Source organism: Gossypium raimondii, chromosome 6 (genome assembly GCF_025698545.1).
Source record: "Gossypium raimondii isolate GPD5lz chromosome 6, ASM2569854v1, whole genome shotgun sequence".
Taxonomy (NCBI): Eukaryota; Viridiplantae; Streptophyta; class Magnoliopsida; order Malvales; family Malvaceae; genus Gossypium; species Gossypium raimondii.
The window spans coordinates 55,989,811-56,061,899 of record NC_068570.1 but is presented as its reverse complement, the minus strand read 5'-3'; the positions used below and the strand labels follow the sequence as shown (position 1 = coordinate 56,061,899).

General features: G+C 31.9%; 6 protein-coding genes and 2 long non-coding RNA genes across 14 annotated transcripts; 6 read left to right on the top strand and 2 right to left on the bottom strand.

Annotated features, from left to right (window-relative positions):
* Positions 1 to 3,362: 3,362 nt before the first annotated feature.
* Positions 3,363 to 5,487, bottom strand: LOC128041794 (uncharacterized). Its single transcript, XR_008196643.1, has 3 exons — positions 5,425 to 5,487; positions 4,282 to 4,366; positions 3,363 to 3,468 (listed from the first exon to the last, which is right to left on the bottom strand). It is a non-coding gene; the product is annotated as an uncharacterized LOC128041794 (long non-coding RNA).
* Positions 5,488 to 10,351: 4,864 nt separating this feature from the next.
* Positions 10,352 to 12,379, top strand: LOC128041775 (uncharacterized). The gene is made up of 2 exons (XM_052632095.1): positions 10,352 to 10,607; positions 11,328 to 12,379. The coding sequence occupies exons 1-2, from the start codon at positions 10,352 to 10,354 to the stop codon at positions 12,377 to 12,379; spliced, it is 1,308 nt and encodes a 435-aa protein (XP_052488055.1).
* Positions 12,380 to 24,637: 12,258 nt separating this feature from the next.
* Positions 24,638 to 34,186, top strand: LOC105772445 (uncharacterized). 4 transcript variants are annotated; one of them, XM_052632566.1, is made up of 5 exons: positions 24,638 to 24,887; positions 25,086 to 25,608; positions 26,136 to 26,788; positions 27,302 to 27,448; positions 33,745 to 34,186. In XM_052632566.1, exons 2-3 carry the CDS (start codon positions 25,135 to 25,137, stop codon positions 26,367 to 26,369), a joined length of 708 nt encoding a protein of 235 aa, XP_052488526.1. In that variant the 5' UTR covers positions 24,638 to 24,887; positions 25,086 to 25,134; the 3' UTR covers positions 26,370 to 26,788; positions 27,302 to 27,448; positions 33,745 to 34,186. The 4 variants fall into 4 exon arrangements, with proteins under 4 accessions (XP_052488526.1, XP_052488525.1, XP_052488524.1 ...); XM_052632565.1 differs by lacking the exon at positions 33,745 to 34,186 and adding an exon at positions 27,582 to 27,880; XM_052632564.1 differs by lacking the exon at positions 33,745 to 34,186 and having other exon boundaries at positions 27,302 to 27,880.
* On the top strand, positions 30,367 to 33,743 carry LOC128041885 (uncharacterized). Of its 2 annotated transcripts, XM_052632563.1 has the most exons (4): positions 30,563 to 30,890; positions 31,472 to 32,642; positions 32,767 to 32,951; positions 33,465 to 33,743. In XM_052632563.1, exons 1-2 carry the CDS (start codon positions 30,694 to 30,696, stop codon positions 32,631 to 32,633), a joined length of 1,359 nt encoding a protein of 452 aa, XP_052488523.1. In that variant the 5' UTR covers positions 30,563 to 30,693; the 3' UTR covers positions 32,634 to 32,642; positions 32,767 to 32,951; positions 33,465 to 33,743. The 2 variants fall into 2 exon arrangements, with proteins under 2 accessions (XP_052488522.1, XP_052488523.1); XM_052632562.1 differs by having other exon boundaries at positions 30,367 to 32,642.
* Positions 34,187 to 41,316: 7,130 nt separating the features above from the next.
* On the bottom strand, positions 41,317 to 43,216 carry LOC105772447 (uncharacterized). 2 transcript variants are annotated; one of them, XR_008196738.1, is made up of 4 exons: positions 42,964 to 43,216; positions 42,577 to 42,793; positions 42,383 to 42,490; positions 41,317 to 42,304 (listed from the first exon to the last, which is right to left on the bottom strand). It is a non-coding gene; the product is annotated as an uncharacterized LOC105772447 (long non-coding RNA). The 2 variants fall into 2 exon arrangements; XR_008196737.1 differs by lacking the exon at positions 42,577 to 42,793 and having other exon boundaries at positions 42,964 to 43,199.
* A 3,414-nt stretch (positions 43,217 to 46,630) lies between these two features.
* On the top strand, positions 46,631 to 51,085 carry LOC105772441 (pentatricopeptide repeat-containing protein At2g19280). 2 transcript variants are annotated; one of them, XM_012593697.2, is made up of 5 exons: positions 46,631 to 46,678; positions 46,838 to 48,941; positions 49,093 to 49,221; positions 50,273 to 50,429; positions 50,627 to 51,085. In XM_012593697.2, exon 2 carries the CDS (start codon positions 46,878 to 46,880, stop codon positions 48,885 to 48,887), a length of 2,010 nt encoding a protein of 669 aa, XP_012449151.1. In that variant the 5' UTR covers positions 46,631 to 46,678; positions 46,838 to 46,877; the 3' UTR covers positions 48,888 to 48,941; positions 49,093 to 49,221; positions 50,273 to 50,429; positions 50,627 to 51,085. The 2 variants fall into 2 exon arrangements, with proteins under 2 accessions (XP_012449151.1, XP_052487902.1); XM_052631942.1 differs by having other exon boundaries at positions 46,649 to 48,932.
* A 1,680-nt stretch (positions 51,086 to 52,765) lies between these two features.
* Positions 52,766 to 58,948, top strand: LOC105772443 (protein NCA1). The gene is made up of 7 exons (XM_012593701.2): positions 52,766 to 53,040; positions 53,660 to 53,897; positions 53,984 to 54,129; positions 55,946 to 56,033; positions 56,115 to 56,261; positions 58,361 to 58,510; positions 58,595 to 58,948. The coding sequence occupies exons 1-7, from the start codon at positions 52,793 to 52,795 to the stop codon at positions 58,673 to 58,675; spliced, it is 1,098 nt and encodes a 365-aa protein (XP_012449155.1). The 5' UTR covers positions 52,766 to 52,792; the 3' UTR covers positions 58,676 to 58,948.
* A 3,290-nt stretch (positions 58,949 to 62,238) lies between these two features.
* Positions 62,239 to 63,928, top strand: LOC105772125 (F-box protein CPR1). The gene is made up of 2 exons (XM_012593449.1): positions 62,239 to 63,141; positions 63,845 to 63,928. Exons 1-2 carry the CDS (start codon positions 62,239 to 62,241, stop codon positions 63,926 to 63,928), a joined length of 987 nt encoding a protein of 328 aa, XP_012448903.1.
* Positions 63,929 to 72,089: the final 8,161 nt, after the last annotated feature.

The window sequence follows — 72,089 nt, the reverse complement described above, 5'->3', positions numbered from 1 at the left end:
ACAGCTTTGAAGATGCTTTGTGAGGGAATCTAGTGATTTTGAGTCACCTAAAACTCCTCAATAATCTCACATAAATTTTCTGTAAGGTACTTTTCTCTTCTAGACTGTAAGATGCATTAGTAAGGACATTTTGTTCTCTGAAGTAAAGATTCTGGGAGTTGAATAATTCTGTTTCATTTTTTGGCAGGAGAATATTATGGGATAAGAATTGGTTTATACACCCCCTATCATTCCATATTTAAAGGCATCACCCCCAGTGGGGAATTCTGTTTATGGATCTTGCTAACATGTCATATTGTTCTTCTGGGTTGGCATAAATAATGGTTTCTGTCTTGGATTTTGTAGTTGGTTTGAGGTGGCATAAATAACAGCATTATTTGACCGATAAACAGAGCCATTGGGATCAACAGAAAAATGTGACAACTAGGTCTCTCAAACACTGGCAGCAACCTCTACCATCCTTCAGAAGCATGCTAGGTTGGGTGCTTAAGTAGGCATTATTATAAAGAATTTTATCACTTCAGAGAGTGGGATTTGAGTAGTCATTTTTAGTTTTTTTTCCCCCTTTAAATCACCATTTCACATGTCTTTTAAGTTGAAGTTGCAGAATATTTTCTGAGTATTAGTAAATCTCATTTGCTAGAATTTTAAAGTTTCTAATATAGTTCGCTCAGATGGTAGTCCTCATCGAAATAGGAGTGTTGGCTCTAATCAGATTAGGAGCTTTATAGAATCTATTATAAAACAATTTCCACTGCTCTCCACATAGTATGATCCAATCAATTCTAACAATGAAACTCACTCCTACATGAAACACTAATTACCTAACCGAACCTTTAGCAATCCCATTGTTGCTCCTTTTTTATTGATTTTCCAAAACAAGAAACCCAAAAAGAAAAACCGAACCTCCAAAATGAAATTCAGAACACGAACAATCAGTTAGACCCAAAATACTAATCTTCTGGCCTTATTCGATCCAATCTGAATCACATCCATGCAAACCCAAAAGATAAAAAGAAAATCCTACCCAAAATCAATAATAATGCCAAGAAAAGCAATCATTTCTTTTTCTTTTTAATAACAAACTCAAAATGAATTAAACAAAGCCGAATAGAACCGAAGCATCATCAAAGACGTGAAATCAAACCCAGAAATCTAAGAAGACTGAAATTTACACAGATAATACATTTATTCAGGATGCAATAATGAATCAAATAAATCACTGATAAATCAAACATTTAGCAAAGAAGCTAAACCAGCTAAACAGACAAGTGATGCTAAATAGACAAATTATGAACATCAACGAGTAAACAAGAGTTTACCTTAAATACGAATTTGTTGGCGATTCGGGAATAAACAAACCCTTGATTTTCTGGAACTGGAACTGGGTGGAGGACCGGAGGTAGACCGGAGGTGGATCGGTGGAGGACGGAGGTAGCTTGATGCCTTGATTTTGGATTTGGGAAAAAATGGAGGAGGGGAGATAGGGTTAGGGAAGACTGTCGGCAGTAAAACAAAACAATAATGTTGTGGATACAACAAAATTAGCAACAATAGCAGAGGAGATGAGGCAGAGATGATGAGGAGCTATGGAAATGGTTTCAACGGTGAGAAGATGAGCTGTGGAAAATGTCTTACCGATTTCTAAGGGGTAAGACATTTTCCGGAAATATAGGGTTGATTTTCCCGTGTTTTGGAATTGATTTTCCAAAAGGAAAATATTTTCCTCCAATCAAACACTGGAAAATGGGGAAAACCATTTCCGGAAAATCATTTCCCCCTATCAAACAGACACTTAATCTTCAAATATTCATTATATGAATTTACTATACTTATGCATATAACATATTTGGATTTAAATTATTCGATTTGCATTTAAATATTTTTATTTTTTTAACTTACTAAATTCATATATTAATCATATTTGAATAACCAATGAATAATTATTTATTTTGGGTTCAAATAGATTTAATTCATTAATAAAAATTTTGAATTTTGGAGCAGTTATGCAATTTCATATTTGAATATTACAAAATTATATGTATGTGATATATTATCATCTTTATCCAATATATTTAAATGATATAATCGTCTTTATTAAAATTAAAAAAATTCTTATGGTGGTGATAATATCTCTTAATTTTTCATTTCTTACTCTTTAAGATATTTATAATTATCACTCATATCATATCCATTAAATCTATTTAAGTTTTGAAGAATAATGGAAGAGAGGCCTGCTTTTTGTGTTATTAGTAAAATTTTATTCCGTGTTTTTGGCTTACCGGTTTCCAATTAAATTTTTGTCGTTAATAAAATTAATTAATTAAATTTATGTATTTATGACATGATTAAGTAATCTTAAACCTATAAAGAACTAAAGTAGTTGCCAAATTTGCAAATAAAAAAAGAACAATTTTACTTTAATAAAGAAAGTAAAGTATTAATGTTGTAGAAATGCTTTACTTTGTTTTGATTTTTATAACATATAAACTTTACTTTTAATTTAATTGTCTATTTTTCTAAGAAATTCTTTACTCTTTTGAATTGGTATGTTTTCCGAATAAATTTTTGAGTATATCATATATTTGATGCATTGAAATTTGTTAACTATGATGTAAAAATTAAGGCTAAAGGATCTTTAAAGCCCTAAATTTTTCAAAAGATCAATTAAGCCCTTATACTTTTTTGAATTCAATTGAGCTATTGAACACTAAAATTTCAATTTATTAAATAATTTAACTGTTAAAGTTAACGGTCAATCATTGAAGAGTAACAATAACTATTTTTAAGGTTATTTTCGCCACGTGGCACACGAGGATTATGCCATGCAGTGAAATATGATATTTTATATTAAAATAATATAAAAATAATACAAATATATACAAATTAAAAATATATAAAAGTACAAAAAAACATATTATAAATGAAATAAAATATATAAATTATTTCAAATTACCAAAAAAATTTAATAATTATTAAAATAACAAAAAGTATATGTAAATTACAAAAAATAAAAATTATGAAATTATGAAAAAATATTTAAAAATATAGAAAATTATTAAAATTGTTAATAAAATGTAATACCCCTACCCGTTTCCGTCGCCGAAATAGGATACGAGGCATTACCAGATTTTACTAAATTAATTTTTCTGTTATTACGAGTTTAATTACTATTCATTTATCGAATCATGTCATGACGTCCCTTGGATGGGCCTCCGAAGCCCAAAACATACATCGGGACTAAACTGATATTAAATCGAAGCCATAAGAAATTTTTCACAAAATCTCAAAGTTATACTTACTCTAGCCATACCAACAGCTAAGTTACAAACATTCATTTCTATGTAATATTGATATTTAGTCTATACATGCCATTCTTTCAAAATAAGTCATTTTCAAATACCAAAAGATATGGGTTGATAGTGTGATAAAGCTCCGACTAATCTCCAACCTTTGAGCTCCTGAGCACTACAAAATAGGGAAAAAGAGAACGGGTTAAGCACATTGTGCTTAGTAAGTTCATGCAACAAGAATTATACTTACCATATTATACACCTATCATTTAATAACACAAGCACACATCCAATTCATATAAACATATACCTATCACATACAAACTCAACTTTTGCATTAGTTAAGTAAACATCATATAAATTCATTACAAAGACAAATGATTGATGAGCTCATCAATTCCATATTTTCCATTCCCTTGTTATTTTTCCATATTTATCCCGTTGAATTTCTCGGAATTTCGATGGATTTTCAGAGGTACACTTTAGTGTACAAATCCGGGTCCGTCAATTCATATTCATGTGTGCACATTTCCATTTCAGAGAGCACACTCCCGCGAACCTCATCCTTACAATGGATTACCACCCAGCTAAATCCCTATAATATAAACTCATAGAGTATTGTCGGGATTACCGTCCAAAGCTAAATCCTCAGAACGGCAATTACTCTAATGAGCTTGGATCTGAATTACAGTCAAGCTAAATTCGACCCTAACTCAGATTACCCGTCCGGGCTAAATCCATTTTCCACATATTCTTCGGGAGGGCTATATCAGGATAGGATCACCCGTCCGGGCTAGATCCTTTTTACCGTCAATTCCTTTTCAGAGATCCATCGAATTTTCCTTCCATTCAACCGGGATTTCTTCCCCTTTTTATCAAATATATCAATGTTTCATCAATTTTCATATAATGAATATTCAAATCATATTCACATCAATAACAAACATTTCAGGCATTTAAGAATATAATTCAAGTTACACGAACTTACCTCGACACTTGTTCGTAACAAAAAATCTACTAATCCCGAACTTTTTCTTTTTCTCGATCTTGCTTCGTATTTGAATTTTCCGGATCTAAATAAATAAATTTAATCATTAATCTAATACTTTTCATGTTCATATGTAACATTCTCTATAATTCCATTATTATTTATAGTACATTCAAAGCTGTCTCACTGAGTCACAGTCGCTAAATTATTTATATCTTGAGCTACGGAACTCCAAATTAAGATTCTCTAATTTTCCCCAAAACTAGACTCACATATATTCTTACCATAAAATTTTTAGAATTTTTGGTTTAGCCAATAAGTACAGTTTATTCTTTAAAGTTTCCCCTGTTTCACTGTTTGACAGTTCCGACCCTTCTTCACTAAAAATTAATTATCTCCTAGTACAGAATTTGGATGATGTTTCTGTTTGTTTCTTCCAAAAATAGACTCATTAAGGATTCTAACCATATAAATTATAACTCATAATAATTTTTGTACAATTTTTAATGATTTTCCAAATTCAGAACAGGGGAACCCAAATTCATTCTGACCTTGTCTCACAAAATATATTATATCTCATGATTTACAATTCTATTGCTTACACCATTTCTTTTATAAGAAACTAGACTCAATAAGCTTTAATTTCATATTTTATTCATCCTCTAATTCGATCTCTACCATTTTTGGTGATTTTTCAAAGTTAGAGTACTGCTGCTGTCCAAAACTGTTTTAGTGTATGATGTTAATTACCATTTTTCCCTAAACTTTCAATAAATGATAATTTCATCCCTGCTCAATTAACCTCTCAATTGAGCCGATTTTTCTCAATTAACACTTTATCCCATCACTTTAAACTACTTTATAAGCTTTGGAAATCAGAATTTTAGCATTAGACTTTAATTCTAAACTTTTTCACAATTAAGTCCTACAAACCAATTTCTATTGAAATTACCTAATAAAATCATCTCATAAACAAATTAAAGCTTCAATTTCATCCTATTTCATCATAAACTTCTAGCACATATTCATAGCAACTTTCAAATTCATTCATAAAATCAAAAACTAATGAATTTAGTAATAGGACCTAGTTGTAAAAGTCTTAGAAACACAAAAATTACAAGAAAAAGGCAAGGATTAACTCACTTGGTGCAGAAATTATGAAAAACCAGCTTGAAGAAACCCTTAGGACATTTTTTGGCTGATGAGAATGCAGAAAAATAAAGAGAATTCTAGATATTCCACTTTAGTCCTAACTTTTAAAGTATATTTTGTAATATTCCAATTTTACCCTTAATTCTTCAATTCTCCTGATTTTTCTCAGCGTATGCCGCCCAAAATATCTCCTTTTGGGGTTATTTGCAATTTATGTCCCTCTTCATTTAACAATTGAGCTATTTAATCCTTCTAGTAACTTTTACACCTTTTCAATTTAGTCTTTTTCACTTAATTGACTACCCAAACATTAAAATTTTCTAACAAAATTTTAATACCATATTACTAACACTTCATAAATATTTATAAAAATATTTTTGACTCGATTTTACGAGATCGAGGTCTCGATACCTTGTTTTTACCCAATTTCTTCAATAATTTCTTTTTCTAACTAACCACTAAATTTGTAAAATTCTTCTATCTATATCTTCATACGATTTTCCTATCATATGAATATTCATGCAAAAATATTAAAATAAATTTCTCTTTAAATCGGATTTGTGGTTACTGAAACTACTATTCCGATAACCTTGAATTTGGGCCATTACATAAAATATAAAAATATTATAAAAAGCATAAAATTGTTAATAAAATATTTAAAATAATTAAGTTAGTATCATAAATAATGACACAATTTTTACTATTTTTCAAGCTTGTTTTATTGTTCATATTCTATGTTTGTGATTGTCTCTCTCAATAATATTGTCTATGGGAAAATTATAGCGAACAGATTTAGAGGAAATAAAAAATATATTGATTTTATAACTTACTAGATTCATATTTGGAGTGGAATAAACAAAATTGAAATTTGAAGCAGTTTCATAATTAAAGATTACAAAATTATCTCTTTAAATTTCATTGCTTACTCTTTAATATATTAAAATGTATTTAAGTCTTGAACAATAAGCCATGCTTCCTTTTAGTTTCCAAAACAAACATTCTTTGTGCTTACAATGAATCAAAGCACAATACTTTAATTTGCGACTTTCCCATATTGTAACACCCCCTAACCCCGAACCATCGCCGAAACAGGGTTATGAGGCATTACCGGACATATCAGACAGTTTACAAAAATTCTTAAATAACTAACAATCATATTGAAATAAAATCATAAATTCATATGTTTGTTTACCAATTGACTTCATCTCTCTCTTTTTTTTTTTTTTATAAATTTTATAAAAATTTCGGCAGCATTTCTGCTTATTTTTACATAGAACCACCTGCAATTAAAACCATATCTTTTCCAAATATAACCAAATCAACCAATTCATTCCACATTCACATTTTCTATTCTAATTACTTCTAATCAAACTCAATCAACATAATATCAATTTAAAATTTAACAAGGTAATAAATAAATCAAAATAGATAAACTTCTTTCATAATAATTCATAAACTTTTAATACTAACATTTTTTTTTACCATTTATATTAAAACATAACAACCTTTATACACATCCTATGTACATGCCACATTATCAAAAGAAATATACATCACCAAAATTATGCTGAAGTCGGGATTGATCTGGATGCTGAACCGGGACCTTTGACTCCTATCGACTGCGCACGGAAACAACCGTACGCTGAGTATTTTATACTCAGTGGTATTACCATAATTCAAATTATAACAATAATAAACATGTAATGCATAATTCGTATATACAATTTAAATTCAATATTTCAACAATAGCAATTCATCAACCAATATCGTATATCCACAATTTGAGTTTGAACAAATCATGAACCTTAGGTTCATTTCTCAATCTCATTTCACATTTCAATTCACAATTCAACTTTTTTTTTTTCATATCATTTCAATAGCTCGTTGACCAACTCGTTCGGTTTATCATTTCATTATTTACCCTATTAACAAAACTCGGACTTTGGCGGATACACGGATCCAACCAAACACACCAGAATGGCACCCAGTGCCTCATCGGATAGTTCAAGCAATAGTTACACCGAGGTCTCATCGGCAAAGCCAAGAAAGTTGGTACCAGTACCTCATCGAATCTATCCGAAGAAATATAGTGACACCAGTGTCTCATCGACTCGAGGTCAAGTATCCCTGAACTCTTCCAATCCTATGGCATGCCAACTATATCCGACTCAGCCCGACTAGTTAATAGGGTATTTAAATCACATATATTCTCAATTCAATCACAATTTCTCACACTTTCAATTCAATCATTTTTCCACCTTTCAATCAATAATTATTTCACAAATTCACACACTTTCACAACTCAATACATTTCCATACAATTTAATACCATTCACAATTCGATTTAAATTCATTTCCCGCTTTCAATCAACAAACAATTCAAATATTAATTCATATCAACTATTCAATTTAATTCCCACTCATAATAATAATAATAATAATAATAATAATAATAATAATAATAATAATATCAATACTAATATTAATACTTACCTCACATTTCATTTACTAGACACATATAAATTAAAATTTAGCATTTAATAATAAATAACTTGAATTATAGTAATACAAACCCGAATTTACTCGATTATTCCTCAATAACCTTCTCCTTTCCTTTGTGTGCCGATGCTTGAGTTCCTTGTTAGCTATGAAAATAATAATAATTTACACCATTAATTACAACATAAATTAATAATAATAAAATTTCTATCTAATTTAGACTTTGATTCCAATTTAATCCTAACTAAATTTATCTACTTTTCTAATTTAATTCACACTCTATTTCTATTCAAATTTCTTCTAAACTAAATTTTATCTACAAAATTTTCAGCATTTTCACTAATTTCGAATTTTCCCCAATTTAATCCCTAAAATTCAAAACTTGTAGCTTACTTCACAATTTAATCCTTGTATCAACTCTAACTAGAAACTCTATCAAATAAATCCTCAATTCCATCATTTATTCAACATAAACCCTAATTTAAAGCTTTTGTAACTTAATCCCAACTATGTAAAACTTACAACTTAGTTTACAAATCATTCTTTTATCTATTCTAACTAGAAATTCTATCAACTAAACCCCTAATTTAACAACTTGTTCAAAATGAATCATGTTCAAAACCTATGAACTTCCATAACCTCCACTTAACTTCAACAAAACTTTGTTTTAAAGCTTCTAAAACATCAAAATGAAGAGAAAAGGGCTAAATTTAGCTTACCAATTAACTTGAAGCTTTAAAATATCAATTTCCCTTTTATTTTCTTTCCTTTTTCTTCCCCTGTTTTCGTCTCTTTCTCTGTTTCTTTTCTAGCTATTCTGTTTCTTTTCTTCTTTGTTTCATTGTTTCTTTTACTTTATTTCTTTTATTTTAACTAATAATATTAATAATAATATATTTAAAAAATCTTTACTTATTATTTAAGCATATATTTATTTTTATTACAAGTGTACCTATATAATTATTACTATTACACTTGTCTTAATCTTTACCATACATTTGTCATCTATTTAATTTATATAATATAAAATAATATAATATAATATAATATAATATATATTATATAATAAAATAATATATATAAAACATAAAAATCTCAGATTATTTTCCATCTTTGCCGCCTAAACTTTAGCTATTGGCTTATTTACCTATTTAGTCCCTCTTATTTTATTTTAATCTATAATTAAACTTTCACTTCTATTGTAATTTAATCCTTTTTACTAATTACTCTTAATTAGGCTAAATTCACCTATCTAAAACATAATTAAACACACAACTAGTCTAATAAATATTTCTAATAATTATTTTCAGACTCAGCTTACTAAGACGGAGGCCCGATATTATATTTTTCCGATGCCCGTGAATTTTGGGTCATTACACATATACTTTACTTTCTACAATTTACTCTAATATTATTGATATGATATACTTAAACTACTAACTATAATTCTATACTAAAAAAATATTTTTTGATTTGAATGATTCGATTTACATTTTAAAAAATTGTTTTAATTTTTAACTTACTAGATTTATATATTAATCATATTTGGATAACTAATAGATAATTAATAGTTTGGATTCAAATAGTAATATTTAGATTTAATTCATTAATAACCAAATTATGAAATTTTATATTTGAATTTTATTACAAAATTGCATATATGTGATCTTATTATCATCTTTATCCAATATATATACTCGTATTTATTAGAATCATATGTGATCTATTTGGCTAATAAGTCCATTAAAAATAATAAAATATACAACTATAAATCACTAACTCTAATGGGAAATTTAAACTCATTATTAGAAAGAAATTGTACTACCTTAACAATGTGTCTAGGACTGACTCGTACAAACAATAAACAAGTAAATTTGGAGAAGACGAACACAAATATTTAAAGTACTAGATCTGTGAACTCCCCTGCTACTCTCTCGTGGTTCACCTTGCATTCAATCATTCGGTGGAACCTATTCGAGTCACAGATAGGTGACCCGGGTTTTATCTAGAACTCGGGTTGATGATCACCAATGTATAGCACATTCTATTATTGTTCTTATTAATTTAAGAGTTATAGAATAATAATTTTAAGTATGGTTAATATTGGATCAATAAATATGGTTTTGAGTGTTTATATGAAAGAGAAGATAGTTGGCATCTTTTTTATTACCAACTCCATTTTACATATCTCATATTCTTTCTACTTTCAATTAACCATACCATAACGCTTTATTAAATATGAATTGCAATGGCTTCAGGTTGATGTTTCAAACCATCTACACCATTCTTTTCTTTATTTACTTGCTACGACTTTGTAGCCAACTCTTTTTCACTCATTAACCTTCATCCTCTGCCTTTCATTCATTGCTATCATCTCCTTCATCTTTTTCATTTCTCACAACCACACTAATTAATCGAGATGAAGAACGAGAATGAAAGTGCGAGTCACGACAAGTCGGTGCCACAGATTACCCATCCTTTTCATCGACAACATCCCTTGGTGTTAGTGGCAGAGCACAATGAAGGTCTCAAAGCCCACTGCGATGGATGTGGGGAACTGCTTTCAGCTCCATGCTTCACTTGTATTCATTGCAATTATCACCTTCACAAGCAATGTGCAGAGGCACCCCTTGAGATTCCTGATCACCCTCTCCATCCCAAACACTCAAACGCAGGTCTTTTGCTTTGACAAGGGCCATTCCATTATGGTGGTAGGGTATATGGTTGTGTATTATGCAAGGAAGAACGTAACATATTTTTTTATGAATGTCTTAGTTGTTTGTTTTCCATTGAAATCAAATGTGCTTAATTATCTTCTTCATTTAAGTTTAGCCAACCGTCCAAACATGACATCCACAGACATCCATTGACCTTCATAGAAAGTCCCATGGCCATAGATGTATTCAAAAGATTCAGCTACTCCTGGTGTCATGAACCATTGACAAATTTTGTTTCTTTTTGTTTTGAGTGTCGAACAATATTATTTATCCTTCATAAGAAATGTCTTGATGAGTTACCTACTAAAATTAATCACCCTTCGTATCACATACACCCTATTTTTCTTAACCGTAGTGATAGTGATTGTTTTTGCAACCTGTGCCAAAAGCGTCATTCTGGACCTTTTTATGGTTGTACTCTTTGCCCTTTCAACATCAATATTGGATGTGCTCTTCCAATGTCCATTGTTGAAGGTAAAAGCCACCATCAACACCCATTCACATTATTTCGAAGACGAGGTTCATTCATTTGTGATGCATGTGGCACTAAGGGAAATTTTATTTCTTATATATGTTCCACATGCAACGTCATGGTCCATAAGAAATGCACTTCACTCCCACGTATTATCAAATTTTCTCGACATAATCACTGCATTTTTCACAAATATTTTCTTGAAGATCTTACAAGGCAAGATTGCACGATTTGTTTCAATGAAGTAAAACTAGATCGTGGGAGTTACTCTTGTAAGAAGCCAGCTTGCAATTACGTTGTCCATGTGAATTGTGTCTTAGAGGATCATGAGTTGTACAAGGTAATTAAGGAAGAAAAGCAATGTGAGGAGCTTGAAGAAAAATCTATGCAGTCTTCCATCATTCGTGTTATTGAGGTGAATGAAGCTGGGGAAGCTTCAAAGATTGAACATTTGAGTCATCAACATTGCTTGGTGTTAGCAGACAAGATGGACGAGGAAATTGATAGAAAATGTGATGGGTGCATGCTACCTATCTCAAATATTTTCTATTATTGTTCAGAATGCCCCTTTTTTCTTCATAAAACCTGTGCTGAATTGCCAAGAATCAAGCAACATTGGTTTCGTCAAAGCAATGCCACCCTCAAATTCTACAGCTTCGAGGTATGTTTATTTTGCGATCGATATTGTAGTGGTTTCTTCTACAAATTTGGAGGACGTAGGAAGATGTGCTTAAGGTGTGCTAAAGTTGCTGATATTATTGAATGTGAAGGACACCAACACTTTCTCTTTTTTGATTTCAAATACAGGGAGAAATGTAATGGTTGTGGCAATAGACGTTGGCCTGGTGCATTCAGATGTGGAAAGTGCAGATTTGCTTTGGATTTTGGATGCTTAACATTACCACATTCAGCTCTTTACAAAATTGATGAACACAAGATAAAGCTTACTTATCGTGATGATAAGGAGCAAAGTTATTGTGATATTTGTGAGCAAGATAGAGATCCAAGCCTTTGGTATTATTCTTATTCACTCTGTGATACTTCTGCTCATATCGAATGTGTTCTTGGACAATTTCCATTTCTAAAGGATGGGGTCACATTTCCTTCTCGTTATCACAATCATCATCATGATCTTAAATTTTTTAGGAAGGTCGAGGGCTACCCTGAATGCTCTTATTGTGGTAAGCTTTGCCAAGAAGAAATTCTCAAGTGTGAAAAATCTACATGCAACTATATTGTCCACTACAAACGCTGTTGAGGTGACTAAGCCTAAAGCTTTGTGGTAAGTACTCTAAATGATTAAAAAATTATTTTTCAATCATCAATGTTGTTGATTGCTATTATTTCATGATTTTGTTTTCATTATCAACATCAGTTCTAATTGTGTTCATGGTTGTAGATGTGATTTATTCAAATGAAAAGCACCAACGGATTTATTTGATCAAAGGAGTTCACAAAGGATTTGGCATTTCATTCCTACTTCTTCGATGAAAGGATGCTCGAATTCTAAGTGTGATTTGGTTTCATTGTTACTTTGTTATGATTTGATTTCAATATTACTTCGGGATTCATCTATGATTTGTTTGGGTTTGTAAGATTTGAATTATTTCTTATTTAAATTATCTTAATTAATTTAATTATTCTCAACAATATTGATTTATTCGGAATGGACTTCCTACTTTTCAGCTTGGGTTGTAATGTAGAGTTGTAATGTTTTGGGATAAATTTATCATTTAATAAAAAAACATGAATGGTAAGGAGTTTATTACATTCCGTGATCAATCGTCTATCATTTTAGAGAATACTCATGACAAGATGATTAATCACTTTGTTGTTACGCTCATGATGTATATCTTAATTTCTTTAAATAATTTTAACAAATATGAAAATTTCTGATTTTTATTAAAATAATTAGTTTCTCAAAACATAAAGTACATTCTATTATTTTTGTATTAATCAATAATGATTTTAAGTATGGCTAATATTGGATTAATAAATATGGTTTTGAATGTTTTATAAAACTTATAAAGTAGTTAGTATTTTCTTAGAAATTTTGAAATGAATTTTGGACTATTTGAAACTTAAATATCTTAAATAATTAAATTATAATTATAAATAATGATAATTTTTAATTATTTTTAAAGTTCTTTTATTGTGCATGTTCAAGATTCGTGATTAAATTGAATTGAAATTTTTTATATATATTATTTTTTATAAATTTTTAATCATTTATTTAATGAAACTAAATGAATTAGTCGAATTAATCGGATCAAGAATTGGTGGTTTGATCAGTTGGATCATTAGTCCGATTTTGCAAACTTTAGTGGCATAATAGGCTAGACTTTTTCAAAATTTATTCTTTGTATTGTGACATCTATCTCGCCCTCTAAATTAAAATTTTAATAATAAATTTAATATTTTTATTTAGATTTATTTATATAAATATTTTTTAAGTTTTTTTATAATAGTAAAATGTATTAAATCTTTCAAAATTATGCGTAAAAATATTTTTTATAAAATGCTCAAATAAAAGTTATTAAGTTTTAATTCTTTGATATCTTTTCAAGTAGTATTTGATTTAATTATCATTTACTCTTTCAACATTTATTGGACAATTTAGAAAATAATTTTTATATGAATAATCAAAAGTTTAATCTTAATTTCATTATGTAATTTTATTAAAATATTTTAAAAATTATATATAATAATAGAAATAGAGAATGATAGAAAATCAGTGAATGCGCCCATTTCTAAATTATATATGAAATATTTAATGGCCAGGATTATTTCACCTAATTATAGTAATTAGAATAATTAAATTGAAAAAGAAATTAGAGTGACTAAAACAGGATAAATTTTATTTTAAAGTGACTATTTTATGTTGTTTAGATTTTGATTCACATTTAAAATTGTTTTACAAAAAAAAACTGAACAATGGAATGCAAACAAAAAGTCATACAAGAATTGTTTTAACAAAAACCTTTTGAATAATTAAGTGACTTAAATAAAAACTTTAAAATAATTCAATTATCATTTTATAATTTTTAAAGTTGAAAGATCTAAACTCACTAAAATTTTAATAAATTTCAACCTACTTTCCCTAAAAATGATTTATATATAATAATAGAAAATCATGGGTAATTTCTATACCATTTATTATCAAATGATTAAATTATCCTCTAGACACAAACTCTCATGGTCAATAATTTTAGAATTGGATCAAATCAATCACTAGTTCTTGATTTCATCAAATCTATCAATACAATTCATATATATATATATATATATATGAAAAGCATGTATGGGGAAATGCATACAATAAAATCATATAAGAATACAATGCCAACTATAGTCCAAATTAGGTGTGATTCTTGACTATATTAAGGTTTACTACCAATTATTTTGGCATTTTCTTATTTTTTATTTCAACCCCACATCCCTGTTTGAATATATAATACAATAAAAATAAATAAATCAATAAATTTTAAGTATGAGAACAAAAACTTGAATAGCACCATTTATTTTAATACTGTTAGTCAGGTTCTCTCATTTTGATCTGTTGTCTACTCATATCCGACGATCGTAAAACTACTCATATTCGAACATAAATATAAGAATACAATTCATATATCTTAGGAACACGATGAATGGAACATATTCATATCTAACATATCAAGTATTCGACACTCACTCCCTAATACAAAGCAACTAACATTTAACATAGGATTACACAGAGAGAGTTGCATGATTACACAAAGATAAGCAAAGATCTCACAAGTCTCCAATGAAAGGATACGATAATCCGACGACTCTCTAGATACATGAAAATCTACTTGCTCTCAGAATACAAATGCTTAAAGCTACTAGCTATCCCTCTAAATCACATCCTTACTAAACTGAGAATATAACCTCGCCAAGCATAACTCCATTTGGAAGATAACTATTGTCACCGGTTCCAACATCAAATAGCCCAGATTCTCATGTTGCCAGCTTTCAACTCTGCATGTTAAACAATGCCGGAATTCGACTCGTTCGCCTCTTCCATTTGGCTAAGCTTTTCTCCTACTAGCATCAAACCTCAAAAGCACATTTTTCTACTTATTCCATGTTAACATCTTTATTGTTCAGACAAACTAATTCCAGGATTGAAACTAATCGATTGGGGTTACTAAGGAAACTGAGTCCTCGGTCTTCCCCTTCCCCTTTTCTTGACAGGATACGAAGGAGCCGGTTTTTGTCCTTGATTAACATGTGTACCCATCGGTGACACATTTTGGCCATTGGAAGTTTCAGCTGTAAATGGCCGAACCGGGGCAGGAGTTGGATTGATATCATTTTGGGTAGGGTTAGGATTTGGGTTTGATCCACTAAATGGGAAAAATGGGGAAAACCCAGACGGGAAAGGTTCGTTAGGAGGCACACAAACAAACGGAGGACCCTCGGATGGCTCCGGGAATATAGGAACCAAGGTACGGACTGGTTTTACATCCAAAACTTCAGATTTATTGATTGAATTTGGATGAATGGTGTTTCCACCCATCACTCCTTCCATTTCAAACGAAAATCAAGTCTTCCAACCACAAAATTTATGCACTAACCCTAAAGCCCCAATGTGAACCAAAATTACAGCAATATTAGTCCCTTGAACCTTTTTCTTCAAAACCATGAAAAACCCATATAAATGTCCTCCATCTTGACTTGTTTATGCACTAAACAAAGCTCCTATGTGAACCAAAATTACACAAAGATCAGCACTTTGAACTCAAAATTGTCTCCCCTTTTTTCTCTTCAAAACCAGTAAAAACCCACTTCAGTTCTTCACCTGTTTATGAACTAACCCACAAAAATTACAGAAAGATAAGCCCTTTGAACCACAAATTTTCCCTATTCTCGTCAAAACCAGGAAATACCCACTTCATTTTGAGCGGGCTCGCGTTTCACTCTTAAGTCTCTTGCAGAACACAAGATCTCCCTTTTGTGAACACCTTGAGTCTTCAGTGAACATCTTGAGTTTATGCGAACTAGAGCAACAATCCTCACTCAGTTCGTGGAAGCTAAATAATTTAAATGAATATAAATACTAAAATTAATTATATTAAATGTAGAGTTATAATATTTTTGGATAAATTTATCATTCAATAAAAAACATGAATGTGGTAGGGAGTTGATTACGTTCCATAATCAATCGCCTATCACTTTAGAGAATACTCGTGACAAGATGATTAATCACTGTTGTGACGTTCATGATGAATATCTTAATTTCTTTAAATAATTTTAACAAAATATGAAAATTTCTATTTTTTTTAAAATAATTAGTTTTTCAAACATAAAGCTACATTCTATTACTTTTCTTATTAATCTGAATAATGATTTTAAGTATGGTTAATATTAGATTAATAAATATGGTTTTAAATGTTTTATAAAAGTAGTTAAGTATTTTCTTAGAAATTTTGAAATGAATTTTGGACTATTTTGAAACTTAAATATCTTAAATAATTAAATTATAATTATAAATAATGATAATTTTTATTTATTTTTAAGTTTTTTATTATGCATGTTCAGGATTTGTGATTAGATTGAATTGAAATTTTATATATATATTTATATATATATATTGTTTTTATTATAAATTTTAATCATTTATTTAATCAAATCAAATAAATTGATCGAATTGATTGAATCAAAATTAGTGATTTTATAACTATTTAAGTTTTGAAGAATAAGTCCTTTTAATTAGCAAAAGTAACATTCTTGGTGCTTACAATTAAGCAAAGCACAATACTTTAATTTTTAATTAATCATTCATATGAAAGAGAGGATCATACTTTTGTATTAAAATGTGAAATTTAATTGCTTGGGTGTTCCAATGGAAATAAATACCAATGTTTTCTTTAATTACTTGCAAGGAGTTTGTACACCATTTATGTTGGGTAAACTGTTTTCAATCATTCCTCAAATTAAAATTATTCTTTCTTTTATTCATCTTCTACTTGTTATTCATTTCTATCATCTCCTTCATATTTTTCATTTCTCACGAACACACAAATTAATGGAGATGAAGAACGAGGAGAGTGTGAGTGAGAATCAGAATAAGAGTGAAAGTGTGAGCAAGAATAAGTATGAGAGTGAGAATGAGATTGAGGATGAGGATGAGAGTGTGAGTGAGAGTGAGAGTGAGAGTGAGTGTAAGATTGAGAATGAGAAGGAGAGTGTAAGCAAAAATAAGAATGAGAGTGTGAGCGAGAATGAGAATGAGAGACACGACAAGTCGGTGCAACAAATTCATCATCCTTTTCATCTGCAACATCCCTTGGTGTTAGTGGCAGAGCAAAGCAATGAAGGTGTCAAAGCTTACTGCGATGGATGTGGGGAACTGCTTTCAACTCTATGCTTCACTTGTATTCATTGCAATTATCACCTTCACAAGCAATGTGTAGAGAGGTACCCTTTCAAATTTCTGATCACCCTCTCCATCTCCAGCACCCAAGCTCAAGTTGTTTTATTTAAAAAGTTTTTAGGCTTTTTCTTAGACAAAGGCCAGATGAGATGGCATATGGTTGTGCATTAAGGAAGGAAAAACGTAACATGTTTGTTTACGAATGTAAGACATGTTGTTTTTACCTTGACATCAAATGTGCTGAATTATTTTCTCATATAAGTTTAGCAAACTGTTCCCACGTTACATCCACAATCATGCATTAACCTTCATAAAAAGTCCCATTGCCATAGATGCTCTCAAAAGATTCAACTGCTCCTGGTGTCATGAACCTTTGACAAATGCTATATCTTTTTGTTCTGAGTGTCCATTTTTTATCCTTCATAAGAAATGTCTTGATGAGTTACCTACAAAAATTAATCACCCTTCCTATCATGTGCACCCTATTTTTCTTAACCGTAGTGATAGTGGTTGTTTTTGCAACCTATGCTAAAAGCAACATTCTGGACCTTTTTATGGTTGTACTCTTTGCCATTTTAACATCAATATTGGATGTACTCTTCCAATGTCCATTGTTGAAGGTAAAAGTTGCCATCAACACCCATTCACATTATTTTGAAGACGAGGTTCATTCATTTGTGATGCATGTGGCACTGAGGGAAATTCTATTTCTTATATATGTTTCACATGCAACGTCATGGTCCATAAGAAATGCACTTCACTTCCACGTATTATCAAATTTTCTCAATATGATCACTGCATTTTTCACAAATATTTTCTTGAAGATCTTACAAGGCAAGATTGCAAGATTTGTTTCAATGAAGTGAAACTAGATTGTCGGAATTACTCTTGTGGGAAGCCAGGTTGCAATTACATTGTCCATGTCAATTGTGTCTTAGAGGATGATCATTTGCACAAGGTAATTGAGGAAGAAAAGCACTGTGAGGAGCTTTACAAAAAATCTATGCAGTCTTCCATCATTCGTGTTATTGAGGTGAATGAAGCTAGGGAAGCTACAAAGATTGAACATTTCAGTCATCAACATTGCTTGGTGTTAGTAGACAAGATGGAGGAGGAAATTGATAGAAAATGTAATGGGTGCATGCTATCTATCTCACCTCTCTTCTATTATTGTTCAGAATGTCCCTTTTTTCTTCATAAAACTTGTGTCGAATTGCCAAGAATAAAGCAACATTGGTTTCGTCAAAGCAGTGCCATCCTCAATTTTAAAGGCTTCCTGGAATGTAACTTTTGCTGTCGACCTTGTAGTGGTTTTTTCTACAATATTGGAGAATATTTGCGCATGTACTTAATGTGTGCTAAAATTGTTGATATCATTGAATGAGAAGGACACCAACACTTTCTCTTTTTTGATTTCAAAAGCAAGGAGAAATGTAATGGTTGTGGCATCAGGTGTTGGCGTGGTGCATTCAGATTTGGAAAGTGCAGATTTGTTTTGGATTTTGCATGCTTAGCATTACCACATTCAGCCCTTCACAAAATTGATGAACATATGCTAAACCTTACTTATGATGATGATAAAGAGCAAAGTTATTGTGATGTTTGTGAACAAGAAAGAGATCCAACCCATTGGTATTATTCTTGTTCAATTTGTGATATTTCTGCTCATCCTAAATGTGTTCTTAGACAATTTTCATTTCTCAAGGATGGGATCACATGGGCTTATGCTGATCACTCGCATACTTATCATCTTAAATTTTTTAGAAAGGCTGAGGGCTATTCTGAATGCTCTCGTTGTGGTAAGCTTTGCCAAAAAGAAATTCTCAAGTGTGAAGAGTCTACATGCAACTATATTATCCATTGCAAATGCCGGGATTACCAAGTCTAAAGCTTTGTGGTAAGTACTTTGAATAATTAAAGAGTTTTTTTAAATCATCAATGTTGTTATTTCATGATTTTATTTTCACTATTAACATAAGTTCTAATTGTCTTCATGGTTGTGGATATGTTTTGCTCAAATGGAAAGCACCAAAAGATTTATCTGGTCAAAGGAGTTCGCAAGGATTTGGCATTGCATTCCGACTTCTACGATAAAAGAAAGCTCAAATTCTAAGTGTGATTTGATTTCAATATTACTTTGCTTAATATTTATTTGGGTTTGTACGGTTTGATTCCAATATTAGTTTGGGATTAATCTATAATTTGTTTGAGTTTGTAAGATTTGAATTCATTATTACTTTGTGATTTGCTGAATTGAAATTATGAAAATAAACTGTTATTAATTTGAATTATTTATTATTTAAATTATTTCAGCAATGTTAATTAATTTAATTATTCTCTAACATTATTGATTTGCACTATATATTGAAGGTTTTGGAAGCTACCAATTACCCTCTATGCTAGATGCGTTTCTGCTACATTTGTTTAATGTAGATCAAGTTACAAACCTTCAACTCAGGACCACGCAATTCTGATTCATTTAACAGTAGAGTATTTTGAACAGCATCAACTTCAACAAATTCAACATCGACAAATACTTTAGGTTGACCAAACTTCTGTCAAAATTGATACTTGGTCTCGGTTCCACACGATTGGAATGGCTGCTGAACTTCCTCAGGTGTACATGCATAGTCTACCACTCTACCTGATATTACAAAGATATATAAAGAAATGCAGAGTAAGAGAGATCTAACAAAACATCCTGGCAAAGCAAATTCCAAGCACCAGCAGGAGGGGAAACAAAAATTTGCCATGTTAAACCCCTGTTTTGCCAGCCACTTAATTCGCACTCCCGGGGAGATGGACAATGCAAATATCCCAACGACGTCCGCACAGTTCTAGTGTATTTCTAACCAATGCCAAGTTAACAGAAGCAGCCTGGCCATCATTCAACAGCTGGGCAGCTTGGTAACGGTCACATTCCACCCCTACCTTCTTGAATCCCTTCTCCCAAGCAATGGAAAGACCATGAAAAATGCCCCACAATTCCGCTTCCAGCACAGTACAAATCAGACAGCTAATAAGGTAAATGTAGATGAGTTAGCCAGATAAACAAATAAAGACCGTTCAAGGGAAAAAAGAAAAAGCACAGGAAAGGGTTGATAAACCTCACATTAGCATTGGATATCATAAAAAATGTGTATTGGTTCACAAATTAACTTTGGATGGCACCCATTAGAAAAGTGAAAAGGGGAAAGCCAGAAATTTTTTTAGCAGAAATTAAATTATATATTTTTACGATAGTAAAATATAATTCAATTGTTTTAATAGTTTATATCTTTATAATTTTAAAATATTAAATCAAATTTTTATTATTTGTAAGGAGCTACAATTTTAGCTTTATTAATTTTAAATTTTATAAAATTTAAAAACACCTAAATTAACATCTTTATTTTCTATCAACGTCATATAAAGATTGTCAAAGTAACATGCCAAGTTGACAAGTTTTTACAGAAAATACTAACAAAGTTAATGATATGATTGAAAATTTTAAACCAGAAAGTAAAAGAACTTAAAATTTTAACTTTTTAAGTATAAAGACTAAATTTTAAAATGACTAACAATATATTTGACCTAACACAAAATATATAAACCTATCCCCATATTAATTTTGAGTTGGTTTTATTCACTCGATATTTTGAGGATTTTATATTTCTAGGCTAATCTAGTAAGAAAGTTAGTATCTTGGTTAAATATTTATCTATATTATTTATTAAGTCTTTTATTGACATTTCTCGTTAATACAAAGGACGAAGTTAATTTCTTGGTTAAATATTTATCTATATTATTTATAAAGTCATTTATTGTGATTATAAAATGTCCTTCTATAATTAAAATAAATTATATTATTTTAGGGTAATTTAATCTTTTATACAAAAATACACATGCTAAGATTTAAAACCACATAACTGAATAAGAAAAACATTAATCTTACCACTCAACCAAAATTTCATTCTAATATATTTTATATGATTTTATTTTATCGTTTCTATCAATTGTATATATTGATAATGTTGTTAATTGAGTTGTATATGAAAATCAATAAATCTCCAAGGAAATTAAACTTGGGTAATTCAATGTTTACAGTAATGATATGATGGTATATAACAAGTAAAATGCATGGTCCAATTAACAACATACACACCATTCAAAATGATAGCATGTCACCTGACACCATCATTACTCAAACATGAGTCAGAATATAGTAAATCAAGAGACAAAGATGACAATGAATATACAAAGCCAATATGCATTCAATTCCAAAAAAGAACATTTGCTCAAACAATTTGTATGCGTAATCAGGCTTCAAACCAATCAGAACACAAAATGATGCTGCCTCACGCTTCCACTAGTGTCACTCTCCACTGACAGAACTCATTACCCGGCTGAAATAGATGCAACAGAGCCACTCGACAAATGTTCCACGAGTTCGCTGTCTGTCACCTATTCGAACTAATAAATGTATTACTAGCTATCAACTGAAGCAAAAGCAATTATCAAATAGAATTAAGGCTCTGTTTAAAATATAATAGCTTTAGCATGTTGATCAATTTGTGAAGAGTTGAATGTGGTAATGTTAAGCATCCAAAATCTAAAGCAAATTTGCACTTCCCACGTCTGAATCACCACGCCAATACCTGTTGCCACAACCATCTCGTATTTGAAATCAAAAAAGAGAAAGTGTTTGTATCCTTCACATTTAATGGTATCAGCAACTTTAGCACACCTTAAGCACATGCGCAAATATCTTGCAATATTGTAGAAGAAACCACTACAATCTTGATAGCAAAAGTCACATGTCTGGAAGTGTTTTAAATAGAGGGTGGCATTGTCTTGACGAAACCAATGTTGCTTGATTCTTGGCAATTCAACACAGCTTTTGTGAAGAAAAAAAGAGTATTCTGAACAATAAAAGAAGAGAGTTGAGATAGATAGCATGCACCCATCACATTTTCTATCAATTTCCTCCTCCATTTTGTCTGCTAACACCAAGCAATGTTGATGAATGAAATGTTGAATCTTTGTAGCTTCCCCAGCTTCATTCACCTCAATAACATGAATGATAGAAGGTTACTTAGATTTTTCGTAAAGCTCCTCACATTGTTTTTCTTCCTCAATTACCTTGTACAAAATGTCATCCTCTAAGACATAATTCACATGGACAACGTAATTGCAACCTGACTTCCCACAATTCCAAATATGCATTCAATTCCAAAAAAAGAACATTTTATCAAACAATTTGTATGCGTAATCAGGCTTCAAACCAATCAGAACACAAAATGATGCTGCCTCACGCTTCCACTAGTGTCACTCTCCACTGACAGAACTCATTACCCGGCTGAAATAGATGCAACAGAGCCACTCGACAAATGTTCCACGAGTTGGCTTTCTGTCTCCTATTCAAACTAATAAACGTATTACTAGCTATCAACTGAAGCAAAAGCAATTATCAAATAGAATTAAGGCTCTATTTAGTATCGTTGTTGTCGAACTCAAAAGTTATTTTTCATAGTAAAAGTAATTAAACATGTTATTAATTATTATTAAAAAATTAATGTAATTTAATATAATTAAAATTTATTGTACTTCAGTTATCGATAAAGTATGAATCAAATAAGTATAGATATTTTAATAACTAATTTCTAATTGACAATGAGTTAATTAGAAATTAAGATTAATGTGAAGTTATATATTAAGGTAATGATCTTAAATTATACATAATTAATTTTTCAGAAATTCTATTTTCACAAAAAAAAAACTTATGTATCAATTTGAAAGATAAAATCATAAGAATTAAAATTTTCAATTATGGTCCTTACCTAAAATACTTTATATAATCTTAACATTTATGGGCTAATTTCATAACACCCCTAGCACCACCATGCAAAGAAGAAACATGAGATAGATTAGATTATCGTAAGTTTTGATAGATTTACATAAAGATAAAGGCTTTTTAGCCTAGTTTTAGTAGCATTGTGCCAACGCAAATTTGATCTTGCATTGAAGTCTAATTAAAATATAATTTTGAAATTTCATTTCGTTATTCTTTTTATTATTATTTAATAATAAAATAGGAATACGATCAAGGGTCAATCTCGTTTATGAGAATAAATTATATTCCATAATCAATCGTTTATCTATTTGGAGAATGCAATTAATCACTATTGTGCCGTCGGTGATAAAACTTTAATTTCTTTAAAGGGATTTAAAAAATGAAATGAGAAATTTTTAACAAATTTTAATATAATTAGGGCCAGTTCTTCATTACTTTTGAAAAGTGCTGTGAAAAAGTACTTTTGAGAAGTGCTTTTGAGAAGCACTTTTGAAAAATTTGAGTGTTTGATATTACCGTCAAAAAGTGTTTTTGAAGAATAAAATGTTAATTTTAGACATGATATTATAAAGTAACAAATAAAGTGCTTCAAAATATAAAGTTTACTTTATATTACTTTTCTTATTATTGTAAGAGTTATAGAATAATAATTTTAAGTATGGTTAATATTGAAATAATAAAAATGATTTTGAGTGTTTTCTAAAATTTATAAAGTAGGAAAACTTTATGAATTTTTGGATTAATAATTTATTTGTTTTCAAGTTTGTTTTATTATTTATGTTTTGAGTTTATGATTGTTTCTCTCAATAATATCTTCAAAATCTAAATTTATGTTCTTCGCTTAAGAGTACAATATATTTTATCATTACCCTCAATTTTTGTTAGTATGATTTACTTAAACTACTAATTGTAATTCTATACTAAAAAAATTAATTTTAAGAAGCTTGATTAGACTCTATAACATCGTAGGGAAACTATAGATTCCAATAATATTTGAATCTAGATATTCTAATTACTGGTCATAGCAAATTTAAATCAGATTAGGGGCATGGTTAGGGGGTTGACAGGAGCCGCGACCCTCGTTAAAATATAAAACTCTTCATTTAGGCTCATTAAAATTTTTAAAATTTTAATTAGCAAGTAAATTTATACTTTAAAATCTTAAAAATAATAAAAATTTGATTTCATCTTTTAAAAATTATAAAAATATAAACTATTAAAATTGTACCATTAAATATTAAAATTTTGATTTATTAAACTATTTAATTGTTAAAGTTAATGATAGCTATTTTTAGAGGTTGTTTTAACCAAAGTGGCACATCAGTATTGAGCTAACAAGGAAATCCTTGAGCATGATCGCAAGCGTCAGATTGAGCTCAAGCTCGTGATTTTGGAAGATAAACTCGCTGAACAAGGTTACACTGAATCTGAGATCGCTGATAAGCTTGTTGAAGGTAGGAAGGCTCTCGAAGATGCTCAACAAGAGAAAGACGAAGAAGAAGGAGAAGTCATACCAATCCCTACTCGCCAGCAAAAGTAATTTCTTGTCTTTTATTTTGTTTTTAAATTTAGTGATTATGGATTTTTTGGTTGTTTATTTATTGATTAATTCATGTTATGGAGGTTTTCTCACCAAGTGGATTAATAGTTTTTTTTTTTTAAATTACTTTGATTAATAATGAATGATTTATGTTCTTTTATTATTTATTGATTCATTCATGTTTTGGTGGTAAGGGTTTCGGATACACAGACCCACCAAGTTGCTGCAAGCAAGGAGAAGCAGATGGAGACCTTTAGGGCTGCTCTCGGGGTTGGAGCTTCTGAATCTGGGCTTCCTCCTCTGCCAAATCGTCGAAAGAATATCGATGAGCGTGAACATTCCTTTTTGGATAAGGATCCACCTGTTTCTGCAGCCATGGATGTGGATGATTCTAAGGCAAAAGCAGACAAGACAAAAGGTCAAGTAGTTGAAGATGAAATTGATGAGTCACGACACCGGAAAAAGAAAAAGGAGCAAAAGAGGTCCAGGAATCATGACTCGGATACAGATGATACTGATACAGATAGCAGTTTAGAGCATTCGAAGAAAGCTACTCGCAAGAAGAAGAGCCGTAAGGGTTATGATAGTGGAAGTAGTAACTCTGATGACTATGCCAGTGGCAGGAAGCTAAAAATATCAGCGAAGAAGCATGATAGACGCAGACCATCTGATCGGTCGAAGCTTGGTGCTGCTAGTTTGGATGTTGATGATCGACAGGTGACAATTATATTTAATTTAGATCCTTGTTCCAAGCTTAAATTTTGCCATAGCCTTCTGCGTTTCTGGTGAATGTGTCCTGCAGAATGCAATCTAGTGGTGACTATACTAATTTGCATGAATCTTGATAAACTAGTTAATTAGGTAAAGCATTGCACATCATAATGTGCGTTCAGGAAATTTTTTTCACCAAGGATGAGATTCTTATATATTAAAGAATAAATTAGAGGATTGTGATATTTGAATTTTCATCAAAATTGATTGACTGGATAGCTGCTTCCATGCAAGATTTTGACCTGAACTTACTGAAAGCTATGCTGTCATTTAATCACATAGTGTAGATTTATGTTTAATGTTAATACACTGACCTCTTGGTTTTTGGAACTCCCTCATGAATCATTCAAGAAGTAAGATTGAAAATTTGTTATTGTTGTTAAATTAAGGGGCATTTTACAAAGCTACCAACCGTCCTCATCCCACTTTTCCTTCTCTTTTTCTCCTTCCCTAACAACGTTGGAGCTTAAAAGTTCATTGGAAAAGTTCCAGCAGAACCGGCATGTATAAGGGATAATCCGAAGGATGCTAAGCTTGATTCTGAATCAAATGCCAAAGCTTATGTGGAGAATGGGGAGAATGATGATCAGAATAGGATGAATATTCTAGGTGGGGGGAAGATGACCGGAATAAGGATGAATACTCTAGATGGGGAAAAGATGATCAGAAGAGGGATGAATATTCTAGGTGGGAGAAAGATGATCTGAAAAGGGATGATTATTCTAGGTCAGTTTGGTCTGGAGGAGAGATTGACCGTGTAATGGTAGACAAGATGGCAGACTTCAAAGTAAGATAACCAAACCAGATAGTGGATCTATGAGAGATGATCAGGATTATGATGACCGGAGAGGTGGACAGAAGCGTGGTAGGGATGAAGAGGAACCTCGAGGGAGAGAACAAGAAAGAGATGAGATTGACCATAAATATAGAAGTCGTGGAAGGGATGCGGAGGAGCACCATGGAAGCCGTAGGCACAGAAAAGGGGAGGAAGATGATCGAGGGATCAAAGGTCATGTGCGGGATAGACAATTGGATCATTCTGAGAAAATGGCATATAATGATACTCGGTCTAGTGGCAGAAGATCGCGTGGAGATGGCCGACGTTGATGGTTGTGGCAGCATACTGGTGAGTTGTAAAACTTGTTATATTTTACTATCTGTTAGTTTTGAGTTGCATTTGCGATGAAAGTCTATGACAAATTCAGTTTCTTCGTATTGTTGACTCAAGTATATTATATCTTACTTCTCTTGGCAATTTGAATTTTCTTGCTTATACATTGGTTGCACCGTTGATGACAAAATAAGGGATTTTCGATTATTGTATTGATACTTGATGTTCAACAAAAAAGTTATTGATAGGCTATGTTATCCTTTTTTCTTTGTTCTCTTATTGAGATTAGACATGGGACAATCTTTTTTGGTGCCTTTTGCTTAAAAGGAAGTGCGCTTGAGAACCTAAAGCCTGTGCAAAGGCCTCCCTAAGGGGTTGGGTGGTTCGACTGATGATCAAGGGCTCTGCTGTAGCATGCCTTAACAAAACTTGACTGATTCTTTGTTTTCATTTCTGTTTTTGCCTTCCTGATGATACATATTGGGAGCTGATTTTGTTTTATTTTTCCTTTCTTCTTCATCTGTGAAGGCTGCAAGTACGAAATGGAACCACTTCAAATTGTCTCCAGGCTTTTCGAAGGCGGGTGTCCTTTTTTCTGAATGTTGTTGAAATTGAATGTTCTTTTTGTGCTTGTGTTTTGTTTCCCCATCTTCCTTTCATTTCCGTTGGTACTTGGTAAGGGAGTTTTTCATATTCTGACTAATGAATAAGCCATGTGTATGTTTGGAGGAAGTAGTAGTATTTATAATGGCTTTTTGGTTGCATGTCCAAACTTGTTCTTCTTTAATGTATATTTGGTATTTGTCAGCTGCTATCCCATTAAGCAAGTAGTGAGACGTAGTTTCTTCTTCCCCACAGTATGGTCCAAGAGGATTAGCTTGAAGCTTTAAATTGGAAGGTTCTTAGAGGGTCATTCTTGTACCCCTCTTGATATCGTGTTCGGGTCTGTGTTGAACATAGTTACCTAGAAGAATAGGGCGGTGTTTGAAGTGCAAAATAGGCTTGAAGAAAGAAAATTTGTAGCTAACAGTTAATGATAGGGCGGTGTTCTTGTTATCCTTCTGATTGAGTGGTTGAAATGATAGTGGCTTGCATATTTTATATTCATGAATTGAGTGGCTTGCAATGTTGTTTGAACCTGGCCGGTTGGATCCCAAACTGGTTAGGCGGTTCATTAGAGGGGTTGGATGGATTGATTTGTTAATCAATATGGATTACTCCTCTCAATAATATTATCTTTAATGTTCAAATTTGCATTGTTCACTTAAGAGTCCAATGCATATTATCACTGCATCCAATAGGGGTGTTCAAATTTTAATTAAAATCTAATTAACCGATTGAACCGATCAAATTTCATTAGTCAGTTTGTGGCCGAACTTAGTTTGATCAGAGGTTGGTTAATGGTTTTTTGGAATTTCAATTATTGGTTAATTTAATTCGAAGTCAGATAATTAATTGAACTTAATAATTATGTGTTAATTTTAAGACTTATTTAATGTTTCAAGACATAAAATTTCGAGTAATTCAATTAATTTTTAAAATAAAAATATATATTTTGGTTAATTTCAATGTATTTTTGATATTTTTTAGCTATTTTAATTAAAAGATAAAATTATATAAATTTTAATTAATTAAGTAAATTAATTAAAATATTTTGATTCGATTAATGATAAAGAATTATATAGTTTGATTAAGTGGGGTAATATTAATTGGTTCTATTAATAATTAATAATTAAACCTTTTAACATCTAACACTTAACATTTGTTGTTATAATTTTATATTAAAAATTATTTGTTTTATATAAAAGTACAAAAATTATATGTAAAATATATAAAAGTACAAAAATTAATAATTATTAAAATAACAAAAATTATATGTAAATTGAAAAAATAAAAATTTTAAAATTATGAAAAGATATTTAAAAATACAGAAAATTCTTAAAATTGTTAATAAAATTTACAAAATATTATAAAAAGCATAAAATTGTTAATAAAATATTTAAAATAATTAAGTTAGTATTGACACTATTTTTTTACTATTTTTCAAGTTTATTTTATTATTCATGTTCTAGGTTCGTGACTGCCTCTCTCAATGGTATAGTCTTCAAAGTTCAAACTTACGTTCTTCATTTGAGAATGCAATGTGCAATTATTTTTGACTTATCGATTTAATTGGTTTCCAATTAAATTCTTGTCGTTAATAAAAAAAATCAATTAAATATTTTATTCTTTAATCGCATTAATCGTTAAACTCAATTGATGGACCAACTAGATATATAAGAATATATAGATAACAATTTCGTATGATTGTGGACTGTTGTCCATGTATTCATGGCATGATTAAGTCATCTTAGACCCATAAAAAAAAACCAAAGTAATTGCCTAATTTGCAAGAAAAGAACAAATAAAAAAACAATTTTACTTTAATAAAGAAAGCAAAGTATTAATGTTGTAGAAATGCTTTACTTTTAATTTAATTGTCTATTTTTCTAAGAAATTCTTTACCCTTTTGAATTGGTATGTTTTTGGATTAAATTTTTGAGTCATTAAAATTTGTTAGCTATGATGTAAAAATTAAGGCTAAAGGGTCTTTAAAGCCCTTGATTTTTTCCAAAAAGATCGATTAAGCCCTTATACTTTTTAAAAAAAAATTCAATTGAGTTATTGAACGTTAAAATTTCAATTTATTAACTATTTAACAGTTAAAGTTAACCGTCAATCGTTAAAGAGTAACGATAACTATTTTTAAAGGTTGTTTTCGCCACGTGGCACACGAGGATCATGCTATGCAGTAAAATATAATATTTTATATTAAAAATAATAAAAAATAATACAAATAATACAAATATATACAAATTTAAAATATTATAAATTTATAAAAATATATAAAAGTACAAAAAAAATATAAAAACATATTATAAATGAAATAAAATATATAAATTATTAAAATTGCCAAAAAATTAATGATTATTAAAATAACAAAAATTATATGTAAATTACAAAAAATTAAAATTATGAAAAATATTTAAAAATATAGAAATTTATTAAAATTGTTAATAAAATTTACAAAATATTATAAACAAAATTGAAATTTGAAGAAATGATGAGTGGTAACTATTTATTTCTTTACTTCCTACCTCTTTCTACTCATCTCTAATGAATTTAACAAAAAAATTTAATGGAAGTTAAAAATTTAAATTAAAAATAGAAAAACAAAATTCTTGAAAATAAAAATACGAAAACTAAATTCTAAATGCATTAAGAATAGAGAAACTTTTAAAATTTATTCTATAATTTAATTAAGAAATAAAATAAAAGGTTTCATTGATGAAGTGTTAACAAAGTATAAAGAATTATATACCAAACTTGTTTGCAAAGAAAAGAAAAGAAAAGAAAAGAATACTGCTTTCATTAAATAAAATAAAATGCTTTAGCGTGAAAACAACAAAATTGAAATTTGGAAAAGAAGAAGAAGAATAAATGATGAGTTACAAAATTAAATATGAAAAAGAAGATAGTTGGCATCTTTTCTTTTTTATTAAATATGAATTGCAATGCCTTCCACCATCTTCACCCTTCTTTTCTTTCTTTCCTTCCTACCTCTTTCTACCCTTCTCTTTTTCACTCTTTTCTTCATCCTCTGCCTTTCTTTCCTTCCTATCATCTCCTTCATCTTTTTCATTTCTCACAACCACACTAATTAATCGAGATGAAAAACGAGAATGAGAGTGTGAGTGTGAGTGAGAATGAGAATAAGAGCGAGAATGAGTTTGAGAATGAGAGTGTGAGTGAGGGTGAGAGTGAGAGTGAGATTGAGAATGACAGTGTGAGTGAGAATGAGAGTGTGAGCGAGAATGGGAATGAGATTCAGCATCCTTTTCATGAGGAACATCCCTTGGTGTTAGTGGCAGAGCAAAGCAATGAAGGTCTCAAAGCTCACTGCGATGGATGTGGGGAACTGCTTTCAGCTCCATGCTTCACTTGTATTCGTTGCAATTATCACCTTCACAAGCAATGTGCAGAGGCACCCCTTGAAATTCCTAATCACCCTCTCCATCCCAAGCACTCAAGCAAAGGTTTTTTTCTTCGACAAAGGCCATACTTCGATGATCGCGAGGTATATGGTTGTGCATTATGCAAGGAAAAATGTAACATGTTTTTTTATGAATGTTTTTCTTGTTATTTTTCCATTGACATCAAATGTGCTCAATTATCTTCTTCATTTAAGTTTAGCCAACTGTCCAAACATGACATCCACCAACATCCATTGACCTTCATAGAAAGTCCCATGGCCATAGATGTACTCAAAAGATTGAACTGCTGCTGGTGTCATGAACCATTGACAGATGCTATATATCTTTGTCCTGACTGTCCATCATTCATCATTCACAAGAAATGCCTTGATGAGTTACCCACTAAAATTGATCACCTTACACATCGCTTACACCCTCTTATTCTTAACCGTAGTGATAGTGATTACTTGTGCAACCCATGCCAAAAGCAACATTCCGGACCTTTTTACAGTTGTTCTCTTTGCCATTTTAGCATCAATGTTGAATGTGCTTGGCCGAGGTCTACTGTTGAAGATAGAAATTGTCATCAGCATCCATTCACCTTACTTAGCAGACAAGATTCATTCAATTGTGATGCATGTGGCACTGAAGGAAATTATATTTCATATATATGTTCAACATGCAGCCTCATGGTCCATAAGGATTGCACTTCACTCCCACGCATCATCAAGTTTTCTCGACATGATCACTGCATTTTTCACAAACATTTTCTTCAAACACGAGAGCTTACAAGGCATGATTGCAAGATTTGTTTCAATGAAGTAAAACTAGATCGTGGGAGTTACTCTTGTAGGAAGCCAGGTTGCAATTACGTTGTCCATGTGAATTGTGTCTTAGAGGATGAAAGGTTGTACAAGGTAATTGAGGAAGAAAAGCAATGGGAGGAGCTTGAAGAAAAATCTATGCAGTCTTCCATCATTCGTGTTATTGAGGTGAATGAAGCTGGGGAAGCTACAAAGATTCAACATTTTAATCATCAGCATTGCTTGGTGTTAATATACAAGATGGAGGAGGAAATTGATAGAAAATGTGATGGGTGCATGCTACCTATCTCAAATATTTTCTATTATTGTTCAGAATGCCCCTTTTTTCTTCATAAAACCTGTGCTGAATTGCCACGAATCAAGCAACATTGGTTTCGTCAAAGCAATGCCACCCTCAATTTCAACAGCTTCAAGCAATGTGACTTTTGCTATCGAGATTGTAGTGGTTTCTTCTACAAAATTGAAAAAATTTGGAACATGTGCTCAAGGTGTGCTAAAGTTGCTGATTTCATTGAATGTGAAGGACACCAACACTTTCTCTTTTTTGATTTCAAATACAGGGAGAAATGTAATGGTTGTGGCGCTGATATCTACAGAGGTGCATTCAGATGTGGAAAGTGCAGATTTGCTTTGGATTTTGGATGCTTAACATTACCACATTCAGCTCTTCACAAAATTGATGAACACAAGCTAAAGCTTACTTATCATGATGATAAGGAGCAAAGTTATTGTGATATTTGTGAGCAATATAGAGATCCAAGCCTTTGGTATTATTCTTGTTCAATCTGTGATACTTCTGCTCATCCCGAATGTGTTCTTGGACAATTTCCATTTCTCAAGGATGGGAGCACAGTTGCTTTTTATAAACACAGCCATGGTCACCATCTTAAATTTTTTAGGAAGGTTGAGGGCTTCCCTGAATGTTCTAAGTGTGATAAGTTTTGCCAAGAAGAAATTTTCAAATGTAAAGAGTCTACATGCAACTATATTGCCCATTGCAAATGTCTGGATTTCTACATTTAAAGCTTTGTGGTAAGTACTTTAGATGATTAAAGAGCTATTTTTTTCTTTTAAATCATCAATGCAATTAATTGTTTTTATTTCATGATTTTGTTTTCATTATTAACATCGGTTTTAATTGTCTTTATGGCTACAGATGTGCTTTGCTCAAATGGAAAGCACTAAAGGTTTTATCCGATCCAAAGAGTTCACAAGGGATCAAAGGTCATGTGCGGGATAGACAATTGGATCATTCTGAGAAAATGGCATATAATGATACTCGGTCTAGTGACAGAAGATCGCGTGGAGATGGCCGACGTTGATGGTTGTGGCAGCATACTGGTGAGTTGTAAAACTTGTTATATTTTACTATCTGTTAGTTTTGAGTTGCATTTGCGATGAAAGTCTTTGACAAATTCAGTTTCTTCGTATTGTTGACTCAAGTATATTATATCTTACTTCTCTTGGCAATTTGAATTTTCTTGCTTATACATTGGTTGCTCCGTTGATGACAAAATAAGGGATTTTCGATTATTATATTGATACTCGATGTTCAACAAAAAAGTTATTGATAGGCTATGTTATCCTTTTTTCTTTGTTCTCTTATTGAGATTAGACATGGGACAATCTTTTTTGGTGCCTTTTGCTTAAAAGGAAGTGCGCTTGAGAACCTAAAGCCTGTGCAAAGGCCTCCCTAAGGGGTTGGGTGGTTCGACTGATGATCAAGGGCTCTGCTGTAGCATGCCTTAACAAAACTTGACTGATTCTTTGTTTTCATTTCTGTTTTTGCCTTCCTGATGATACATATTGGGAGCTGATTTTGTTTTATTTTTCCTTTCTTCTTCATCTGTGAAGGCTGCAAGTACGAAATGGAACCACTTCAAATTGTCTCCAGGCTTTTCGAAGGCGGGTGTCCTTTTTTCTGAATGTTGTTGAAATTGAATGTTCTTTTTGTGCTTGTGTTTTGTTTCCCCATCTTCCTTTCATTTCCGTTGGTACTTGGTAAGGGAGTTTTTCATATTCTGACTAATGAATAAGCCATGTGTATGTTTGGAGGAAGTAGTAGTATTTATAATGGCTTTTTGGTTGCATGTCCAAACTTGTTCTTCTTTAATGTATATTTGGTATTTGTCAGCTGCTATCCCATTAAGCAAGTAGTGAGACGTAGTTTCTTCTTCCCCTCAGTATGGTCCAAGAGGATTAGCTTGAAGCTTTAAATTGGAAGGTTCTTAGAGGGTCATTCTTGTACCCCTCTCGATATCGTGTTCGGGTATGTGTTGAACATAGTTACCTAGAAGAAAAGGGCGGTGTTTGAAGTGCAAAATAGGCTTGAAGAAAGAAAATTTGTAGCTAACAGTTAATGATAGGGCGGTGTTCTTGTTATCCTTCTGATTGAGTGGTTGAAATGATAGTGGCTTGCATATTTTATATTCATGAATTGAGTGGCTTGCAATGTTGTTTGAACCTGGCCGGTTGGATCCCAAACTGGTTAGGCGGTTCATTAGAGGGGTTGGATGGATTGATTTGTTAATCAATATGGATTACTCCTCTCAATAATATTATCTTTAATGTTCAAATTTGCATTGTTCACTTAAGAGTCCAATGCATATTATCACAGCATCCAATAGGGGTGTTCAAATTTCAATTAAAATCTAATTAACCGATTGAACCGATCAAATTTCATTAGTCAGTTTGTGGCCGAACTTAGTTCGATCGGAGGTTGGTTAATGGTTTTTTAGAATTTCAATTATTGGTTAATTTAATTCGAAGTCAGATAATTAATTGAACTTAATAATTATGTGTTAATTTCAAGACTTATTTAATGTTTCAAGACATAAAATTTGAGTAATTCAATTAATTTTAAAATAAAATATATATTTTGGTTAATTTCAATGTATTTTTGATATGTTTTTAGCTATTTTAATTAAAAGATAAAATTATATAAATTTTAATTAATTAAGTAAATTAATCAAAATATTTTGATTCGATTAATGATAAAGAATTATATAGTTTGATTAAGTGGGGTAATATTAATTCGGTTCTATTAATAATTAATAATTAAACATTTTAACAGCTAACACTTAACATTTGTTGTTATAATTTTATATTAAAAATTATTTATTTTAGTGAGCCAAGGCTGGGGAAAATCATAGTTACCATTTATAGCAGATTTAGAGGAAATAAAAATATATTTATTTTATAAATTACTAGATTCATATTTGGACTGGAATAAACAAAATTGATTTGAAGCAGTTCCATAATAAAATATTACAAAAATTATATTGATGTGATCTCTTTAAATTTCATTGCTTACTCTTTAATATATCAAAAATGTATTTAAGTCTTGAAAATAAGCCATGCTTCCTTTTACTTACCAAAACTAACATTTTTGTGCTTTCAGTGTAGCAAAGCACAATTCTTTAATCTTTTCTTTTAAAAGTCTCAAAATGCGACTTTTCCATATACATTACTTCTTACCATTTACTCTAATTTAATTAATCCATCATATGAAATTAATTCATAATTTTTTACAAATAAAAATATATTTATGTGTCTCGATTGTTGTCCATGTATTCATGGCATGATTAAATAATCTTAAACCCGTAAAGAATCAAAGTGGTTACCTAACTTACAAATAAAAGAAAAGAACAATTTTACTTTAATAAAGAAAGCAAAGTACTATTCTTATAGAAATGTTTTACTTTGTTAGGATCTTTTTTATGCCATGCAATGAAATAGAACATTTTATATTAAGAATCATATAAATATTTACAAATTAAAAATATTATAAATGAAATAAAATATAAAATTATTAAAATTGAATTTTTAATAAATATTAAAAACATAAATATATATAAATTACAAAAATAAAAATATTCATGTATTTATAACATGATTAAGTAATCTTAAACCCACAAATAACCAAAGTAGTTGTCAAATTTACTAATAAAAAATTACTTTAATAAAGAAAGCAAAGTATTAATGTTGTAGAAATGCTTTACTTTTAATTTAATTGTATATTTTTTCTAAGAAATTCTTTACCCTTTGAATTGGTATGTTTTGGATCAAATTTTTGAGTATATCATATATTCGATGCATTAAAATTTGTTAACTATGATGTAAAAATTAAGGTTAAAGAGTCTTAAAAGTCCTTGAATTTTTCTAAAAGATCAATTAAGCCCTTATACTTTTTTTGAGTTCAATTGAATTATTGAACGTTAAAATTTCAATTTATTAAACTATTTAACCGTTAAAGTTAACGGTCAATCTTTAAAGAGTAACGATGACTATTTTTAAAGGTTATTTTTGTCACGTGGCACACGAGGATTGTGCTATGCAGCAAAATATGATATTTTATATTAAAAATAATAAAAATATAAAAACAATAAAATATATACAAATTAAAAATATTATAAATTTATAAAAATATATAAAAGTACAAAAAATATAAAAACATATTATAAATGAAATAAAATATATAAATTATTAAAATTGTCAAAAATTAATAATTATTAAAATAACAAAAATTATATGTAAATTGAAAAAATAAAAATTTTAAAATTATGAAAAGATATTTAAAAATACAGAAAATTATTAAAATTGTTAATAAAATTTACAAAATATTATAAAAAGCATAAAATTGTCAATAAAATATTTAAAATAATTAAGTTAGTATAAAAAATAATGGCACTATTTTTTTACTATTTTTCAAGTTTATTTTATTATTCATGTTCTAGGTTCGTGACTGCCTCTCTCAATGATATTGTCTTCAAAGTTCAAACTTACGTTCTTCGCTTGAGAATGCAATGTGTATTATCAATGCAATGTGCAATTGTTTTTGACTTATCGATTTAATTGGTTTCCAATTAAATTCTTGTGTTAATAAAAAAAATCAATTAAATATTTTATTCTTTAATTGCATTAATTGTTAAACTCAATTGATGGACCAACTAGATATATAAGAATATATAGATAACAATTTCGTATGATTGTGGACTGTTGTCCATGTATTCATGGCATGATTAAGTCATCTTAGACCCATAAAAAAATCAAAGTAATTGCCTAATTTGCAAGAAAAGAACAAATAAAAAACATTTTTACTTTAATAAAGAAAGCAAAGTATTAATGTTGTAGAACTGCTTTACTTTTAATTTAATTGTCTATTTTTCTAAGAAATTCTTTACCCTTTTGAATTGGTATGTTTTTGAATTAAATTTTTGAGTCATTAAAATTTGTTAGCTATGATGTAAAAATTAAGGTTAAAGGGTCTTTAAAGCCCTTGAATTTTTCCAAAAGATCAATTAAGCCCTTATACTTTTTTAAAAAAATTTAATTGAGTTATTGAACGTTAAAATTTCAATTTATTAACTATTTAACAGTTAAAGTTAACCCTCAATCGTTAAAGAGTAACATAACTATTTTTAAAGGTTGTTTTCGCCACGTGGCACACGAGGATCGTGCTATACAGTAAAATATGATATTTTATATTAAAATAATACAAATATATACAAATTTAAAATATTATAAATTTATAAAATATATGAAAGTACAAAAAATATAAAAACATATTATAAATGAAACAAAATATATAAATTATTAAAATTGCCAAAAAATTAATGATTATTAAAATAACAAAAATTATATGTAAATTACAAAAAAATTAAAATTATGAAAAATATTTTAAAATATAGAAAATAATTAAAATTGTTAATAAAATTTACAAAATATTATAAATAAAATTGAATTTTGAAAAGAAGAAGTCGAACTATTTAAGTTGCTTCCTTCTTAATCTTAATTAGCAAAAGTAAAAACATTTTGAATAATTAAGTGACTTAAATGAAAACTTTAAAATAATTCAATAATCATTTTATAATTTTTAAAGTTGAAAGATCTAAACTCACTAATAATTTATATATAATAATAGAAAATTTATTCTATAATTTAATTAAGAAATAAAATAAAAGGGTTCATTGATGAAGTGTTAACAAAGTATAAAGAATTATATACCAAACTTGTTTGCAAGGAAAAGAAAAGAAAAGAATACTACTTTCATTAAATAAAATAAAATGCTTTAGCATTTCTTAATAGTTTGTTACAATATTAAATATGAAAGAGAAGAAAGTTGGCATCTTTTCTTTTTTATTTTATTCAATATGAATTGCAATGCATTCCATCTTCTTCACCCTTCTTTTCTTTCTTTACTTCCTGCCACTTTCTACCCATCTCTTTCTTCTTTCTTTCCTTTCTTCTTTCTTTTCTTTCATTCCTATCATCTCCTTCCTCTTTTTCATTTCTCACAACCACACTAATTAATGGAAATGAAGAACGAGAATGAGAGTCACGACAAATCGGTGCAACAGATTCAACATCCTTTTCATGAGGAACATCCCTTGGTGTTAGTGGCAGAGCAAAGCAATGAAGGTCTCAAAGCCCACTGCGATGGATGTGGGGAACTGCTTTCAGCTCCATGCTTCACTTGTATTCGTTGCAATTATCACCTTCACAAGCAATGTGCAGAGGCACCCTTTTCACTTCCTAATCACCCTCTCCATCCCTAACACTCATTGTATGGTCTTTTTCATCGACAAAGGCCATATCCTAGACATGACTTGGTATATGGTTGTGCATTATGCAAGGAAAAACGTAACATGTTTTTTTATGAATGTGGTTGGTGTTATTTTTCCATTGACATCAAATGTGCTCAATTATCTTCTTCATTTAAGTTTAACCAACTGCCCAAACATGACATCCACCAACATCCATTGACCTTCATAGAAAGTCCCATGGCCATAGATGTACTCAAAAGATTGAACTGCTGCTGGTGTCATGAACCATTGACAGATGCTATATATCTTTGTCCTGACTGTCCATCATTCATCATTCACAAGAAATGCCTTGATGAGTTACCCACTGAAATTGATCACCTTACACATCGCTTACACTCTCTTATTCTTAACCGTAGTGATAGTTATTACTTGTGTAACCTATGCCAAAAGCAACATTCCGGACCTTATTATGGTTGTTCTCTTTGCCATTTTAACATCAATGTTGAATGTGCTTGGCCGAGGTCCATTGTTGAAGATAAAAGCCGCCATCAACACCCATTCTCCTTACTTTGGAGATAAGGTTCATTCATTTGTGATGCATGTGGCACTGAGGGAAATTATATTTCTTGTATATGTTTGAAATGTTGCATCGAAGTCCACAAGAAATGCACTTCACTCCCACGCATTATCAAATTTTCTCGACATGATCACTGCATTTTTCACAAATATTTTCTTCAAACACGAGAGCTTACAAGGCAAGATTGCAAGATTTGTTTCAATGAAGTAAAACTAGATCGTGGGAGTTACTCTTGTAGGAAGCCAGGTTGCTATTATGTTGTCCATGTAAATTGTGTCTTAGAGCATCGAAGTTTGTACGAGGTAATTGAGGAAGAAAAGCAATGTGAGGAGCTTGAAGAAAAATCTATGCAGTCTGCCATCATTCGTATTATTGAGGTGAATGAAGCTGGGGAAGCTACAAAGATTGAGCATTTTAGTCATCAACATTGCTTGGTGTTAGCAGACAAGTTGGAGGAGGAAATTGATAGAAAATGTGATGGGTGCGTGCTACCTATCTCAAATATTTTCTATTATTGTTCAGAATGCCCCTTTTTTCTTCATAAAACCTATGCTGAATTGCCAAGAATCAAGCAACATTGGTTTCGTCAGAGCAATGCCACCCTCAATTTTGACAGCTACATATGGTGTCAATTTTGCTATCGACATTTTAGTGGTTTCTTCTACAATATTGAACGTCAGCCGATGTGCTTAAGGTGTGCTAAAGTTGCTGATATCATTAAATGTGAAGGACACCAACACTTTCTCTTTTTTGATTTCAAATACAGGAAGAAATGTACTGGTTGTGGCATCAGGTGTTGGCGTGGTGCATTCAGATGTGGAAAGTGCAGATTTGCTTTGGATTTTGGATGCTTAACATTACCACATTCAGCTCTTCACAAAATTGATGAACACAAGCTAAAGCTTACTTATCATGATGATAATGAGCAAAGTTATTGTGATATTTGTGAGCAATATAGAGACCCAAGCCTTTGGTATTATTCTTGTTCAATCTGTTATACTTTTGCTCATCCCAAATGTGTTCTTGGACAATTTCCATTTCTAAAGGATGGGAGCATAATGCCTTCTCATTTATATTTCAATCATCATCACCATGGTCTTAAATTTTTTAGGAAGGTCGAGGGCTTCCCTGAATGTTCTAAGTGTGGTAAGTTTTGTCAAGAAGAAATTTTCAAATGTAAAGAGTCTACATGCAACTATATTGTCCATTGCAAATGTCTGGATTTCTACGTTTAAAGCTTTGTGGTAAGTACTTTAGATGATTAAAGAGCTATTGTTTTCTTTTAAATCATCAATGCAATTAATTGTTTTTATTTCATGATTTTGTTTTCATTATTAACATCGGTTTTAATTGTCTTGATGGCTACAGATGTGCTTTGCTCAAATGGAAAGCACTAGAGGTTTTATCCGATCCAAAGAGTTCACAAAGGATTTGACATTTCATTCCTACTTCTTCGATGAAGGATGCCCAAATTTTAAGTGTATTTTGATTTAAGTGTTGCTTTGTTTAAAATTTGTTTGGGTTTGTATGATTTGAACTCATTATTACTTTGGGATTCACCTATATATGATATATTTGAGTTTGTGAAATTTGATTTCAGTATTATGTTGTGATTTATTGGATTTGAATTATGGAAATTATTTTTAACAATTATTTGAATTATTTATTTCGCAATGTTAATTAATTATTTTACCCCATATATAATGAAACTTTTGGACATGCTTTTCACCGCACTTGTTTATTTGACAAATATAATGATATAAAGTTTTGAATACAATAATATAAAAAGAAGTTACGGAAATTAATTATGTAAATATGAAGTGAATTGAGCTCAATCTCAACTAATTCCAATATTTGGCCCAATTGGACATCTTAATTTCAAAATTATAAATAAAATGCATGGTACAATTTGAAAATTATAAATAGAGTTAATTCCAAGGTTGAAAATTTTAAATAAACAACTAAAATAACTTTTTTATAAAGTTCATGAGCTTGATGGCAGCATATATAGGAATTGAGGAACTAAACAAAGATTTATTCATTGAACTTGTCTCACTCAACACCATCACCTTAACGAAAATAAGCACCCAAAAAAACTTTTATGTTATACAATAAATATAACGTATCACATTGAAATATTTTGGACAGATTGACAAACTTGAGGGGCATCAAACAATGCCGGATTCTCATGTTGACAGCTTTCAACTCTGCATGTTAAACAATGCCGGAATTCGACTCGTTTGCCTCTTCCATTTGGCTAAGCTTTTCTCCTGCTAGCATCAAACCTCAAAAGCACATTTTTCTACTTATTCTATGTTAACATCTTTATTGTTCAGACAAACTAATTCCAGGATTGAAACTAACCGATCCTATTTAAGAGAATATCTTCATCGAGCTCCAGATAAGTATTGGATCTTCAGGCCGAGTTTCTGTGTTTATCCAATCCGAACTAATTTCTTTAAAGTTAGGAAAACATTAGAAAAACATTTTCCTCAGTTCAATCCAAACAAAACTCCTAGATATGTTGTTATAAACAGTTTAGATATTAAGAATGGGTTTGCAGTCATCAAAGTATTAGCAAGAATGAAAACCTAAAGATTTTCCTTATAAAAAATTGCCAACTTAATATGTCAAGTATCTGAGCTGAACAATGTCAGGCAGTAATAGACACTAGCTTTTCTTAAGCATTTTATCAAACAGTTTCTATGCGCAATCAGGCTTCAAGCCAACTTGGCCGCAAAATAATGTCTGCCTCACGCTTCCACAAGTATCACTCCCAGGTGACACAACACATTCCCAGGTTGATACAGATGCAGCAGAGCCACCCAAGACAGATTCACTGCTTATCACCTATTCAAACTAATAAATATATTACATTTTTAGAGCAATAAAAACAAACTTTTTAGAGCAATAAAGAAGAAGCTAAGAACTTCTTCCTAAACTAATAAATATATTCAAGCTAAGAACCTTTGACACAACACATTGCTTCTGCTGTTAAAATCGTGGTTTAGGTTGCTAATAAAGAAAAAAAGAACTAAAAAAATTGTACCTTTGACATTTTTAGAGCAATGAAATAAGTTATATGGCTGGAAATTTAAATATCAGAAATAATGTATTTATAACCATAGTGAAATCTTGAAACCAAAGAAAGAACGAGAGATAAAGGAGAAGATATGGTTCATTGCAGTCCATGATTATCCAGTAGATGAGAGATATGACCATTGCTCTTGGAGGCTTGTCTTTAGAAGAAATCTTCGATTGGGAAGAGATGCTTAATGATCTTAGATACACCATCTCTATTCATGAGCTGGTCTCCTAGAGAGCCGATAAAATCATTTGGCAGCTTGATGGCTAAAGCAATTTTGTAAGGAATCATCTTGGTGGTCAAATCTAAAGTTGATGCATAGACATTTCTTACTATCGCGGCAGGGAGAAGGACTCATTTTGGACTGCCTTGGATGTTAGTTGGGTAAAATATAACACGGGCTCATTTTGCAATGGCTACCTTGCAAGACTTATCTGAAGCAGCTTCTCCGCTTGATCTGGGAACAAAGTTATAAACAGATATGCGCCTGCGCCATTTCATGAGGTCAGATTAAAAGAGAAAAAGGACTTCAACGAAAGTTTTTGATGGCTACTGAATCACTTACAGATGAGTGCTGTTCCGAGCACAGCTGAATTCTTGCCTTGAATTCTCATCACCAAACCAGCTTTGCCAACATCTTGCAACTTAGTTGTACCTACGGAATCAAATGTACCTGCAAAAACAAGAACTATTTCATGCTTTGGTCCTTGCATACATCACAAGCATGGTCATTACAACAGCAAGTAGTTGATGTTTAACCTAGTTTTACAGTTTGAAGCCCTGATGTTATACATGTTATACGGCAACCGGCTTGCTTCAATTTATTGGCAGCAGCAGTTGATCTTTTTATTAATCATGCGGAACACCCGTGTCCGATGCATACTCAACAGAGTAAAACATACTGAACCCATAAAACCACTCCAAGTTGCAATATATGAGGCTAAGTGTACGAATGCAAAGTAAACAGAGAAGGAACCTGACCTCCAAAATTGCACAAGAAAAATCAGGAATAAAATGAGTGAACCATTTGTCGGTTTTCCCATCATGCTAATAATTTATGCCGTATGCTGTTTTCTATAATAAAGGGTGTATTCATGTAGGTTGTATTAATGAAGTAATAATCCACATGTAGATCAAGTTACAAACCTGCATCTGATGACCATGCAATTCTGATTCATTTAACAGTAGAGCACTTTGAACGGCATCAACTTCAACAGATTCAACATAGGCAGGTTGACCAAACTTGTCTGTCAAAATTGTTACCCTGAGCACAAGATTGGAATTGCTGGTGAACTTCCTCAGGTGTAGATGCATAGTCTACCTGATGTTACAAAGAAACATAAAGAAATAGAGAGTAAGAGAGATGTACAAAACATTGAGATCATTTATTAATTGTACACCTAAATAGTCTACAAGGTACCTAAACAAGCCAAACAAAGCATATGCCAGACTAAATTAATGTTTCCCCTGAATAAGATTTAACTGTTCATGCACATGCACATGGACAAAACAGAGCATTTCAAGCCACACGTACACAAGCATAAAACCAAATTGGGTTGAAGGGATCAAACTGGTAGAACTACTCCTACATCCTTTGGCCAAACTAAAAAGCATGATCACAATTCTATTTGAATAAAGAAGGATGTCAAAAAACCATATAAAACAAGATCTCAAAACATCCTGACAAAACATACTCCAAGCACCAGCAGGAGGGGAGACAAAAATTTGTAGCTCGAAACCCATGTTAAACCCCTGTTTTGCCAGCCACTTGATTGGCAGTCCGTGGGAGATGGACAATGCAAATATCACAACCACGTCCTCACAGTTCGACTATATTTTCTAACCAATGCCAAGTTATGAGAAGCAGCCTGGCCATCATTCAACAGCTGGACAGCTTGGGAACTGTCACATTCCAACACTACCTTCTTGAATCCCTTCTCCCAAGCAATGGAGAGACCATGAAAAATGCCCCACAATTCTGCTCCAATCACAGTACAAATCAGACAGCTAATAAGGTAAATGTAGATGACTTAGCCAGTTAAACAAATAAAGACCGTTCAAGTGAAAAAAAAGGGTTGGTAAACCTCACATTACCACCTTAAATAGATCTGGAATCGACTTCCTCCTTTTCAGCTTGGGTTTCAGAAGCCATAATTCAAAAAAAAAAAAAAACAAAGAGTAAAATTAATAATAAAGAAACTATTATTCAAATTCAATGAGAAAAATCCAAATAAGTGAAATATGATAAGTTATTTGTATTCATGTTGGAGAGTTTAATTTTTGCACTTCGAATATTCAAATTAACTTTGGATGGCACTATCTGACTGCCTTCGGTCCATTGTAATAGAATAAAGTTGTAATAAAATATAATTGTAATAAGTAATTTAATTGTTTGGTTAAATAGAATAAATATTCTAATAGTATAAGAGAAAATTAGAGTTACTTTAGCAAAATTTTTTGTAGGTAGATGATTATTGTTATTAAATTTTAATAAAATTATTATTAAACATAATTTAATAAAAATAATAAAAATAATTTAATTATATTTTAATATAATTATTATTAAATATAATTTAATAAAAATAATATAATATAATATTAGAAAATAATCAAATTGGATGAACTGATTCAATTTAACAGTGATTTTAGCAAGATCTTTAAGAGTAGGAGTTGACCCGAAGAACGAGTCAATCTACTCGTGAATAGATGCAGAATCCATTTTGATTTTCCTAGGACAAATAATCAAAAAAAATCAATAAAAATGCAAAATGAACCCTAGTTTAATTGAACTTACAAAAAAATCTAGTTGATTTGGCCTTCAAGTTGATTTATTTCCTTTTAGGTTGATTTGAGCTTGAGATTGTTGATGGTCAAAGAAAAGAAAAGATGAAACCATTGAGAATAGGGGAGAGGGGGGAAGAAGGATCATTTGGTGGAGAGGTTGGAATAGCTAATTTGATACCTCCGCCTCAAAATCGTCATTCGACATTTTGAGTTTTCAATAAACCAAACATCTGTTTTACTGTAAAATGTTGAACCGTGCCATAATGAAATAGCCATTTCATTGAACCAAACATGACATAATAGTTGTTTGGGATTCCATGTGAATTAGATCATGAAATGACAAAATATTTGCCTATATATAAGGGCAAAAGACATCTATATCAAAATTATTGAATTTAAAAATAAAAAATAAAAAGAATAATAATTAAATAATAAAGGATGTAGTTATGCTTTTACTTAAAGTTCATTAATTTAATAAAATTTTTAGAAGTATGGCTTTTCATCAAACATTAGAAAGGAGTAAAATTTTTAAACAAAAATATAAGGATTAAATTCTAAATTTATAAAAAGTAGAAGGATCTGTGGTATGTTTTAACCTTTTTATAATACACGGTACTAATAAAAGTAAGCGATGATATATGACAAATTCTTTGTAGTATTACACTAATTTACATGATTTGCCTGGTTGATATCCGTGCACAGAACATTGGCCGGTATCTAGGATTATCAAGATTACAAACAGTGATTCTGAAGCAGTGGATGTAGTGAATTCTCAAAACAGAATGGTAAAGGCTTTGGTTTCTCCTCCATTTTTTAGGTACAAAAAAGAATGAGAAAGATAAAAGAATAAACAAACGTTTTGGATTAATTATAAAGAGGTCCCTAGCTTTAGTCAAAAGCACGTACTAATCACTCAATGGGCTATCGTGCTATGTTTGCAATTCATTAGTGGATTAATAGAATTTTTAACGATAATGACGAATTTGAATAATTATTTTAGTTAGAGTGATTAAATTGAGAAAAAAAAGTTTAGAGTGACCCAACTAGGACAACCTTATTTTAGATGGACTTTGGCTGTTGTTTACCCAAATAATAAATTAAGATATGACTTTTTTTCATAGGTTAAAATGTTCCACAAGTCTCTTTACTTTTTGAAAATTTGCAATTTAATCTTTATATTTTTATTTTCAAGAATTTAGTCTCTAAATCGATCTCACTATTAACATTGTTAAATTTTTTTATTAAATTTGTTGTTATATATAGATATATTGAATTTTATTTTACTTCTCAAAAATAGACGAGAATTTTACAACCCCATATATAAAATCGAAAACTTTAAAACTTTGTATTCAACAGTAATATTGTCTATGTGAGAGAACTTTTAATAGAAAAATGACACATAATTCAATTTAACAAAAATTCTTTGATATAGTTATTAATTGAACTTCAATTATTAAATCAAAAGATATAAATATTAATTTTTTGAAAATAAAAGTTCAAAAAAAACCTTAAAATCCAAGGTTAAAATGTGTCATTAGTCCCTATACTTTAACAAAATTTGAGATTTAATCCATGTACTAAAAAAGTTAAAATTAAGCCTTTTGTTAGTTAAAATTAAGCCTTTTGTTTTTCTAATTTAAAATATCAATTCAATCATTATTGTTTTCCGTATTTCTTTTCAAAATTTATCAATTTGGCATGTCAAGTAGGCTATCTTAATATTACGTGACATATGGTTGATAGAAAATAAAAATATTAAGTTAACAAAATTTGACAGAAACTATCAACAACAACGATGATTGAAATGGGATTTTAAATTGAAAAATAGGAAGATTGAATTTTAAACTTTTAAAATACATGAACTAAATCGTAAATTCCATAAAACTAAAGAGACTAATAACAAATTTTATCTAAAATTAAAAGTATTTTGAGTTGATCCGGTTTCACCTGACTCGACTCAACCCAGCCCAATCTGGCCATGAACATAATGCTTATTATTATTTATTATATTTTAAAGCAAACCTAAGCTATCGACTGTTAATCTTATTTTATGGGCGCCTCTGTCCCTCGGCACCAGGTTCTTTAAACCCTTCCTCTCCCTTTTTCATTTTTCTTCATTTTTTTCTTATAATTTCTATGAAAATAGATTGTTTCCTTATCTGTTGAATTCATAAGGACTCCATTAGTGTTATATATATATATATATATATTATATTATATTTCACATTTTTTTCAGCTCATTTCTCGCTGATGAACCACAAAATTTCAAGCTTTCCATGAAAGTTTCTTCTTCAATCCTCAGCAAGCTCTTGTTCACCACAATAAACCCATTCAGGCAGATTCCTAGTAAGAAATTCTCATCATGTGCTTCATGTCTTTTAGAATCCCAACATTTCATCACTCAACAACACACTGAAGAATGCAACAACCCTATGAGTATGATCAAATCGATACTCTCGAAACGAGGTTTTAATATTAACCCCGAGAATCTACATGCTGTTGATTTGAATGAGTCAAATTTGATTCGGATTTTGAATGATTTATTCGATGAAAGTTCGAATTCTGAGCTTGCTTTGCATTTCTTCAAGTTGTCTGAGTATTGCATTGGATCATCGCATTCGAATAAATCGGTGTGTAAGATGATACATATATTGGTTTCCGGGAACATGAATCATATAGCGGTGGATTTTATTCTATATTTAGTGAGAGTTAGTGTTAGCAAAGATGTTCCTGTGGATGAATTGTTGAAACTCTTTTACGAGACTCATAGTGATAAAACAGTTTTACGAACTGTGTATAGCATGCTTGTTGATTGTTATATAAGAGAAAAGAAGGCTGATTTGGCATTTGAATTAACGTGCCAAATGAAGCATTTTGACATGTTTCCGTCAGTTGGCGTTTGTAATTCATTGCTTAAGGCGATGTTAAGGTTAAATCAATTGGACTTGGCTTGGGATTTTCTTGATCGAATAATGAGGCAAGGGATTCATTTGAATGTGTCGATTATTACTTTGTTTATCAACATGTACTGCAATAAAGGCCACCTTTTAAGTGCCTGGAAATTGCTGATGGACATGAAAAACTACGGCATTAAACCGGATGTTGTTGCATATACTATCATAATCGACACTCTTTGTAAGATGTCTTGTTTAGGAGAAGCAACTTCGATGCTGTTTAAAATAACTAGATTTGGAGTTTTTCCGGATTCAGTTTTGGTTAGTTCTGTTGTTGAAGGTTACTGTAAAGTCGGAAGACCAATGGAAGCAATGAATGTTATAAAATTCTTTAATCTTAAACCAAATATTTTTGTGTACAATAGTTTCATCGCAAAGTTTTGTGCAGAAGGAAACATGGTAAAAGCTTCTCTGATATTTCAAGAGATGCTTGAATTGGGCTTGCTTCCTGATTGTGTTAGTTATACCACTATAATTGGAGGCTATTGTAGAGATCGGGATATGGGTAGAGCTTTTCAATATTTCGGGAAAATGTTAAAATGCGGAATTAGCCCATCTGTGACTACATACACATTGCTCATTGATGCTTGCTGCAAATCCAAAGACTTGGAAATGGCAGATTATTTATTTCATAAGATGATAATGGAGGGTTTGGTACCGGATGTTGTTACATTTAACACATTAATAGATGGATATGGAAAGATGGGCCACTTACACAAGGCCTTTATGCTTGTAGATATGATGAGATCAGCCGGCATTTCTCCAGATGTTACAACCTATAACATTATTATTGATAGCCTAATTAAAAGAGGATTTACGAATGAGGCGAAAGATATTCTGAATGAGCTTGTCCGAAGGGGTGTTTCTCCTGATATGGTGACATTTACAAATATCATAGATGGGCTCTCCAAGAAAGGGGACTTTCAGGAAGCATTTCTTGTATGGGTTTACATGAGTGAATGCGCTGTGAAACCTGATGTCTTGACTTGCAGTGCTTTACTTAATGGCTACTGCAGGGAAAGACGGATGACAGAAGCTAATGCTCTGTTTGTTAGGATGCTTGATAGTGGGTTGAGCCCGGACCTGGTATTATACAATACTCTCATTCACGGATTTTGTGGCATTGGAGACATGGACAAGGCATGCAACTTGGTGGAAATGATGATTAGAGATGGTATCCTGCCTAATAAAGGTACTCATCGAGCATTCATCCTTGGGTTTGGGAAAAAGTGGGTCAAGAACCCTGAAGAGACTGCAGCTTTGAAACTGCAACAACTTCTGCTGCAATATGATATCCATGTTGATGTCAGTGATTGTATAGATATGCCATAACTTTTCAGCTGATGTGCAACATTGCCTCCGAGGATTCCTCTAGATGTATGAGCTGTAAGATTGTCTTCATTTCATGCTTCTTTTATTTGTATGGTTGATTTAGCAAAGTTAAGTAGGATTTGCCTTTGATGTTTTATTTGTTATACTTTATCATAATTTTGGAATACTGTTCTGAGTTGCTGGCTCAATCTCTGTGACCTTCCAGGTGGTATTGTTGGTATGACTTAATCTTAACTGAGAGCTTGTCCATAAGGTGTCATCTTTGCTTAATAGTAAAGATCTGCTTTGGCACTCATGAGTAGTTGTGTTTGATTTCCAGGAGGCTGACTTTAAGGTATGTTTGTTCTTTATCTTTCTGTTAATTCTGCTAAAGTCATATTATGGCATATCTATGTTGCTTTGGCTCTTCATGTTGCTTGAAGTTTCCGTGTCCAACTCATGTTTAAAATGGGGATATAAACCTCCAAGGACCCTTTAAGTACATGGAGAAACTTAGAAAAATTGAATTTACCCATGTTGGACATGTATTCGTATCCAACACTCGCACCCAAATTTGAGTGATAGTTGCACATGCATGCGTTCATGCAATTTCCTGACCAAATAACTTTTTTGAATTTTCATGCATCATGGATTCTTTTGATGGAGTTTTAGCTTGTAATGAGTCTGATCATGTATATCTGGATGAAATAATATGTTGATACTTAGACGATAAGAAGACACCTCTCTAAGTCTCTCTCTCCTCCGGTCAGTGGTATTTACAAGAATTATTGGTTAAATATTTTTGAAAGCTGATATGGGTTTTTGCTAATCTCTTAGATGTCTTGATCAGATCCATTTGACTTCATGTGGTAGTGTTTTATCGACCTTTTTTTATTGAACTACCTGAACATCCTCATGTCTAACCAGCAGCGAGGAATGTGTGTCTTTGAATGAACATAACTAGGATTGGATTGCTGCAAACTTTGAAGTGGTGTTCTTAGTTCTTACCTTGAGATGGTGCTAGGTGCTGTTTTTTTTTTTTTTTTTGTATGGAGGAAATAAGTAATGGCCATAACCCAAATGAGGTCACATCTCTCAAGTGCTATCACACCCAAACTCCCCGGTTACTTTTGAGAATTTCCTATTTGTTTGATATACATATGTTGCTTTGGCTTCCATTTTTGTCAAAGAACACATGTCCAGTGCATATCCAGACATGGGTATAAGAATAAGTACACCATTGTCGTACCTGACTCATGCATCTGAGGGTTAGAAACATATGAGTGGAGGGCAAGGAAGGTTGGGGGACCCGCTACTTCTTAAAAAAATAATCTTTTTACTTTTTTTTTTTTTTTTTTGTACAAGATTTAAATTTTGTACTCATCAATGCTTATAATGTAATGCAGGTAACTCAAGGGTCTTCATCTTCAAAATGCAGATATTCTTTAAAACTTGTTGCAGATCTATGACAGCAATTACCTACCAAGTGTAATGGTCCTTTGATTTTAATTGTCTCCAGTTCAAAAAGACAAGCTTCAAAGACGGCCCTGTGTGTTGAAACTCGTGAGTTCTTTTTCTTTGCATCTCTTTAATTCATTCAGTTTTTTTTTTTTTTTGATAATCATGGTGGAATCCTAATTAGTACTCGTTTGATCATTTTACAAACATGTAGTGCTGGTATATGTTGCTTATGATAAAAAAGATTTTGTTGGTCTAGTACCTTATCTTTCTTGAAATACCTATGTCCAATGCATTTTCAGACATGAGTTTGCGGATATACCTCCTCAAAGACCATCCAAATATATGGAAAAACTTCAAATGGAGATTACCTGTGTAGGGCATATACTTGCATCTAACACTCAAAGTATAGTTTGAGTAACAATATAAAAGATATTGCTACAGTCCAACAGCATCTTCTATGCTAGTGGTGCTAAAATCAACCATCTCATTTTGTGGGCATTGGATGCTCGTGTTTGTTGCTGATTGGCTTCCGCCTTTGCCGCCGTGGATCCGAGATAGCGGATTTGCTATGCTGTGGTGTGGGTTTGATGTGTAGGCCTCTTGTTATTTCTAATGCTTTGTTACTTGGTGTGCATGATTTAGTCTACCTGGTTTGTTATGCTCCTGGTTTTCTTGATTTTAGTGGGCCAAGAATATCCAACCCGACTTTGTAAACCATTTTTCATTGGAATAAATTCTTTATTTGTTAAAAAATAAAATTGCTATATAAGTTTTAGGTGAATGTACATAGGAAGTCCCTCTAATTATAAGGACTGAATCAATATAATCCTTTAACTATTAAAAAGAATTAAATAAGTTCAAATTGTAGCGAAGTTAACATTTATTATTTAATAACTGGCATGAAACTTTTTTTTCATTTATAGTTTAACTCCAAATAAAATATTTAGTCAAAAAGCTTTCAAAATATAACATTGTTAAATATTAAATATTAAATATTAAATTTGTTGAAAATTAGACTTATTTTATTCTTTTAATAGTATAGGCTTACAAAAATTAAATTGATTTAATAATAAAGGGACTAATTTGATTCAATTTTTATAATAAAAGTACCTACTTGGTCAATTCGCCATAAGCTTTATATACACGTCTAAAAAGAAATCTGAGTAACATGGTCTTTGCTAGGTCTAAACTAAAAGGAAATCTCCCTTGGAGGAAATTTGTACAGCTGTACATAATTGTTATCCTCTCTAGGACTTGTTGTAAGATCTGCTGTCTGTCTTTCGATAAAAGTTGATGAACTTGCCTGATCAAAATAGAATTTAATGCTCTTGACGAGAACTCTTGGATAAGCTTCATAACCTCCACATCATCAGACTGGATTAGCTCTTTCATAATTCCAAATCTAAAAAAGAGTCAACCCATTAAAATGCCCCATAGCTTAAACTTCAAAGATTATCATTTTATTTAAGGAAATAGATCAAATTTATTGCTTATCTTTTAAGAATCTAACTTTTAATTTAATAAAATAATTAAAAAGCCCTTAAATTATAAAAATAGTAGTCGCGGAGGAATGCATTCTCAAAAATAAAATAAAAGAAGTAATTTTGAACTAAAATGAATGGTAAATTTAAAATTTAAACCCTATCTTAATTCATTGTAAATATAAACAAAATGAAGGAAGCATAATCATAATGTTCAACTAATTTGACTTTGAAAATAAATGGTTCTTATCCATTTTTGAAAGGGTAAATTCTTTAGACAATCTTTGTACAATAGTTAAAATTATAATTTAGTCCATAAATTATAAAATCGAGTAAATAATTGTACCTTTAATGTTATGCAAACAAGTAAAATTAAATAAAAATAACTTTTATTTAATTATGAACATAGGTTAGAGCAGGGGCGTGAAGGGGTGGCAGGGCCCGATCTCCTAATTTTTTTTTATTTAGGTCTTTTCAAATTTTTAAAATTTTAAATTAGTAAAGGTAAAACTATATTTTACCTCTTAACAACAATAAAAATTTGATTTATTCTTTTAAAAATTATAAAAATATAAGCTAAGAAAATAGTGAAATTACATTTTTACTATTGTAAAAATTACAATTTAATTTTGGCCTTCTAAAATTTTTTTTGACTTCGCCCTGAGTTAGAGTACTAATCCAAATTTACCAACCCTAAATGCTCTTTAATTAAAAAATAAAATAAAAACAAAAAAAAACATGGAGGCTGTAAGAGAGAAAAATCTACACTCTATGGGTTTTATTGAAAATAAAGAGAAATTATAAGGATTTTAATGCTAAAATAAAAGGAAAATTACAGACAAAGACACGAGTCGTTGAGGTGAATACGCGTTGCAGAAGGGATTGGGGGCCTAGAAACAATAACGACGTCGTTTCGAATCTGCAATCCTAACTATATATTGGATTTTTTTTCGTTCTTTTGTTTTTATAGGTAGATAGATAAAGATGACCACTCCGGTTTGCCCATTCGTGAAAGCGGCTCGACCGGACGATAATGGTTCGGCCAAAAAATCCACCGTCGGCGGCAGCGAAGCAACAAGGAAAGATTCCGGTGATACCGCCACCGTGTCTCCGAAATGCCCTTTTGGTTACGATTCCAATAATTTTAAGCTCGGTCCTCTCAGTTGTATGATCTGTCAAGCACTTCTCTTTGACTGCACCAAATGTATCCCTTGTTCTCATCTCTTTTGCAAGTAATAATCAATAATCCCTTTTTTTCTTCTTCCGATTGGGTTTTCTTATTTCACTTCTTTTGCTGTTTTCTATGATAATTCTTTGATCCCTTTTTCTTATTCGACTGTTTTTATGCTTTTTTTTTAAATAATTATTTATTATAATCCTTGATTTGATTTCTTTTTACCTTTTTATGCTAATTCATTGATGCATTTTTTTCTTATTTGATTGTTTTTTGCTGCAAGTTTTGTGATAATTTTTGTGGGGTTTTCCTTATTCGACTTCCTTTTCTGCGATAGTGAATGTTTTGTCTTCATTTTTCCATAATTGACCCCTTTTTCTGCTTTTTTTCCCCCTGCTTGTAATGTTTATGTTACTTAATGTTGAGTATACTCGGGCACAGGTACTTCATGGAAAATGAAAGAACCCAAGCAACATGGATCTAATGATAACTTTGTAGTCCTTTTAGATTGTATATATCGGTTTAAGGGTGTGCCTATCGGTATGCAATTATATTATTTTCATAAATTTGGATGGTCATTGATCCTGCGGTACCATGTTGAATATTTGTTGGATGCAATTGCTTAGAAGAACCCTTTTATTCCTTTAGATCTAATGATAACTTTGCATTCCTTTTAGAGTGTGTATATCTCGGTTTAAGGATTGTCCACTATGTGGAGCTGACATAGAGAAACTGGAAGCTGACACCAATCTTCAAAGCATGGTTGATCGATTTATTGAAGGGCATGCTAGGATCAAAAGAGCACATGTTGGCGTCAATGGTGAAGGAGAGCAAGTTTCAAATGACGATAAGAAGGTAATTTACGAGGATGTCTCGTTGGACCGAGGTGCTTTCTTGGTGCAACAGGCCATGAGGGTAAGTGTCGTGCTTGTTGCTTTATTTCTGTACTCCTAGCAGCCTGTTTCGATTATTTGAAATTAGTTTATGCTTGCTTTATTCAGGCATTCCGTGCACAGAATATCGAAAGTGCTAAATCTAGACTCATTATGTGTGCGGAAGACATCCGAGATCAATTAGAGAAAACGGGAAACACATCTGAGTTGTGCTCACAGCTCGGCGCAGTTCTGGGTATGCTTGGTGACTGCTGGTATGTTCCTAGACACGCTCCTCTCTTTCCTCTTTATTGCATATGTTTAGTTGTGTCACTGTGATTCATAATTTGACTTTCATTCTAAATCTTATGCTTGCTGTAAATCCAAATATGATAACGTGTCTTTCCTTGAGCTCTTTGATCTTGATATAGATATGGATATGGATATGGATTTGGTACAATGTTACTTGGTTATGGTATGTCTTGGATATGGATATGTATCCAACATGGGTATGTTCAGTTTTTATAAGATTTTCATGTATTTGGTAGAATCCTTGGAGGATTAGATACTGATATCCATGTCTAGATATGCATTAGACATAGGGATTTCAGAGAGTCAAAGCAACATACTCTAGGGAATGCTTTGTTGAGCAAATATCTTTTTGAAAGAGTCTAATGAGTTTCTTTTGCTATAGCACTTGTATGGTAGAGTATTGAACTTTCTTAATGAAATCAAAGAAATTTCACTTCAAATTTCTGAATCATCATCTAACTTCCCTCCACTCTTCCTTAAAAGTTGCATGACTGGTTGAGGCCAAGACTAATCCTTAATTCAACTAACGAATGTTGAAGCATGCGAAATGACTTTAAATCTTGGAAATAATTGATGGGAAATCCTTTTTTTGGCCTTAAAGTGTGACTGAGGGTCTTTTAAGATCATGAAGGAGAATCTTTATTGACATTAATGTTGCAGAGATAGAATGGTTGTTGAGGATGTTTCAAGAGTTCTTTTGTGAAAAATGTGAGACTATTTCATGCAAAAAGATTGGCTTTTTGAAGAGTATTGATTTTTAGTTGAATTCAAATGTATTTGGGAATTATATTCATTTGTTATCCTTATGATAATCTTGTTTTTGAAGATAAACAAAAATCTGAGGTGAAGATTGGCCTAATTTTAGGCTAGGAAGTACTCAGACCGACTCATAATTTGGGTGCAACACCGGTGTGGTTTAGACACTTACGGGGAAAATAACAGTAAATCACTAGAATTTGGACTGAAAAATGAGCAGAAAAAGTTGGAACTCTAGAAAAAACAGGGTTATAAAAAACTTTACTTTTTCTATTAATTCAAAGAAAATAACAAGAATGTTGTGGCTGTAAATAATTACAACTTATTTATGCTAGGGTTACAAATAAAGTTTTAATCAAGCCTTAGATTTACACCCTAATGGTAACTAATAATCCTAGCTCTAGATTTAAACCCAAAAGATATCTTATAATCCTAGGTGTCTATTTATGTCTACTGATTAAGAAGTAAGACTAAAATAATAAAATAACATAATATTTCTCCTATGTCAGACATGACACATAGGATATGGCATGACACAACAATAAAAAGTTTTTTAATGTAATGGTATATGGTAAACATGTAAAATTGATACTTTTTAATTGAATATTAATATGCAAATAGCTTTTTAGATTTTGTTTTTCAATTTTAAAACTTGAACTCTTTAAAAACCTAATTTAACCCAATTGCTTATTGTCTTCCATATTTAGGAGACGAATGCAAAAAAAGGGGTGTGTCTAATCTTGACCATATTTTGCTCGTATCCGATTTTGTTTTTATTGATTTTTACATGTACTCACATGTATTTTACCATGTCAAAGCTGTGTCCATATCTGACATGTAGATACTCCCTTTACAGAAGCGTCCGTGCTTCATAGACTGTAAGCATGATATCAGAAAAGAGAAGAATCCTGAAAGAGCAAAACCGTCTAAAGCCAAACTGTCTAATATGGACAACTGGAGAAGACATCTTTATATTTGCAAGGCAATTGTTTGAGTAAAACTGAACGTTCAAGTTTTTTGCAGTCGAGCAATGGGAGATGCTGCTGCTGCGATCAATTATTTCGAGGAGAGTGTTGAGTTCCTTACAAAATTGCCAGCCGATGATCTTGAGGTTACAACACAAACTTTCCTTGCGATGCTTTCTTATTAATTAGGCCGCCTTGATCATCATTTTCAAACATACTTTCTGCAGATCACACATACACTATCTGTTTCACTTAACAAAATCGGAGACCTAAAGTATTATGATGGAGATCTTCAAGCATCAAGGTCTTACTACTTCCGATCACTGGGTGTCCGCCGTGATGTCATCAAAAACCATCCCGGTGTTGCTTCACAGGTAAGATGCTTGTTTTTTTCTCTTCCTTTTTTTTTTTAACCCTTTCGTTTTAGCTTAGCATGTTATTATCATCATAGTCTGTGTATGTTATAGGTCTATATCAGTGCTTTTGAGCGTTGAATAAAAAGCTGGATCAGAGGTCAAACCAGGGTGACCTCCGGGTCATTGGTTTAGATGGTTGAATCAATTGAACCGGATTATGCAGTCAATATAAATTAATGTTAAACATATTTTGATATTAAATAACCACAAAATATAGTAATTAGTTCATAAAATATGTATTTGGCTTCATGTTATGGTGTTTAATATATGATTAAGAGGTTAAAAATTCAAAATTCATCATTTACAAAAATAAGTTTAGTAATAGAAAAAAACCAGAAAACTGTATTTTTACAATTTAATCCAGTTTTTTGCCAGTCTATGAAAAGTTTTTGCCTTCTCTTCATACCAATATAAAGAAACCTATCATGGATGGGGCATTCTCCAAATATATGGAGAATTTTAAAAAATAAGCAGATGCACACCCTTGCCTGACACATACCCGCATTTATCATTTACTTCCAAGCCTGAGAAGCATAGGTTTCAGTCAACTTGTGTCAATAAAATCTTTTGGCCTCATTAAAACCCTACTTTTTGGTGCTATGCATAAGTTTCTTGGATCACCTTGTTTCAGCCACTGTTCCGCAACTTGATTCCTACCAATTAAACTTTGATGCAACTATTAAACTAAACCATTCTTACAATGACTAAACTTTAGAATTCCTTACTTTTCATGTTCTAAAAACTCACGGCTAGTGAAGTACACCAGCTGACTGGTCTTTTCACCTTACATCTTCTTGTATGATCAGTGTTATAGCCCCAATCATTGCTACTAATAAAATTCGAATGGGAACCAAAACCATGACTAAATAGTGGGTTTCCATGTTACTTGGACTTGGGTGTGAGTATTGGATATGAGCATGCATTGAACACAGTTGTGTTCATTTTTTAATTTGTTTTTACATATATTTGGAGAGTTCTTGGAGAATTGTATTCCCCATGGCCATGATTGGATATGTGTTTGATGTCAGTGTCGGACAAGGGTACTTAAAGAAAAAAAAAAAAAAAGAAGAAACAGTTGGAGGAGCAAGGGAGTATAAAGTAAATGCCAGTGTTTCCAAATTAGTCCAACCTTGATAGTAGTTAGTAAAAAAAGAGTATTATCATTCTGACATGCTCTGGGTATGGTATAATACCACAGGCTTGGTTTAGGGTTGTGATCTCACCTCACCTGTTCCTTTAGCTGGTCTAAATTAACCCGAAAATGGAATGCTAGTCTGAGTTAGTTGAACTTTGTTGAAGTTTTTGTCAAAACCGCTGCCCGTGGAAACTGAATGGGTATATTATTTGTAAAAAGTACGAAACTAGTTAACGCTATGTTTCTTTGATTCTTCATTTTTGTTGAAGTACTTGTGTCCAACGCATATTCGGACATTGATTTGTGTGGATATGATTCTCCAAGGACCATTCAAATATATGTAAAAAGTCAGGAATAAATCTCAACATACCCGTGTCGATACCAAACCTGTATCCTACACTTAAACCTGAGTTTTGGTAAGATAGGTTCATTTTGGTACATGGTTTAGTAATCCCACTAGTTTGTTTCATTGATTGATGCCAGTAGATGTGTCCATGGGCAACCCGACTTACTAATTACCTTATCTTTGGCCAGGTGGGCAGCTCTGCTTTTGGACAAGTCTAATTGCCAATAATAAAGAATGTTTACTTGGAATGATTTAAACGGTTATCTATATATAGTTTTCTATGTTATTAAATGTTGAAATAAGTGAACTCACTCGAAAAGTTTATGCAAAAACCGGAATTATTAGTTTCAAATATTTATGTATTTTTATTCCTCAGACATTTGATATATCTTTTGCCCAATCTATTTATTTAACTGCAAAAAGTTCCAAAATTTTCAGTATACTGAATTTTGGTTCTTTTTTTCTGTGATGGATTTACAATTGAAATCCATTCTAGTACTCGAGAAGCTCCATTACGTTCCGACTTTGATGCTTCTGTTGGCATTCAACAGTGTATTGTTGCTTTTGTATTTGCAGATTCTGGATGTAGCCGTTTCTCTTGCAAAAGTTGCAGATGTAGACAGAACTCTTGGAAAAGAGGATGTGGCGGTTGATGGATTTCAAGAAGGCATAAAATTGTTAGAATCTTTGACACTGAAATCCGAAGAAGCTGGTCTCGAGCCAAGGGTAAGGTTTCTCCTCAAATACAAGTTTTTAAGCTATAACTAATCCCCAGAAAACGGGTTTCTCATGTTCGTTTTCACTTTGCAGCGCCTTTCAGTGCTGGGGTTCCTCAAATCTCAGCTTGAAGAGAAACAGTCTGAGGCAACTGCGAGCTCTGTATCCTCATAATGGAAAATAACTATGAACCAAAATAAAGGAGCCGGTTTCTGTACATACAGAGGCTCGAGTTTGCCGACTAATGAGCTCTGCCCGGTTCCGAAAAAAGAGACAATCCCTGTAAATGTGCCAGTGCCAGAGCCAGAGACTAGTGAATATTTGGTTAATCCTTAGAGCACAAGTAGAAAGTCATGCTTGAATTTCTCTGTTAAATGTCACTTTTCAACTTGAGTTTTTTTTTATATATAATAAGAGGCAAACACCACCACCTCCATTTTAGCAGAATTCAGTGTTATTGGGTTTTCTAGTTCTTAAACCTATTATCCTAACCTGTGCAAGACTTTGGTTACCTATTTAAGTCTGGAAGTATTAAGTTGGTTTAAAAAATGAATCGAGCTTCAACTCAAAACATTTTAATTTTTTTTTAATATAAAAGTGAAAAATCAAGTACCAGATGAGAAGCTAAAGCTATCCCAGATGAGAAGCTAAAACTATCAGTTTGGTTGTATCCCGTTTTCATTGTACAATTTCTGTAGCAATTTCCACAAGGTGTTGATATCATCCATGATTTTGGTTTAAACTCCCAATGAATAGGATTCCGCTTATCTTCGATGACCCTTCCTCTTGTCCAAATGACACACCAAGAAATTTCAAGTTGTATAAAACTATCAGTTTGGTTGTATCCCGTTTTCATTGTACAATTTCTGTAGCAATTTCCACAAGGTGTTGATATCATCCATGATTTTGGTTTAAACTCCCAATGAATAGGATTCCGCTTATCTTCGATGACCCTTCCTCTTGTCCAAATGACACACCAAGAAATTTCAAGTTGTATAGCCATCGCCAGAGTGAATTGGATTATCATCGGCTTTCTAGCTACTCCATTGTCGTGGTTGAAGTTCTCATGAATACTGTGCCATGTTTTGAACTCCGGTGTTTTGATGAGGAGATCCAATATAACTAGGGTGTTTCTCTGAGTGGTACTTCACTGCTTTCTTGTGGTCTGGGTGACTTCCAAATGCTGCTTCAATAACTGCCATAGCATTTGGAGTAACACCTTCAAATAAAACTTTGTTCTTATGGATCCAAATGCTCCACGAAGTGATAACAAAGCTCGTGAAGTCTTCAGGCATGATTTCCTTTTCATTCTTATCTTGTTCCATGAATTGCGTATAGTCCAAGTGCCAATTGAATGAACACCAAGGTTGTATGTCGGAATGGTCTCTGCCTCAGCTCGAAAGAAAGTGCACCAAGTTCCCATAGATCTACTACTACTTTTATGAATGTTGAGAATCTTCCACACAAGAGATGACAACTTTAAAAGGTATTTTGGCTGACCATAGCATCTTCCAAACATCATTGGGTATGTTCATAGTGATGGGTTCAGCCTTCTGTCATTTTAATTATTGAGTTGGTAAAAGTATGCTGATTTTACAGAAAACTTACCATCATTGGCAAGTTTCCATTTCGGTTTTTCATTCAAGCAGAGGTTTTGTTTCCCACCACCTACGGATGCCCATGTTTTGCAATTCGTCTTGAACCATTCCACGATTTGCTTCAAATAATAGATTTGCTCCTCTCAATCTATTTTCTCTTCGCCAGGTGATGTGCCTCATTACATCTCTTGCACTCATAATACTTCTCCAGGCTCATCAATTACCTGCTTTTGCTTGGCACTGAAAGGAATTGTCATTAGTATTTGAATTTTGGCCTATGATAGGTTCATTCACCAATTCGATTCTGAAAATCTTGATTCATGCTTTTTCGAGGACATTAGTAGCCTATCTATGTACGAATCTTAAAATTGAAAGCTTTGTGGTGAGTGAATCAACTCGTTCTCATAGGATTATGACTTTATGAAAAGTGCTTTAAAGACCCCTAAATTTATCAAAAAATATTACAGTATTACATTCCTTATATATCATAAAGTTTCATGGTTAAGTGGATTAGGGTTTTCTTTTTAGGATTTCATATTTATTACTTAGCTTTCCTTATATTAATAACAGGCCGAATTTATTTTTATTTTTAAAAATTCATTTAAATTAGGAAGTGAAACAGGTTGTTATTTTGAGTGCACCAAAATCTTGTCATTGAATTAATAAAATTTGCCCTTTTCCTCTTACTTTCGTTTACTTTCTCATTATTACTTTTACAGAGTCTTACGAAACATAATTTTGGAAAGGTTTTTCTAAATTCTTGTCTTCCTTATGTAAATGGTTAAAATATACTATAAATCCATGTTTTCTTCAAAATTTTGAAATTTAACCCTATTCTTTCATTTTAGAAATTTAGTCTCTACTTTTTAGATTTCAAAATTTAAGATCTATTGTTAACACTATTAGAAGTTTCTTTTCTAAATTTATTGGCCTGACATTTTGAAAAAATACTCACTTAATAAACATATAATTAAAAAATGACATTGAATTTAACCCAAAATAATTTAACGGTGTTAATAGTTGAATTTGAATTGTAAAACCCTAAAAATAAAATAACTAAAATTTGAAATTTTGAAAAGTACAAACACTAATAATATACCTTATGAAAAATGTCTATGTACGTCCTCCACAATTTTCCAAAAAAAAAACATTTGTAATCAATTAGAAGGTTGAAAATTTCTTGAGAAAACAAAGATATATACAGTGGTAATTCATCCATCTATTGACCTAAAGTATTTTTTAGCTTATAAATAACCCATTCTTCAAACATATCTCCCTTAAGTCCATACTCATACGTAATTTTATCTTTTCTTTTTGTTCTTTTTCCCATCATCACTAGTATTACAACTATATTCATAAAAGTTTAGCATACTCGAATACCCTATCACTTTACTATCATAAATATAGGTCTAACGCCCATCGAAGATCTCCAAAACCCACCATTGTCACCTTGCACAACCCTCTTAGGTCTTATCCCATCATCCTTATTTTGAGAAATCTTTTTTCAAAGTCTAAACACAAATCGTTCGTTAATTTCTTTGATGCAAGTCATTATTCATATCTCAAAACAAGGCTTGCATGAATAAACATCAAAAACCACGATAAAATCATTATATTGATGGTTAAAAATATCCACCACATCACGATCAACATAGGAAAGTAAATAGAGAGTATCTTCATGTTGCTAGGATCAAATACCATTCCCGGCAGAACAATCATGATTTTATGAATTGTTCCTAAATATTATTAGATACAAGAAGACAATTTATATAACTAAAAGTAACATGAAATAAATGAAGTAATTAATAAATAAAATATTATATAAATATAAAATGGTATGACCTAATAAAATATTATATAAATTTATATATCAAATTGTACATTGAATCAAACTTTATGTATAATTTTGAGGTTTATCCCATAAATAATTAAATTACAAAGCAAGTTTACCAAATCTAATATTAATTACCAATCTACCTTAAATTAATTAAAAAAAGAAGTTTAAATATAACAAAACTATACCAAATAAAAATAAAATAAGAAATTATGCCCAAGTATAAGTTTATGTGATAAATCTCTTAAATGACAAAACCTTAGTAGGGTTTAGGGTTTTGACTAGAAAACCTCTTGAAGAGGATGATGAGAAGGAAGGAGTTTGTAGGAAGTTCTCAAGCTCCAGAGGAGATCGAAAGAGAAATTCTATCAAGATTGCCCGTCAAAAGTTTGTGCCGATTCAAAACCGTTAAAAAATCGTGGCGTAATCTCATCGGAGACTCTACTTTCATCGCCATGCATTTGAACTGTTACGGTAGCAATACGGATGGTTTTTTGGTTCATGGATGTTATTCTTATGGAATCCAACTTTCGAGGTCCTCTTTTGACCAACCACGAAAGTTCATAATTGGTTCAATCAATGGATTAGTTTGCTTAAGCGATAAGATACGCTGCTTTCTGAAGAAAGATGATAGGTTGAGAATACATATTTGCAATCCTTCCACGAGAGAAATTATGGAGCTTCCTCAATCTTATCATGACCATAATGATTTTCTTTCCGGCATTGGTTTTGGGTTTTGTCGTAAATTCAATGACTATAAAGTGGTAAAGGTTAGCTACCGTCGTGATTCGTCTTCATCGGAAGCTCAGGTTCAAGTTTATAGTTCAAACATGAATTCTTGGAAAATGATAAAGATAGAGAATCCAAGTTTGTGGGCATTGTTGCCTTTGTATCGAGGCAGTGGGTGTTTCAATGGAGTTTTTCATTGGCAAGGATTGAAGAAATCATCATCCAAGAAAATTATCAAAACCGTCGTATCGTTTCAATTTGATGAGGAGGTGTTTCGAGAGATTAATTTGCCAAATGATCCAGATTTTCAAGGTGACGTCCACTTTTTTATCACGGAATATCGGGACTTCTTCTCCTCTTTAGTTGTCAAGCAGGGACCAAATGTGAATGTTTATAAAGTATGGGTGATGAAGGAATATGGTGTGCCGGATAGTTGGATTAAACAACTCACCATTGAAGTACCAATCTCACAAGATCAAGTAATGTTTAGATCAATTAGGGACATTAAATATAAAGACATTCTCTTTCAAGATAGCCATCACAGATTCATTTGGTATGATACCAAAAGCAAGCAAATGGACGGCCAATCTCAGTTATTATTACAGTGGTATTGTACTCGTTGCAAGGAAAGCTTGGTTTCGTTGTCCCAAAAAAGGTAGTACCACTTCTTTCTAATAATGAAATTAAATTCACCATTAGATTTAGAAATTAGTGAAATTTCCGATAGTTTTAGAGTTTTTTTAATGGTTTTTTTTTTTTGAGTTTTTGATGTATTTACATTTGAATATGAATAGATTCAATTAAGTGTTGTGAATGATGAAAAATATTCGCACTTGAATCTAAATACCATAGATTAGTTGTTTTTGGGGTTATGATTGAATAATTCAGCAACTAAAGTCTCCATGCTGTATTAGATGATGATCTCCTAGCCTTAAACTGCAGGCTCGAGAACGTAAAATGTCGAGCTTTAATATCGAGCAGTGTAGAAATCGAAACCCTTGCCAATGTCCCATGAACATCTTTACTTTTGATTACCTTCACCCCTCTTTGGCTTAATAAAATAATTATCTCTATAGTCTTTCTCTAAAATTACAAGATTCAATTTTGGCTTTTTTAACTTTTGATTAAATGAAAAAAATCATAGTTTTAATTTGATTGGTATCAATATTATTGTCAGTGCAGGAGGATGTGAATTCGACGAAGTTGAAGGGTATTATCTTCTTATTTAAGGGTTGGGAAGAGGCTGTGGATAATTCTAAACACTAGTTGTAACCAAAAAAAAAAAAAAAAAGACATAAGCCACCTTATCTTCGCAATCCCATCTTTTCTATTTTTTCTCCATCATCATCATCACCATAGTATTCATAAAAGTCTAGCATATTCGAATACCCTATCACTTTACTATCATACAAAATACGTCTATCGCCACTGAAAGATTTTCAAAACCCACCATTGCCGCCTTGCACGAACCTTTCAGGTTCTATCCATCACTCTTGTTTTGAAGAATCTTTTCCTGAGGGCTAAACGCAAATCATTGATTTCTTTGATGCAAATCATTATTCAAATTTGAAAAGAAAAAGCAAGGCTTGTATGAAGAGATTTATAGCTACATCATGAAAAAGGTGGAAAGCAAAAGGTGACATATTGTTTGGAAATCTACGAAATTACGAATACTATATATTAATGATAAGAATGAGATTCATCTTCTTAGATATTCGATGAGATATTCTCATTTTATAAATACATTATCTTTTCAAATATTTGAACTCTCCATAAAATTTTGAGACAAAATGAGTTGTTGATATAAGAGAATAATCCCCTCCATTGCATTCTGCCTTTTTCCTATTTCCATCACTTGATCACTCTATTAGCCATCTGAGTCCTTTTAAGCTAACGAAACGAAACTCCAAATAATAATATTGGGTTTAGTTCTTGTTTATAGCTGCAATGTTAGGAATCCTACACTGCTAAGTAATACATAATATAAAGAATTTAAATAATAAATTCTTTATAATTGAATTAATGGAGTTAGATGGTTAGTCCGTTATGCAAATTTACTTATTGAATAATCCGACTAACTCAATTATCTAATTATCCAATTAAATTCAATCTACCCACTAAAATTACTTAATAAGCAATCAACTCTTTCCCTTATTCCCAAACTGTGACTCCGGCTAAATTTGACCCAACCCAGCACACAGAACATGCATTTGACACCAACCTTGGCCCAAAACCGAACCCTTTTCTTGTAATCCTTGTGAAGAAAATATGATTTGAGTGACTAAACCTTTGAGTTATGTAATAGTGAACTTACTCTATTTCAAGGGCTGCAATTTCATATCTCACTTCTTCTAAATGTTCGTTAATGGCGGTTACAGTTTCTTGCACTCCTCTAATGGCTTCCTTGAGATCATTATCCTACTCGGCATTTGCTTCTGCTTCTTTGGTTCCGGCAGCTTCTGTTATCTCCTGGAGATGCACACATTCATGCTCCATTGGCATCTTAAATGAGCAATTCTCATGGTTCACCACACGCTCCGACGACGACCTGCCTTCTTCAAGACCTGAATCGTGGCAGTCTATGTATACAGAATATATATATATAGCCATACATGAAAGAAGGTTGATGACAAAGAATATGTATCATATACATTTAATATAATATCGAAATTGAGTTTTATATACCCGTACCTGACACTCATCTCTGATAACATAGAATGACAACATTGAATTATAATTCCATTGTTCAATATAATAATCTTAGGAGCAATGGTACAAGAATGACCAGAGACATACCAAATGCAATTCCTGTGTTTGAATGGCTCGGAGCAGCTCAGCTAGATCAACTCGGCAGTAATCGGGGTTTAAAAATAGAGATTCCATCTCAAGGACTTGCACTCAAGCCAATGATGTAGTAAGAACTTACAGTCTCAAAAAGAGGAATTCAAAGTTGAAGACGTGATCAGGTGTTGAACTCAGAACTTGTTTCGAGCAATCATTGAACTCTACTGTGATCTCACTGCAAAGCTGCTCCGAAAAACCCCTCATCAGTTTAATTCACAACTAAGGTTCAAAATTCTCTCAAGAAAAACATAGAAAACATAACGAAAGCATAACATATGGTACACTAGGTTGAAGCCTTTTGATAAGATTTATGTTAAGATGATGTTAGAATTTAGTGAAAAGTATACTGGATTAAATTAGAAATTAGTTAAGCAAAAGGAGCCAGAGAATAATCCCCTCCATCGCTTTCTGCCTTTTTTCCATTCCCATATCACTTGATCACTCTATTAGCCATCTGACATAGCTTATGGTCCTTACAAGCTAACAAAACGAAATTCCAAATAATAATATTGGGTTTAGTTCTCGTTTGTAGTTTGCAATGTTAATAATCCCACAGTGTTAAAAAATATATAACATAAAGACTTTAAATAACAAATTCTTGGGTTTTTTCTAATAAATATTTGCATAAAATTATATCTTAATGAATATGCTGAAATATCATAATCATTTTAATGAAATGTGTAACTATTCCTTACTTAAATCCAGTTTGCCATTTTTACTTTGTTGACATCTCAAGTCTTGGTTTTAACTTTTCTTTTACTTTTTTTTCTTAAAATGAGAAAATGTCGTTTTAAACTGTTTAAATTCTTTAAAGTTTAAGCTAATATACGGTAGATTTACTCTTTAACCCTATAATAATAAAATTATGATTTAATCCTTATAACAATAGTAGAATTATAAGTTAATATAATGATCAAATTACATTTGTGCTAGCTTAGCCAAGGGGTTAGCAGGCACCCAACTCCCCCTAAAATGGAAATTTCATCTTTAGCCCCTTTACAATTTAATATAATTTAAATTAGTAATGATAAAATTACACTTTGTTCCTCTTAAAATGATAAAATTTGATTTAATCTTTTAAAATTATAAAGATAAAACTATTAAAATGATGAAATTACATTTTTACTAGAGAGAAAAAAACTTAATTTCAGCCCTTCAAAAATATTAAAAGCAGAGCAATGAAAAGTAAATAAGGGAAAATACGAAATCAACACCCAACTATGGGTGATGAAAGAATTTTGTTTAGAATATTAAAATGAATTTAAAAACAACTAACTTCAGGAAATGTTATTAAATTACTTTTTTAATTATAATAATATAAAGTAAAATCCAAACAACAAACGTAATTACATTTAAAATGATGAAATAAAAGGAAAAAAAGAAAAGGCTCGAACTTATGTTGTCAAAGGAAACAAACACTTTAACCACGAGGCTATTGCCTATATTTTTTATTTTTTATTGCCATTGAAAATAAAATATTTTATCATTTTTCAAAATTTATAAATTACATATTTACATGCCTTTCTCAACTGTTCACAACCAACTTATTGTTTAATCTGACTCAACCTTAAATTTTCACAAAAAAACAAATTAAATTTAGCTTGAGTTGAAATTTTAATAATAAAACAATTGATTTTAATTTAATTCATAAAAATATATAAGTATTGACATAAAAACGTTATAAGTATTTTATTATTTTTACAGTAATGAAATAGGTTATTGGCCAAACTGAATGAACTTTAATAAGAGATCTAACTCTCTTTTATAAACCCTAACTTGATTCGATCGCCCATAAATATCTCCAAGTGAAATTCTTTGATTATATTAAAATTCTATCACATGCATATGAGCGTGAGAACCATAGATTTAGAACATTGATGTGTGCTTAACAATAACATATAATATTAAATAATGAAATGTATGGTTTGAAGCTAATTAATCATAATAATACATGAAATATGTATAATATTAAAATAAAAAATAGATTGAAATATGAGAAATCTAAAATTTAAACACATAAATATATCGTATAAACAATACTAAAGGCGCTACAATACATCATAAAATTCACAATTTATTTTATTTTATTTCACCTTAAAACGTGTGGTTTAATAAGCTCGAGCTAAAAATACTATCAATTAGAATCCGATGTGATGACTTGATGGTTCACTATTTAAAGTGTGGCATGGATTCGAGTTGCGTTGCTAGTTAAAAAAATAATAATATCAAATAGTTTTGTAAATCCTAAATACAGCAAAGTTGAAAAGTTGCAGTTGTCAGCTACAAACAAACACTTAGAAGCAAATAGAAGAATGGGCTGCTACAAGCCCTTGAATAGGCTGAGTGTTGCGCGGAAGCGTGTAAAAAAGTAAAATTATTGTACTAAAAAATCACACTAAGTTCAATTCCCAGGAAAGAGAGGTGGATCACGAGGATCGCTTAAGTACCAAGTCTTTCCTAGCCAGAATATCCCTCTATCGTAATTTAATAGCACAATAAATCACTACAATCACACTCACAAAATATGCAGAATAAACAATAAAGAACGCTAGAATTTTAACGAGGTTCAGCAAATTTTGCCTACGTCCTCGGGCACTACCAAATATATTTCACTCCAAAATACAAGTGAAAATTTACAAATAAGGAGAGAGAATAATGCCTTAAGTAGAGAATGGCATTTGTGGGATGTAGAAAATGAGAAATAGCTAGGCCTATTTATAGTTGAAGCTCAAGGATCAACTTGCAAAGTCCCTATTCAATTAAGGACCAAAATTGCAATTATCCCAAGCCAAATTTCAACCCAAAAATCTATGCCTTAAATGCTTAGATTTTCGGTGCCAAATTTCTGACACCATTCATCTTTGAAAAGTCAAAGATGGTTGCTAATAGTCTCCACCTTGAAGATTTGATTAGGATAATCTTATCTTCACACAATTCTTTCTGCCTTTAACAACAATACTTGATAGTGCCTTCTTCAACTGTTAAACTTGCAGGATATTGATCAATTTCAAACAATGTTCGAACTTGATTGTTGTTACTACCTTGGTCATCATATCTGCGGGATTATCTGCAGTCTTGATCTTCTGAAGAAGAATTTTCCCCTCATCAATAATTTCCCACACAAAATGGAATCGTACGTCGATATGCTTTGTACGTGCATGATAGACTTGATTCTTTACTAAATGAATAGCACTTTGACTATCACAATACACGTTAATATGCTCCTGAACCAATCCTAAGGTTTTAACCATACCTTGTAACCAAATAGCTTCCTTTACAGCCTCTGTTACAGCCATGTATTCGGCTTCTGTGGTTGACAACGCAACTGTAGACTACAGTGTAGACTTCCAACTTATTGGTCCTCCAGCAAGTGTAAACACATAACCGGTGGTTGATCTTCATTTGTCTAAATCACCGGCATAGTCAGAATCAACGTACCCAATAACACCTTTACCAAGTGTAGTATCCTGCTTGAACAGTAACCCAACATCCACTGTCTTCAGAATATACCGTAGAATCCATTTCACAGCTTGCCAATGTCCTTTTCCTGGATTATGCATATACCTGCTCACTATACTAACTGCCTGTGAAATGTCAGGTCTTGTACACACCATTGCATACATCAAGCAACCCACTGCATTAGAATACGGAACTTGTAACATGTATTCTTGTTCCGTATTCGTCGAAGGAGATAGTTGTGCAGAAAGCTTGAAATGAGAAGCCAACGGGGTACTTACAGGTTTTGTCTGCTCGTTCATGCCAAATTACTGTAGTACTTTCTTCAAATACTGCTTCTGTGATAAACTAACTCTGCCTTGAGCTCTATCCCTACATATTTCCATGCCAAGAATCTTCTTAGCTTCACCCAGATCTTTCATCTCAAACTCGAGATTGAGTTGAGTCTTCAATCTCTCAATTTCAACTTTGCTTTTAGATGCTATCAGCATATCATCAACATATAAGCAAGTATATGAAAGTTCCTACTTGTAGCTTCTGAAAATACACGCAATGATCACATTTACTTCTTGTGTACCTTTGCCCTTTCATGAACTGATCAAATCGCTTGTACCACTGCCTCGGAGATTGTTTCAATCCATAAAGCTACTTCGTCAGTTTGCAAACCCAATTTTCTCTATCAGCAACCTTGAATCCATCAGGCTGAGTCATATAGATTTCCTCTTCCAAATCACCGTGTAAAAAAGTCGTCTTCACATCAAGCTGAACTAGTTCAAGGTCGTATTGCGCAACCAAGGCTAGCAAAATCTGAATAGACGAATGCTTCACAACTGGAGAAAACACTTTATTGTAGTCTATTCCTTCTTTCTGAGCGTAACCCTTTGCTACCAATCTAGCCTTGTATCGAATTTCATTTTTACCAGGAAATCCTTCCTTCTTTGCATATACCCATTTGCATCTGATTACCTTCTTTCCCTTGGGCAGTGTCACCAACTCCCAAGTCCTATTTTTATGAAGAGACTGCATTTCTTCATTCATAGCTTGCTTCCACTTTACACCATCAAGGTTACTTATTGCTTCTGTGTAAGTAGAAGGAACATCATCATCTGCAATTGGAAGTGCATAGGCCACTATATCATCAAAGCGAGCAGGCTTACGAATCTCTCTTCTTGGCCTCCTATATGCAATTGAATCTTGTTGCTGTAGAAGTTCTCGGGTTGAAACTTCTTCATCATTTGTTCCTTCAATATCAGCTGGATCATCATTAACCTTTTCAAGTTTCACCTGCTGCAAAGTGCCACTGGTTTTGTCATTCTTTTGTGAATCCTTGTTCTTCATCATGGTTGATTTATCAAAAGTCACATCTCTACTGAAAACAATCTTCCTTGTATCAGGACACCAGAGACGATATCCTTTTACTCCACCAGTTATACCCATGAATAATGCCTTCTTTGCTCTTGGGTCTAACTTAGATTCTTTTACATTATAATATGCAGTGGAACCAAAAACATGTAAAGAATTATAATCAGTAGTAGGTTTACCAGTCCACATCTCCATAAGAGTTTTTTCATTTATTACAGCTGACGGCAACTGGTTAATCAGATGGCACGCATATGTAACTGCCTCAGCCCAAAATTCCTTGCCCAATCCAGCATTAGACAACATACATCAAACTTTCTCCAGTATAGTCCGATTCATACGCTCTGCCACCCCATTCTGCTGTGGTGTATCCCGAACAGTGAAGTGTCGCACAATGCCCTCATCTTGACATACTTGTAGAAATGTATCATTTTTGTACTCAGTACCATTATCTGAACGAAGTCGTTTGACCTTTCGACTAGTCTGAGTCTCCACCATCTTTTTCCACTTCAGAAATGCATTCAAAACTTCACTTTTTCTTTTCATTAGATACACCCATACTTTTCTTGAATAATCATCAACAAAAGTAACAAAATAGTGCATACCTCCCAAAGAAGCCACTTTGGTAGGTCCCCACACGTCACTGTGAACGTAGTCCAGAATTCCTTTCATATTGTGAATTGCTGAACCAAATTTTACCCTCGTCTGCTTGCCCAGAACACAATGTTCACATAATTCCAATTTGCAAGAATCTACACCTTTCAATAAGCCTTGCTTCGCCAAAGTCTGCAAAGCTTTTTCACCAGCATGTCCTAATCGCATATGCCATAACCTGGTAGCCTTTGAATTTGCATCTTTTGCAGAAACTGTTGATGCTGATCCAATAACTGTACTTCCATTTAAATAGTACAAGTTATTTCTTCTAGTGCCTTTTATCACCATCAATACCCCAGCTACTACCTTTAGTAATCCATCTCTCAAAGTGACTGTGAGCCCTTTAGATTTTAGGGCCCCTAATGAGATGAGATTTTTCTTCAAGCTAGGTACATAGCGAACATCTGTCAAGACTTGGATTGATCCGTCGTGATTCTTCAATTTGATTGTACCTACTCCCATTGTCTTACAGGCACTGTCATTGCCCATAAAAACAACTCCACCTTCTAGTTCTTCAAGACTAGAAAACCAGTCCTTATTAGGACACATATGGTAAGTACATCCCGAATCCAAAATCCACTCATCCGTATGACATGTCATTGCCATGCCAACCAAGCTAAAGTCTGACTTCTCATCATGTTCCGCTACACATGTATCAGAAATAGCCTTGCCCTTTTGTAACTTAGGACAATTCTTTTTCCAGTGCCCTTTCTCACGACAAAAAGCACATTCATCTTTGGCAAGTCTCCCTTTGGACTTGCCCCTTCTACCAGGTTTGTTGCTGTGTGAACGACCTCTTACTGTTAAGACTTCTGCGGTTGTATCTCTGTGATCTCTTTTATCTTTCTTTCGAGTCCCCGATCTATACAACGCACTGCAGACTGCATCAAATGTGAACGTATCCTTCCCATGAAGCAATGTGGTGGTAAGATGATCATATTCATCAGGAAGAGAATTCAACAACAATAATGCCTTGTCTTCATCTTCAAATTTCTCATCCAAATTTAGCAAGTCTGCTAAAATTTTATTGAATGAGTTCACATGGCCATTCATCGACATACCTGATGCATACGTGAACCGAAAAAGTTTCTTTTTCATATAAAGCCTATTTTCA

Excerpts from the sequence above, each read along its gene's own strand:
- LOC128041885 (XM_052632562.1), top strand. The coding sequence starts at position 30,483 with ATGAAAAACGAGAATGAGAGTGTGAGTGTGAGTGAGAATGAGAATAAG.
- LOC105772443 (XM_012593701.2), top strand. The coding sequence starts at position 52,793 with ATGACCACTCCGGTTTGCCCATTCGTGAAAGCGGCTCGACCGGACGAT. Across the intron at positions 56,034-56,114 it reads TGCCAGCCGATGATCTTGAG|ATCACACATACACTATCTGT; the intron begins GTTACAACACAA and ends TACTTTCTGCAG. Across the intron at positions 56,262-58,360 it reads ATCCCGGTGTTGCTTCACAG|ATTCTGGATGTAGCCGTTTC; the intron begins GTAAGATGCTTG and ends TTGTATTTGCAG.
- LOC128041775 (XM_052632095.1), top strand. The coding sequence starts at position 10,352 with ATGAAGAACGAGAATGAAAGTGCGAGTCACGACAAGTCGGTGCCACAG. Across the intron at positions 10,608-11,327 it reads TCCCAAACACTCAAACGCAG|ATCTTACAAGGCAAGATTGC; the intron begins GTCTTTTGCTTT and ends ATTTTCTTGAAG.
- LOC105772441 (XM_012593697.2), top strand. The coding sequence starts at position 46,878 with ATGAAAGTTTCTTCTTCAATCCTCAGCAAGCTCTTGTTCACCACAATA.
- LOC105772445 (XM_052632566.1), top strand. The coding sequence starts at position 25,135 with ATGGAGACCTTTAGGGCTGCTCTCGGGGTTGGAGCTTCTGAATCTGGG. Across the intron at positions 25,609-26,135 it reads TGGATGTTGATGATCGACAG|TTCATTGGAAAAGTTCCAGC; the intron begins GTGACAATTATA and ends GGAGCTTAAAAG.
- LOC105772125 (XM_012593449.1), top strand. The coding sequence starts at position 62,239 with ATGAGAAGGAAGGAGTTTGTAGGAAGTTCTCAAGCTCCAGAGGAGATC. Across the intron at positions 63,142-63,844 it reads TACCAATCTCACAAGATCAA|GAGGATGTGAATTCGACGAA; the intron begins GTAATGTTTAGA and ends TTGTCAGTGCAG.